This window comes from Quercus suber, unplaced genomic scaffold (assembly GCF_002906115.3).
Source record: "Quercus suber isolate HL8 unplaced genomic scaffold, Cork oak 2.0 scaffold_79, whole genome shotgun sequence".
NCBI classification, from domain to species: Eukaryota; Viridiplantae; Streptophyta; class Magnoliopsida; order Fagales; family Fagaceae; genus Quercus; species Quercus suber.
The window spans coordinates 844,464-916,552 of NW_027069544.1; the positions used below are offsets into that span (position 1 = coordinate 844,464).

A 72,089-nucleotide genomic window follows, 5' to 3' on the forward strand; every position below is an offset into this window, starting at 1 on the left:
GCGCCGGTGCGATCTCGATGGTGCTTCAGGCAGCGCAATCTCGGCGCGATCTCAGGCGGTGCAATCTTGGTGTGTGGGTGTGGATCAGGCGCGATCTTGGGTTATGTTTCTCTAGGTAGCTTGATATGGATCGGAGCTCATGGTGGTGTGTGATCTCGCCGGTGCAAGGTGTGATCTCGCCGGTGCAAGGTGCGACGCTAGAGCTCATGATGGTGTGCGATCGGAGCTCATGTTTCTCTCTCTCTTCTATTTTCCTAGGGCAAAATTGATTTGAAGGTAAAATACAAACGGAAATGAATTTCTGGGGTCAGAAGGCTTTTTTTACGGTCAACGGAAATGATTTTCCGTTTGACCCAATTTTTTGGAACACCCAAACACTCTCATTTTTCGGAAAACGTTTTCCTGATTTCCTTTACCACCAAAACAAACGCAGCCTTAAAGAATGGTCATTCCAATGTAATAACTAATCCATGTAATAAATATGCAACCAAATGATCGAATTGTTATTACACTTGAATAACTATTCCATTACAAGAGCTATTACAGCATACCAAACGTACCCTAAATGTTGTTAAGGATTTCTTTCTGATAATGAATTTAGGGACAATAAGGAAAGCACAAAATTTTGCTACAAAATTGGTTGTAACTTAAGGTTAAAAACTCACTTAATAAAATAAATATTACAACATATTTTGAAAATTTAACTGTTGAGTTACATGTTCTTTACACTCTTAATACACACCTTAAATTTTGTGTCAATCAGATATTATTTACTATATAATCTATAAAAGCATATTTTATACATAATTTTAAATTACACAAACTTGTAATTTAAAAAATTTATTGATGACATAGTTATTACTCTTTAATTTTCTTGAAATTTTGCAAACATGAAATATATAAGAAAAAAATGTAATCCAATGGTGGATTTATCAAAATTCACATCCAGTAAAAAGATATTAAGTAAGTTTGTAACTTAAGACTACAACTAATTTTGTAGCTAAACTTTGTCCATAAGGGAAAGCGGATTAATTTTTTTTTTTAAGGAAGAATTTTATTTTAATTTAAGATGCTATTACTTTCATTCTCTCCAAAAAAAAAATTTCGATTACTTTCTCAAAAAAAAAAAAAGAAGATGCTATTATTATTTGTTATAAAAAAAAATGCTATTATTATTCAGCAATATTACTTTTAATTTAATTATTAATTTATTAAGTTTACTACTCCATTAAAGTTGGGAAAATGTTTGTCTTGCTCTAACTTATGATGTAGCGAATGAAAATATTATTTATATATAGTTTTAGTCATATAATTTTTTTAATGAGTTATATAACTTATTTAATAATATACATTGATCTTATATGCATAGTTATTAAACCCATACTAGACCAGCCAGTTAGACTAGAAACATGATGACCTGGCATCTAAACTGATTCAAGTGTTTAAATGGGCCATTTATCAACAAACTTGGTCAAACTCAGACAATTTTATAAGTTTGTGGCTACATGTGTAACCCAAATGAGTTTTTTTTTTTTTTTTTTTTTTTATTATTATTATTTTTTTTTTATCAACAGGCTTATTTTGTGAAATTTGTAAAATTGTATCTATAGAGTCAATCTTTATTGTTTAATGTGTTATAACATGTTAAAATTTGTAGTACTTTTTTTTGGTTAAACCCAATTTCCAAACTTATTGACCTGGGAATGTCTCTCTCTTTTATCAATTCAAAATTTGCCAATTTTATTTTATTTCCTTATAACATGTGGAGGATGCAAGATTCAAACTTAAATTCTTTCTAGGGAGATGGGGCCTTGCAGAATTAAGTTAACTCAAATAAACCTTTCATAAACAGAATATTTACTCAGAGTTTAACAATATATATATATATATATACATTCAGAAACCCAGGGCATGCATTGCATGCGTGCATTAAGATTCAAGACTTCAGAACCATAACTTGAATATAACAACATTAAGCTAACAATTGATTTGAGTCTCTGCAAATAACAGTACCAAATTTCATATAGAATTGTCCATTCCAAACATCAAAACGAGTTCCTATCCTATCAAAAAAAAAAAGAAAAAAGTTTCTTGAAAACTTGCTTCGGATATAAAACNTCACCCACTGAATATATTATAATATGCCTACATGTGCTTGTGTGTGTGTGTGTGTGTGTGTGTGTGTGTGTGTGTGTGTGTGTGTGGGGGGGGGGGGGGGGGGGGGGGGGTTGCAACAAATGTTGGTTACCAAACAATTATGACTGAAGAATATATAAGGGTAATAACAGATAACTCAATAATAAAATAAATTAAAGATCACAGATGCCTTTTTGAAAAATATGCAATTCAATGGCTAATATGCAAGATCATGAAGGGCAATGATGCCTTCATAGCAGTTCCAACTGTCAAGAATGTCCACGACAACAAATTTGACTTTAATGTTAATATCAAGCCTAGATATATCTAGATTTAATCAGAAGCCAAGTCTCCTTATAATTGCCTTGCCACCGATGAGCCCTATTAAGGAAATCAATCTAGTGTCAAGGATGATCTCATCTGATGGCCAGGCTAATGTATTATGAGCTGACCCTTCCTCTTACAGTGAAAAGAAGAGCATATAGGCATCTTCTAAATCATATTCTCAGTTGCTTTTCCAGAAAGCCTTGCTTAGCAAGCATACTGTGTGAACAATATCAACTATACTATCCTAATTAAGGTTTGAAAACTTTTTCTGGACTGGGCGGTCAGACTGATTGAACTGCTGACCAGCCACTATTTGTCAAGAATAGGATTGACCATGTCCAGTCGCTGCCCCACATAAAAACTTCTTGTCCGTCTGGTTCATTTTGGCTTAGTTTTGTAAAAAAAGAATAATAAATAGAGTTGGCAGGTATTCAACTTAAGAAATGGGAGTAGTAGCATTGAAAATCTTTGCCACCAGGCTATCAAGGTGTTTGCTCAAATTTTGTACTAAAAAAATGCGTTTTTCATACAAAAACCTCAAAACTGCATTCCAACAACCCCAAAACTCCTTAATTTTATTAAGTTAGTAACACCTCCACTAGCCAAAGATTCCTCCACTGTTGACTCTGTCTTCAATTACATGTACACAGAATTCATATTCATTTACTAATTAATGTTTAACTTTTTAATATATTAATAATGTCAATGCTCAAGAACAGTCAACCAATATCAGATATTATTTACTATATAATCTATAAAAGCATATTTTATACATAATTTTAAATTACACAAACTTGTAATTTAAAAAATTTATTGATGACATAGTTATTACTCTTTAATTTTCTTGAAATTTTGCAAACATGAAATATATAAGAAAAAAATGTAATCCAATGGTGGATTTATCAAAATTCACATCCAGTAAAAAGATATTAAGTAAGTTTGTAACTTAAGACTACAACTAATTTTGTAGCTAAACTTTGTCCATAAGGGAAAGCGGATTAATTTTTTTTTTTAAGGAAGAATTTTATTTTAATTTAAGATGCTATTACTTTCATTCTCTCCAAAAAAAAAATTTCGATTACTTTCTCAAAAAAAAAAAAAGAAGATGCTATTATTATTTGTTATAAAAAAAAATGCTATTATTATTCAGCAATATTACTTTTAATTTAATTATTAATTTATTAAGTTTACTACTCCATTAAAGTTGGGAAAATGTTTGTCTTGCTCTAACTTATGATGTAGCGAATGAAAATATTATTTATATATAGTTTTAGTCATATAATTTTTTTAATGAGTTATATAACTTATTTAATAATATACATTGATCTTATATGCATAGTTATTAAACCCATACTAGACCAGCCAGTTAGACTAGAAACATGATGACCTGGCATCTAAACTGATTCAAGTGTTTAAATGGGCCATTTATCAACAAACTTGGTCAAACTCAGACAATTTTATAAGTTTGTGGCTACATGTGTAACCCAAATGAGTTTTTTTTTTTTTTTTTTTTTTTATTATTATTATTTTTTTTTTATCAACAGGCTTATTTTGTGAAATTTGTAAAATTGTATCTATAGAGTCAATCTTTATTGTTTAATGTGTTATAACATGTTAAAATTTGTAGTACTTTTTTTTGGTTAAACCCAATTTCCAAACTTATTGACCTGGGAATGTCTCTCTCTTTTATCAATTCAAAATTTGCCAATTTTATTTTATTTCCTTATAACATGTGGAGGATGCAAGATTCAAACTTAAATTCTTTCTAGGGAGATGGGGCCTTGCAGAATTAAGTTAACTCAAATAAACCTTTCATAAACAGAATATTTACTCAGAGTTTAACAATATATATATATATATATACATTCAGAAACCCAGGGCATGCATTGCATGCGTGCATTAAGATTCAAGACTTCAGAACCATAACTTGAATATAACAACATTAAGCTAACAATTGATTTGAGTCTCTGCAAATAACAGTACCAAATTTCATATAGAATTGTCCATTCCAAACATCAAAACGAGTTCCTATCCTATCAAAAAAAAAAAGAAAAAAGTTTCTTGAAAACTTGCTTCGGATATAAAAACCAACACTTTTGATGTTATTTGACGCTTGTGATGTCCTGATAGACTTGTATACACGAACAGCTAACCTGAAATATTGCATATAAACAACAATAAGCTAATTTTTTAGAAATCGGTGATGTATAATACTAAAATTTTCAATATACTTTCAATTTGTAGCACTTATTTTTGAAAATGTAAGCATTAAATAAATTCATTTCATTCCAATAACAAAAAGATGACATAATCTTACTATAGAAGGAAATATACATATACAACACTAGTCTTTGCGCACGCACAGCATAAGTACTCAAAGGCTTTTCTATTTTCCTATAATAATTTTAAGAAAAGGCTTTTCTATATATTTTTTTTATAGGACAAAACTTTTCACTAAAATTCTAGAGGAATTGACGAATGTTTAAAAAGTGAATAGAAAAATACCTTTTTCAAAGAAGAGATGGTGTATAATAAGATAAAATTAGAGAAAAACAATGGAGTAGTGGGAAGAACCTGGAAAATATGTTAGATAAATTTAGAGTTGCGGAATAAAATAAACATACCTCTAGCCATAGTTGTTTAGGTGTTTGGAGAAAAGAAGACTCGCTATATGATAATAGTATATATATAAATTGGTCTTCTAGTCTATGGCCTTTAACTCACATATCTTTTTGATGGAAACACGGGCTATATATATAGGCTAGACTAGGGATCCTTTTAGATGAAGATTTTCATAACTCTCCTTCCATCAAGGAGCTTAAAAATTGTAACTTCATGTTGTTTTATCAACCAAAGAGATTATAACAATTGAGAGTTAATAAAGGATGTTACACCTAACATGTAACTTTCACAAATAGGAAACTTAAGACATGAAATTAGAAACTTAAGAAATGAGTTTCATCCTCACTCAAACGTGGGCCACATAAAATTCTCTTTAAGGAGATATAATCCTACATTCTCCCACTTGGCCCACATGAAATTTAAATAACTCAATAAGTGATTATCACTATGATATGGCCATGATATTATCTATGACATTAGTTGTGAAATGCTCCCACTCAAATAAAAAATCCAATACATGAATCATGGCGATAATCCTCTCAATTATAATGAGTATTTCCTTCCATGTATTACAATGTAATGTAATCCTTAAATGAGTATTTTATGGGTCATTAATTCTTCATGAAGGACTACCTATTGGCCATTCGGGTCCTCCTCTAAGCATCCCCACGGATATATGGTCCTTTATTTATCCCCATGTATTAAATAAACTTTATATATATATATATATATATATATACTTTTTGTGCACAAAATATATATTGTCTTTTATTCTCTAAGAACAAGCAAATATGTGTCCCAAGTCCCAAATACAAAATAACTAAAGAGAAATTAAACATTAAATAAGCAATTAAGTCCCATATGTTCCACATGGTCTTTATATGGTTTGTTCAGCAAACCTTTAGTCATGGGATCGGCAATTAGTAGCTTAGTACTAATATGCTCGATGGACACATTTTGTTTCTTAACATTCTCTCTAACCTTGAGGTACTTTATTTTGATATGCTTATTTCGGCTTCCACTTTTATTATTCTTAAATAAGAAAACGTAGCTGAATTGTCACAAAAAATCTTTAGAGGTCTCAATATAAAATCGACAATCTTGGGACCTATGATAAAATTTCTTAACCATAATGTTTGTGTTGTAGCTTCATAGCATGCAACAAATTCCGCCTCCATGGTAGACGAAGCAACAAGTGTTTGCTTAGTACTTCTCCAAGATATAGCTCCTCTAGAAAGAAGGAAAATATATCCTAAAGTATAATTTCTTGTGTCTACACACCTGACAAAATCAGAATCTGAATAACCAATCACCTTCAATTGATCAGTATATCTGTAAGTCAACTTGTAATCCTTGGTACCTTGCAAGTAGCTTATAACCTTTTCGTAGCTTTCCAATGATCCAAACTAGGGTTACTTTGATATCGACCTACTAACCTCACTATAAACCCGATATCAGGCCTTGTGTAGACTTGTGCATACATCAAGCTACCTAACGCAAATGCATACGGTATGTTCTTCATTCAGTCTCACTCTAATTCATTTTGAGGACATTGATTCTTACTAAATTTTTCTTATTTCAAAATGGGTGCTACTGTAGGTGTACAATCTTTCGTTATGAATCTCTTCAATACTTTTTCAATGTAGGCCTTTTGAGATAGTCCTAACACTCTTTGTGATCTGTCTATATAAATCTCAATGCCAATGACATATGAGGCTTCACTTAAATCCTTCATCTCAAAGTTTTGGGAGAGAAATTGTTTTGTCTCATGTAGCAAGCCCAAATCACTACTTACAAGTAGAATGTCATCTGCATATAGGACTAGGAAAATGTATTTGCTCCCACTGATCTTAAGGTATATACATTAATCAATAATGTTCTCAACAAATTCATATGAAGTGATAACATTGTGAAACTTTATATATCATTGTTATGAGGTCTGCTTTAGTTCATACTCCATATATAGATTTTTTCAACTTGCAAACCAAATTATTGTCTTTATCATCATAAAAACCTTGAAGTTGAACCATGCATACCGCCTCCTCTAGATCCCCATTCAAGAATGTCGTTTCCACATCCATTTGATGTAACTCTAAATAAAAATGAGCTACTAAGGCCATGATTATTCTAAACAAATCCTTCTTAGAAACCGGAGAGAAGGTTTCATGGTAATCAATGCCTTCTTTTCTAGTGAAACCCTTGGCTACAAGTCTAGCCTTATATCATTCAATGTTACCAGAAGCATTTTTTTTGGTTTTATAAACTCATTTGCAGCCAATAGCTACTGCTTCCTTTGGCAACTCAATGAGATCCCAAACTTGATTTTTAGCCATAAACTCCATATCTTCCTTCATGGCATCATACCAAAGTGTGGAGTTACCATCACTCATGGCTTGAGAAAATGAAGTTGGTTCATTTTTAGGCCCGATGTCAAAATCAAACTCTTGGAGATATACAATATAATCATTAGAAATTGCTGGTTTCCTCATTCTTGAGGGTTTTCTTACACCTTCTGCTTCTCTTGTATTTTTAGAAATTTCAGTAGTTGGTTCAATATGAGCTTATTTTTTATGGATTGGTTGCTCCTCAAGAATATCATTTGAGGGCAGTTCAATAGAATCTTGTGCCTTCTCAAATTCTATCTTCTAGTAAAAGCACTCCCACTAAGCTCGAACTTTTCAAGAAATTAAGCATTTCTAGCCTCAACTATTCTTGGAGTGTAAGAAGGACAATAAAACCTAAATCCTTTGGAGTTTATTGCATAACCAATAAAATATCTACTGATTGTCCTTGGGTCTAGTTGCTTTTCTCTTTTCTATATACCTACCATAATACTCCCATCTTTATCTAATCTAATTATTTTAATTTTATTTTCTCTTTGTTTCTTTACTTCTGCCTTATAGGTTTTGAAAGCATCTAGTGCCTCAACCTTATCATATAGAAGATAAAGATACATATATCTTATATGGTCGTCAATGAATGATATAAAAAATCTATGACCATTTAGGCAAGGAGTCGCAAACAGTCCACATATATCAACGTGTATGATTTCAAGAATTTTAGAGCTCCTCCTGGCACCCTTAGTGGTCTTATTGGTCCGCTTACCCTTAATGCAGTCTACACAAGTACCAAAATCAGTAAAATTAAGAGTTTTTAGTACTCCATCTTTCACCAATCTTTTCTTTCTTTTTATGGAGATATATCACAATCTCCTATGCCATAGGATAGAGGAATTCTCATTAATCAAGCTTCGCTTTATACCAACATGAACATGCATATCTAAATAATTGTATTCAAAACTAGGGTTAATATCAATTTTAAATAAACTATCAACTAAGGTTCCACCACCAACATGAATTTTGTTTTTAAAATAACTTAAAATTGAGTTTTCAAATAAAAATCCATAACCAACAACTAGAAGTTTGAAAATGGAAATTAAGTTTATGGAAAATGAAGGTACAAAGAAAACATTATTTAAATCTAATACATATTTTTATTTTTAAAATTAGACGAAAAGTCCCAACTCTCTCAACTTTAACACATCCAGTTCCCTGAATAGATGCATTGTTCATTTCATTTCGCTTTCTTAGATTTAGAAAACCCTGTATGGAGTTGGTAATGTGAATTGTGGAACCAGGATCAACCTACCATGTATTATTTGGAGCTTCAACAAAAAAAGATTCATGACACACTAATGATATGAGATTACCTTTCTTTTCGAGCCATTTCTTGTATTTTAGGCAGTCTTTCTTCATATGAGCACTTTCAACTTTCTCATGTTTTAACTTCTCTTTCTCTTGAGCACGCATAGTCAAAAGTTCATTTACTATCCATTTATTTTTATGTGTGTTATAAGATATTTTGAAATGACCAAATTCAGAGGGGAGAAAATTCAGTATGAAATGGACAAGGAATGACTCAAAAATCTCAACTTCTAGGGACTTAAGTTGAGAAACCATCTCCCTCAATTCAATAATGTGCTCACGCACATTCTTAGAATAGTCAAAAGTTTTACTTGAAAACATTTTCATCAAGATGCTTGCGAAAAGCCTTATCAGATCTTATGAACTGTTCTTCAATGGCTTTCATAAAATCTTTAACCTTATTACATTCAGGGATAGAACCCCTAATGTTCTTATATATATTAGATTTTATGAACATTAAACTTAACCGATTAGATCGCTTTCACCATTCATAGTCAAGTTTATCATTTGGTGCACTTGATTCTGTGGGGACGGGTGGTTCATCTACATGGAGTGTTAAATCAAAATCCATGCATACTAATGAAAATATGATACTTTGTTTCTAGTCAATATAGTTGTCACCAATTAACATTACAAAATGTGAAGAATAAGCTATATAAGTAGTAGGAATTGCTACAATAACCAATAAAAAATAAACTTTAATGGTATGTGTGGGAAGGGTAAGATTCGAACACAGAATAATGTCTCGTGGGCCCAACCTGAAAAGATGAAAGGGCCTATTCTCTTATCAATTTTGACCCAATACATAGATGAGAGCCTGAGAGGTGAAGCTAAAGAAGTTGATCGCTTGAGAAGCCTAAAGAGCGAGTGTTCCTTGAAAGGCATTAAGTAAGCCACTTAGACCAAAAGACAAAATACCGAGAAAGGAGGTAGAGACGTGCAAGCAAAGAAGAAGGGAAGTATCCAGGTAAAGTACCCATCATCTTCGCATTCAATGCACTGCACCAACTCAAATGGCCACATTAATGGCAGAATTACCCCCTGAATAGTATCTTCACAGCTTGCAGTACATTCTACCACCTCCAGCGAAACCCTGATGGGACATGCATCCAAAGAAAGATCAGTGGTTGTATAAGTGAAGGGTTGGGATGAAATTTATATAACTATATAAAGAAACGGAAGTCCTCTAGAATGCAGACACACACAAAATTGAAAGAGAAATATACCTTGTGCATCTATGCTTTGTAATCGAGACTTGAAATTTTTATGAAATAGAGATCCATGGACTGACCTGAGGAAGAGATAACATTAAATCTTCTTCTTTCTTATAAATAACTTGTTGTTTTTCCATTAACTCAAAATTAAACTATTAAAGCATATAGAAGTTAACCTCAGAAACCCATTTTCTACAAATTGGTTGTATTGGACAATTTAATATTGACTCACTATCCATTTGAAGCTGGTAATTGATTTTGGTTCACGTACACTATGAAATATAAACCTTAATTCTAAATCAACCAATGTCAATTTAGTAGTAAATTCTAACCTTCCTATGGGTAGAGGTGCATCACATATGAATTGACTAAGGCTGTGTTTGGTTCCCATAAAATATTTTCCGGAAATGCTATTTTCAGGAAAGGAAAATATTTTTAAGTGTTTGGTTGCATTATGAAAATTGTTCTAGAAAATATTTTCATGTGTTTGGTAACATTCTGAAAATGTTATTTTCCACCACCACCACACAACAGAAAAACCACCAAAACACTACCACCCACACCTCCACAACAACAACAAAAATCAAAATCACACAGAAATAAAAAAAATCACACACAGAGAGAGATTGGTTCGTGGGTTTCCGACAAAGTCGAAGGCTCTGGGTCGCTGGTGAAGTCGAAGGCTCGTGAGTCGAAGATCAGTGGATTGAAGGTTCTGGGTTCGTGGGTCGAAGGTTCGTTGCGTGATCTGGGCTTTGGGTTCACCGGCGAAGTCGAAGATTGGTTCGTGGGTTCGTGGAGCGAAGGCTTTGGGTCGCTGGCGATGGGTTCTCTCTTCTTCCTCTCTCTCTCTCTCTCTCTCTCTCTCTCTGCACGTGAGCGTGATCTCACTCTCACTCACTCTCTCTCTGTTTTCCAGAAAATGATATTTGAAGGTAAAATAAAAACGGAAATGAATTTACACCCCAACACACGGTCAATTGAAAAGTATTTCTGGAAAATTTATTTTCCATGCGCAACTAAACACCCGCATTTACGGAAAAGCATTTCCAGAAGTGATTTGAAGCCAAAACAAACACAGCCTAAAATACTTTATTAATAAGACTAGTAAATATAAACAATAAGAATAAATTTTCCATACCTTTGTGTCTAGGAAAATTATATTCTTAATGCCTAATTCATCATCTTATTCCAATTAAATCATAAAAATAATAACCTACCTATGGGGCTAAGTTATTGTTTTTCATGAATTAATTACAATTTAGTTGTCTTTATTTTTAATGAAGTATTATAAAAATTAATTTGATATGATTATCATTATGACTTAAGATGCTATGGCTATTCCCAAGTCATTTTGATATTCACCCCTTCTAATGACATCATAAAGATAAACTAAACATCATATTGATTATGTCAATAAAAATAAACCATAAAATGATATTTAAAAACAAGATAAGTGTAAGAAATTGTAAATACACTAAAAATATCATAAATTTTAACTATGTAATGATCAAATTTTCATAAATAGTCACAAATTTTATAAAATCACTACACACTATATGTAAGTCAGACAAGATAAGATCTGCTACATAACAAAGAACCATAATAATTTATATGCAAAGTTATCATGACAGATGTCCACTTTCATGAGAAGCTTACATTTGAAAAACCAATCATGATCTCCACAGAAACACTCGACCAATGCCAAATGCAAAAGGAGTAATTTTTCGTAGATAGTCGCCTATATCCGAAAACTATCACATATTAAAGCCATTATTCCATGTCTCTTAAAACTGGGTTTGCTGACGTTGGTTAGAAGGCCAGATTTTATTGTCATAGTTAATTTAGCAGAAAGGTCCCAACACAAAAGAATATGCAATGCAAATACTTTATATTCTATAAATCCATATGTTCATTGGAAATTTAGCCAAATCATAGAAAAACCTATGAATGAAAAAACTACTAAATAACATAGCATGAAGGAGGTTTTGATACCAAATGTTAGATAAATTTAGAGTTGCGAAATAAAATAAACATACCTCTAGCCGTAATTGTTTAAGTGTTTGGAGAAAAGAAAACTCACTATATGATGATAATGTATATAAAAAGGGTCTTCTAGTCTATGACATTTACCTCACACATATCCTTTTGATGGAAACACTAGCTATATATATAGGCTAGACTAGGAACCCTTTTAGATGAAAATTTTCATAACTCTCCTTCCATCAAGGAGCTTAAAAATTGTAACTTCATGGTGTTTTGTTAACCAAAAAGGTTATACCAATTAAGAGTTACTAAAGGATGTTACACCTAACATGTAACTTTCACAAATAGGAAACTTAAGACATGAGTTTCATCTTCACTCAAATGTGGGCCACATAAAATTTTCTTGAAGGAGATATAGTACCCGTTTGGATTCAACTTACTTGGCGTTTACGTTTTGCGCTTACGTTTAATGCTGGGACCCACACGCACGCTGAAGCTGAGGAAACGCAAGGCTGAAACGCAAGTTTTCTCTCTACGCACCGTTTCATTTAAGTTCTCTACGCACCGTTTCATTCCAAGAGCTGAAACAATAATCTCATATTAAATGCACAAGCCTCTTGCGCGTACTGTTCATGGATTTGGAGTGTGTTGAGGAAAACAGTGCACTCAACTCTGATGAAAACCTTGAGTGTTCTGTTCATCGCACAAGAAGCTTGGAGAATTATCTGATCAAAATGGTGCGCAGCTCTTAACGGCTATTTCCATTATCTTCACCTTTCTGCTTTTTCTCTCAACTACTGTGGCAGAATGCCTTTAATTCCCTTCAATACTCTGTCCGAATCCTCTTCAATGTCTTGCACCTACCCACCAACCACAAAACTATCAAAACAGAGCACATCAGTTGATGAAAGTAAACCCATTACACGGAACTCTAAAAAAAGATCCCCTCTGTTCAACGAACACTCGAGCTCACCTTCTCTTCGCTTGGGACATCACTGCCATCACTGTGGGTCTCTGCATTCACGGGTAAGTTGTGTCTAACTTATCATGCTCTCTAATATGTGCTTTTCCATGAGGCTTCATCAATCTATGGTTTTTTGTGTTCAACATTTGTGTGCAAGTATTTTAATTCAACGTTTGTGTGTGGTTCTCTGTTCTGTTTTCCATGTAATCAATTCAGGGGCATAAAAGCAACAACTTCTTATTATATTACATCATTAACATATAAATCAATCACAATAACTCGGTAAAAAGTACTCCACTAATCACTTAATACATGTGCAATTTGTGATAGTATATATGTTCCTAGACTTTCCCTGATTGGTTAAGCCATGCCATCTTTGAGTATTTATTTATTTATTTATTTTCAAATCCAAGTTTTTCCTCAAAAATATAAAAAACCCCATGATCCAAAATCGAGCCACATTTTTTAAAGAGAAACAATGTGGACACAACTTTTGCCACAATCCTAATGAGGCTAATTGCAAGCAATAAATAAAAAGTTATAGAGAGTCACTCACAAACATAGTTTGTTATTTTAATTGTGATATTAGAAGATCTCATTTTTAAATGAAAAGTTAATAGATGCCCTTTAGAAGATTGATTTATGAAAGACTATATAAAATATATAAAATTATGTGGCTTCTTGACAGTTTTCTATACTTTTTATAAAAATGATATTAAAACATTCTTAAAATGGTTCATTACACTAATCCCTTTTTTCTTTCTAAAAAAAAAAAAAAAAAAAAAACTTATCCCTCTTTTAATACCAAGTAAAAAAGAAAAAAAGAAAAAAGAAAAAAGAAAAAGACCGTTCGGCAGCTCGGGCATATTAGACCCGACCCACTGGGCAAATACCTGGCAAGAAAACAAACAAAACCCTCCACCTTTCTTTCATGTAAGTAGGGTTTAAGTGCTCCATCCCAAACACGCAACACAAATACAAAAACCAGAGACCGCTTCTCTCTCTCTCTCACATTGTCTCCGCTTTCTCACTTCTCCGGCAAACTCCAAAACCCTCTTCAATGGCGATGTCCTCTCTAGCCGCGCAGTTACAAGTCATAAAATCGTTCGTACCAGGAGACTCTCAGCCTCTCAAGCGCCCTTTCACTCGCCCTTCCATTCTCTACGATCCCAAAGAAGCCGCCGACATCGATGTCGATGCCATTCTCTCCATTGCTCTCCAAGGTCCCCCCCCCTTCACTTTCCTCCAACAATTAGTTAGGTTTTTCGGTTATTATTTCAGTTAAAATAGATCCTCATAATTCAGTCTCGTTATTTTTTTCAGGTTTGGAGGTTTTGGTAGATACAAATGAGCGTTTCAGAAACTACAAGAACGATTTGTTTAGCCATAAAAGCAGAGAATTGGATAGAGACTTGTTAGGTATAGAGGAAAACAATCGAATTAACGCCTCAATCGGTTCGTACTTGCGGTTATTGTCTGGTTATTTTCAACTTCCTTCGGCCCTCAAGACGCTTGAGTACTTGATTCGCCGATACAAGTAAATATTCCGCTTCTTCGATCGTTGTTGCTTTATTATGATTCTAACTTTATTGCATATTTATTAATAATTTGGATGGAATTGCAGCGTTCATATATACAATTTTGAGGAATTGATTTTATGTACTTTGCCATACCATGACACACATGCGTTTGTTCGAATAGTACAGTTAATCGACATGAGGTTAGGAAGTTACTTTCAATTTGTTGTATGTGGTTTCGTAAATGGCGGTTTAGTTAAGCTAATGGAATCTGATTGTTTGCACCTTATTGTGATTTAGAAATAGTAAATGGAAGTTTCTTGATGGTGTGAAGACCACGGGTGCACCGCCACCTAGAAAGGTCATAGTGCAGCAATGTATTCGGGATAAGGGGGTTCTGGAAGCTATATGTGACTATGTGAGTATTTTCTTTGGATATGTATTTTTTTGAAGAAGAGCCCTTTGAACTCATCTACGAGCTAATCAGTTGCCCGAGTAAGCTAGGGGCATTCACCCCTGATGGGCTACTTTGGATGTAGTTGATTGTTTGATTACTTGTTTATTGTGTGGTTATATACTTGACTGTTCTACTGCAGGCAACTCCGTCAAAGAAGAATCAGCCTTCAAGGTTCGTTATCAGCTTTTGCACGGCAGTTGTTGTAGAGGCTTTGGGTTCCGTTACAACTGTTGAAGATGATGTTGTAAAGAGAATCCTTCCGTTTGTAGTTTCTGGACTTCAGCCTGGCACAAAAGGAGGGTCAGATCACAAGGTGGGATTTAAAGGCATACTGCCCTTAAATGGGAGTTGACACTTTTGACTTTTGTATCTGTTATCATTATGCATAATGTTTATCAGGCAATGAAGATAATTCTTTCTGAATGATGCCACTCAATTTATGAAACACATTTGTGATTACATCTGTTTCAGAACTGGATAAATGACAAACCAGCATGAAATCGAAGTCCTTATTGTGTTTTCTTTGATGTGATGGATTTGGAATTTCGTTGTTATATTGTATGCGTTTGTTGTTATTTTGTGAATATTTTTCAAAATTGTTTTTGGTTTGATCTGTATTTTGCAAATATATTTCTTTTCCTTAGTCAATTGTGAATTTCGGCTGCATATTGTCTAAGTCAGCATGGTTTGACTTTTGATTTTTGTTCTGTCTAGATCTGCTCCCTCAACTCTAGGGTTGTGGGTTAAACATGTGTTATTGCTATTAAATTTTTAATTGAAAGTTCTCTTTCATATGTAGGCGGGTGCTTTGATGATTGTTGGTTTACTTGCAAATAAAGTTGCATTGTCCCCTAAACTTGTGAAGAGTTTGATTCGGTCAATTTCTGAGCTCGCTCGAGAGGACGCAAAAGAATCAACTGATTTGCAATGGTTTCGGTTGTCACTTTTGGCTTTAATTAACCTTGTTCAGGTACCACTGTTTGTATAGTCAATTAGCATTCCAGTTGCATGAGCCTAGAAGCATCAGTCAATTTTCCTGTAGTTATGCTCTGTCCCTTTCTAATTAAGTTGCGATAATCTTCTCCTATTTTGTATAGTCATTTAACATTCCAGTTGCATAAAACTTAGAAGTATCAGTCAATTTCTTTGTACTTATGCTTTGTCCCTTTCTACCTAAGTTGTGATAATCTTCAAATGTTTCATAGGTTTTTTTCGCAATTCTGATATGTGTTTAGCAAAGTATACCACTTAAATTTTTTTTTTTATTACCCCTGTACCAAGTGATATGACTATTGAGTTCGGATCTTGTACCTCTTATCTAAAAAGTTAAAAATCCTATATGTTGGTCTTTACTTATTTAAGGGGAGTCTGTGCCCACATGTGTGGGAGAAGTATTTAGAGTAATTTTTGATGATTAAATTCATAATTTTCTAAAATCTTTATCTTTTGGGACAAGTGGTTGTTTATCAATGGTCCTAATGGGTTCTTTTTCAACATAGGAGCTGAATGTGCCTTTTATTGGAGACAACTGCCAATTTTGTTGTGTCCCTTTTAGAGTCTTTTTTTAGTATTACACAAAAGCTTTTTGAAGTAGTTGTATATTTGCTGAATATCAATTTTTTGTTCGTGGTTTTCCTCACTTTAGTTTGCATAAAATTTGTCAGATGCAAACTTTTGATATGTTTCCAAAGAAGGCTTTGGATATTTTGAAGGATATAAGGTATTCCTCACTACCATAAACATGCTTGAGCTTATTAAGTGCTTATATCTTTGTTGATTTTTCATTTGTGCTTTCTAAAATTCTTTCCTGCTCCAATTTATAGGGATTTGGCTGTGATTCTTTTGGGATTGTCAAAGGAGTTCAATATTGATAGATTCCTTCATATGCTTTTGGAAGCCCTGGTTGACTGCAGGTGGGAAATTGATTCTTTTTTTCCAATTGTCCTTATATTTGTCACTCTTTTTACTCAGTTTTTGAAAATGATGATTATATGTTTGCAGTTCTTCTGATGAATTGTGCCGTCTTGCTTTGGTATCAATAATAGAGACAGTTCCTGTAAAAGATTTAGTTTTCCATGTAGTCCGTAAGGTGCTATTGTCCTGCATGAAATTGTCACAAAAAATTGGCGATCCAGGATCATCTGAATCTGGTATGCTATTATCATACCACATTTTTTGGTGTTTTTCTTTTACAGCACTGGTGTATATTGTAAAGACTCGATTATTTGATTGACTTTTCATCTTCTCTCATAATTTTTTCTATATTATTTAATGTTTGTTTGGTGATTACTTCCTCAGATATGTCACTTTGTTTTTGTTTAAAAAAAGAAAGTGATTTTAGAGCTACTTCACTGAATATTTGTCATTTGCTACAAGTATCTTTAGTTAGTTGGCTCTTATTTCTCACCACGACTCTGAATTTTTAATTAGGAAGCTGGGCAAAGAGAATTTTGGTGGTTGTGAATAAGCATTATCCATCTGAACTACGTGCAGCAATTCACAAGTTCCTTGAGGTCCATTGACCACCTTCTCTCTTCTCAACACTCTCCCCCCCACCCCCCCCCCCCCCCCCCCCCCCCCTTTTTTCTGATTTTAGTTCCAGCTCTAATCTTTTGGCCATTTTCAATAGGATACTAAAGCGCAATCTAAGAAAGGGGAGTCAACATATGAGATATTGGGGAAGGTGTTGGATACAAATTTGGATATGTCACTGGGTATATCGGATTCAAAATTTTGGTTGGCATTGCATCATCCGAAGGTATTAGTTATTTGACATCCTTTTTTGGGGCTGGGTTTGCTAATGCTTTGCTTTATTTTTGTTTGACACTTTTATTTTGTCAACATATGGCATAGGCTGTGGTCCGATGTGCTACATTGTCCCGTTTAAACTCCTCTGGCATTCTGAAAGTTAAGGCTGTTGATTCTCAGGTAGTATCTAGTGCTATATGCATATATGCACACACAGAAATACATGTGTGTGAGCCTTTTGTTTAATTTACATTGTTATAGGGTTTTAAAATATCAAGAAAATGACGTGTTATGTATATATATATATATATATATATTAGACAACAAAATTCCTGATTCAAAATCTTTGTTTCTTAATCATAATTTTCTTCTATTCTCTTGTGACTCAATTATTTTCTAAAAAAGTTTATTACTTATAAAGAAAAATTAAATCTTCTCTTGTGGACTAGTCTTGTAACTATTGAAGATCTGGTTCTTATTCATACTTTTTTCCCCTTATTGTGTACTAGAGTCTTGTACCTATTGAAGATGCCATATTACGACAGCTTCAGGATGATGACCTAACTGTGGTTCGGGCAGCTCTATCTCTAGATGGATTGTCTGATATGATAAGTTCTTCCGATCTTCTAAAAGAATTGCAATATCTGCTTAAAAGATGCATTGGCATTCTAATGTCAAGTGAGTATGAAGATATAGTGAATGCTTTACCCTAAATATTTTTATTCTATATGCTTCACTATTTCTGCCATTGCACTAATATGCTTCCGTTATTATGTTAAAAATGAAAGTCACATGATGAATATGATGGTGTTTTGCACCGTAATTAGAATGCTTTGCCCCAAATCTTTTTATTCTATATGCTTCACTATTTCTGCCATTGCACTAATATGCTACTCTTACTATGTTAAAATGGAAGTCACATGATGCATATGATGATGTTTTGCTTCATAATTTTACATTTTGGTGCATCATAGTCAATTGACATCTTACATTTATCAAATATAGTTAGAAGGGGCACAGCTTATATCTGGGTGCTATGGTTCATGAAATTTCCATGATGGCCTATTGTTTTCTGGAATCACATCAGTTTAAATGGGTGGTTCTGACTCTTTTTTTTTTTTGGGATATTGCCCCCTTGTACCCAATGTTGTCTGTTGGTCAATATTTGAATTAAAAATGGCCTTATATTCTGCATTAGAAGGCTGTCTTAACATCAAGATTGTACCATTCAATAAATTTAGCTTTGAGTTTTAGGGAGCTGGTGAGTAGTTTCTTGTTTCACTTATGGTCTGTTTGGTTGGGTGGAAAAAGGGGAGGATGAAAACTGTGGAAGGAAAATGGGAGTTTTCCATTGTTTGGTTGGGTGGATGGAAAATGATGGGTGGGGATGTCTTCCACCCAGGCTCACCAAAACTTATACTCCCAAATTTGAAAGAAAATGGCAATGAAAATGTGAGATTCAAAAGGAATTATTACCCCTATTACCTCATTATTTCAAACTAAAATAAGGGCATACTAATAATATAATTTCTATCCTTTCACTTTTCCTTATCTCCTACCAAAAAAACATGGTGGAAAACAAAAATCTTTTCTAGCCAAGAGCCCTATAGCTCAATTGGTTAGCACCTCTTAGTTTTTCCAAATTGAGACATCTAAGATTCAAGTCCCCCCTCCGCTAACTATTGAATTATATAAAAAAAACTAAAATCTTTTTTATTCTCCCAACATTTTTGATCTTCTTACTTTCCATCTTTCCAACCAAATAGAGCCTAAGGGACTTTTTGTTGTTATGACAGTTGATGTTCCTTTAAAACTTTATTTATCTATTTTTCTCCCTGTTGGAAGAAGAAGGTTGATTCAGGAAGCATAGAAGAATCAAAGCGGTAAAGGAACTTGTAATGAGTGGTCTGCCTATAAGAAAGGCATAGGGAATCAACTTGTTTTATAGTTTTATTCTGCTTAGAAGGAAATTGCAGTGTAGCTTTTCTGGCCTAGAAATTAGCCCCTATTAGGACATGTTTGGGGACTTAATGAACCCATGCCTTTGCTTATTTTTTGTTCATATTATACATCAAATTATAGAGTTTGAGTCTGTGGTGTGCGTGCCATCAAGCAAAATGTCTGAGCAATTATGAAGTGAAGATATGCATAAATGCTATGCAGAGTAGGTCTGTTGAGCTATAGCTCAACTGACTTCCTCCTCCCATAATAATGGATTGGATGGTGAGGTTGTGGGCTCAAGACCTACTTGGTGCATGTGTAACTTACTAATACAAAGAAGAAAAAAAGAGGCAGAATGGGCTTATTAAATAATTGGCATTAGGAAATTATAAACTAGATGTCCAGTCAGAGAAGATTCTCATGGAAATTCTTGAAGTATTTATCAATCATAGATTTTATTGAATTCTCTATCTAAATAAGTAAAACACATTAGAAATATTCTAGCAGACTAGGGATTAAAAAAAAAATTGCTAAATTAAATTTCTTTCTTTGTCGTCTAGTCCGTTGTAAAACATGTCTCATTTGTTGTTCTGTTTCTGTTTGCAGGTTCATCAGATAAATATAGTCTAGCTACTGATGTAGCTATTTTATGCCTGGAGAATGCCAACTCAAAGTATTGTCATGATGATGATTATCTGAAGACATTTGCTGCCATGCTGTTTCCTTTACTCTTAATTCTACCAAAGGTTTTTTGTTCTTTATCTTTGACCTTATGTTTGATTTTCTAATATTTCCATTGTGGCATCAATCATGCATCTTATAATTTTTATTTTTATATTTTTATATTTTCATTTTGTTTGGTTGTTGATTCTTTTATTTTTTCTGTCTTACTATGTACAGACACAGAGGCTAAATTTGAAGGCTTTGCAGTTAGCCAAGGAAGTAAAGTGTCCGCTTTACCAGAATCTTGCTGTTGCCCCCAGTGCAGAAATGGTAAATTATTTTGACTTGTGAGATTCTGTTTAGCCCACTATATTGAGTTGGTCTATATTTTCACAAGAACTCCTGTGTGTAATGTTTGATAGATTATCTTGATCTTCTGATCATTCTTGGATTTCCATAGAAAAAGAAAATATTAATAACTTTCTCCGTGTGTGTATTGGCCATAGTCAAAGGGGGGGGGGGGGTTCCTGTATGTTGATGTGCCCCCTACAATATAAACTTAGGTTTGGAGTTTTCAATTCATGAGTGACTAGTAGCACTGCCAAATATCATGCTATGAACGATTTATATATTTCTGGAAAAGGACTACGAGATTGGTGGATGAGATCAAGGAGCAGCAATCTAGTAGGAAAATGTTCATTTAAAATCAATCTAAAGAAATAATAAAAGTTATGTGGAAATCCACTTAAGACATTGGCATTCAAATTGTTGGTGTGGATAAAAAATTGTCATTGCTTATATGCATTATGGCCAGCTACTTTGATTTGAGTGTGTGTTACCATGAACCTCAATGAGATGGCTGGCTCGACCCATACAACATGATTTTAGGGTCATGTCGGTGGATAGTTTTGCATTCAGTTGTTATTCTACTTTGTCTGATATTTTTATTTTATGGTCCATGTTTGTCAGATATGTTTTTATGTTGGTTTATTTATTTATCTCCTTATTTATTATTCTCTTGTGAATTATGATGTTGCATTTGAAATGCAGACATTGCAATCTGGAACCCTTTCTTCAGTTAATATGAAGACAGTTACTAGTTTGGCTGAGGCTTTTTTGATGTACCCTGAAGAACATATGGCTTGGCTTAACAAGATTAACGATGATTTTCAGTTGTTAAAGACACACTTACTCTTTATGCTGATGCAGTCATTTATTATGATGAAAAATGGTGTGTTCTCTTTTTTCACTTTAATCGAGAATTGATTTATCTATTTTTTTCTGTTTTAATGGTTGTGATCCTCTCTCTTTTTGAACTTTGTACACATGTTTAGCGCACACTGTATTTTAGAAGGTATTTTATTATTAATTTTTTCTTGAAAGCATGGTATGTTAAATATATATAGATTTTTGATAAGTAATGGTATATTAAATATTTTATACGCTTGCTTTCTCTATATGTCTCAATCTCCTTGCTCCTATAAATCCCCAAGTCTGTAATTTAGCTCTTCTCTTGAAAATTGTGTTAGAGCCAGTTAAATAGCAAAATCATTAACCATATTTATAAGTTTGTATTTGGGACATTCTTATTTTCTTTCCCTCTTGTGAAAAGTAATTTGGATCTAGCACAATTAATCGTGGTGGGATGTGGGGTTTCTTATGTGATTTAGATTAGTGATCCAAGTTTTTCTTTATAATATTAAACTTAATTTTGCTGTTTTTACTTTTGCAAGTGGTAAATTTATTAAAAAAAGTACATTGTGCTAGCCTATCGTGAAGAAATGGTATTTTATCTAAAGGTGGAAGAGTCACTCTGATTAATACTATGCTTTCTAGTTTACCTACTCATTTATGTCTATGTTTACAATTTCTGTTCATTGGATAATCTATAGGAAACACCACAAAGGGATATGTTGTAATATGTATTGGAATATGGCGTTAAAAAGGGACAATCTTTAATCAATGTTTGGTGGGGGAGTAGTTTTGGTGTTTTGGGGGTGAGCAGAGTCGTCTTTGGAGGTGTGATGTTGATTTGAGATGTGGAAGGACTGGGGTCTGTGGTGAGAGGGTCCAACACTTCGAGATTGCAGACGAGCCCAAGGTGGTTAAATTGGGAAGCATTCTTTGGACATTTGGAATGTTACTTTGCTTTGTTTGATGTGGCTATTGTGGAAAGAATGTTATAGTCGTACTTTGAGGATAGGGAGAGAGACCTCTGGATCAGCTGAAATCCTTGTTAATCCGCACTCTGTTTGAATAGTCTTGTGTGTGGGTTACTCATTTTAACTTTATTTTTGAGTTTCAAAATTCATTCTCTTTCTGTATTTGTTGTAATTTTTTAAGATTCTTTGTGCTCATTGCCGTGTACATGAAGTACCTTTTTTTTCCCTTTCAATATAACTTCATTACTTAAAAAAAGAGTGTAAGGGGAGTGTGAGTTGGTAGACTTTTTTTCACTTCATTGTAGGGTGGTGAGAAATTTATAGTTCTTAGCGCCAACTCTTTTTGGAGTATGTTGGGCGATGCATAGGACATTTGCAGAGGCAATTGCTTGTGGTAAAGGGTCTGTTTGGCTGTAATGTGAGCTATAAAATATGGGTGGCTGCTGCACAATGGATTGTGGCAATAACACAACTTTAGATATTGGTTTCTAGAGTCACTGTATACCTGTTGTCTGCCTGAGTTATTCTTCTACCTTCTACTAAAATTTATTAGAGTGGAGAGGAGATATAATTTGCTTGCAGGAGATTAAGATGGATCTGTTTCAACGGAGATGTTAAGGATTTTATTATGGGGCGGGAGGACACTTGGAAGGCAATTGAAGATTGAAAGTCCTTATGAAAGTAACTTTCTTTTGTTGCGTGAGCCTCTTGGCTCAGTGGAAAACTCTGGTTTCTACTCCCCTCTCAACTCACAAGGGGAATCTGGGGTTAAAAAAAAAAAAAAAAAAAAAAAAAAAGTATTCAGCAGCATTGGGGAATTTTCACAGTAGACAAACCTTATCAAATGGGGAATGTTTATAGTGAATATGTGGTGTGTGTGCAAACAATACTGCGAGCATGTACTTCAAATGCATTGCATGAAGCATAATGGGACCATGTTTTGAGTCATATTACTCTGGTGCCTACTAAATTGCATCCAACATGCCAAAAGATGCACAATAATGCCTTTTCTTGATTAAGACAATCTAAAAGATTATTCTACTGAGCTACTATTGTTGCTTTTTTTGTTGTACTTAACTGTTGCCTGTTTCCTTTTTGCTGGGTGTTGCATAGCATGGTATGTCAAGTTGTTGACCTCTTTTATTCACTTTTGTGAGACTCTGCTTTTATTATTACCTTGATCCTTGCCTCTTATACTTATACTGCTCTGATTCTTTGAATTATGATAGTAGGATACTAAGTTTTGTATTTTCTTGCATGTTAGAAAGAGGCCAGATTTCAATACTCTTTGAAGCTGTCTTTCCATTTCTGAAGAGAGAGTGGGAAGCATTTGAATCTGCGGGTGATGTTTCTGTGGAAGAGGTACAATTGTACAAAGGGAAATTAGCAGCAGATGGGCATTGTTTTCTCTGTTCATCTCGACAAAGCTGAGTTCTAATTATTTTTTCAATGTCTAATGTTTATCTTTGGTGTTTGATTGACAGTTCAAATCTGAAATTCAAAATTGGGATGGCAAAAGATTCTTAGAACAGCTGTCTGATACTAAACTTAAAGCATTAAATACAAATATCTTGATTTTCATATTTTGGAAGTTACTGGAGGCATTATCAGAAATACCTGGAGATGTTTTAGTGGTTAGTGAGTTTTTTGGGTCTATATATCATATCTTCTAAGACTGCTTTGGTGACTGGTCATTGACATTGTGGCATGACTTTTTAATGTGGTCTCAGCTGAATGTATAACTTTTCATTATTGCAGGATGATAATGACAAATTGGTTAGCATTCTTGAAGATTTGTTCATTTTCTTCTCTACCTCTCAGTATAAGCATGTTTTAAAGGAACACCTTCATTACCTTGTCAAAAGCTGCAAGGTTATTGCTCCTGCCTGTTTTCTTTCCAGATTTTTTATGGAAGAAGGTACTTACCTGGTTTTCCCCTTCACTACTTGCTTTCTTATTCTTTTATTTACCTAAAAAACATACTAGGTTGTTTTTGGTTTTTCTAGAAATGCTTACCTTGGCTTCCTTCTTTGCAACTGCCTTTTCATTCTTCAATCTACCTTGAAGAACAATAAAACTTTGTTGTACATGCTTAGATTCCAGGCGCAGATAGAAACACCCCTAGGGTGGCGCTTGGCCATGATTCACACTGCTAAGCATGACAATCATCATGTGCTGAATCAGCACATTAATTTTTGGGCAATGTCATGAAAGAATTATCTTAAATTTGTACAAAATAAAATTTTATTTCTGGACAATTTGTCAATTTGCATCAAATTCCATAATGATGGGGCATTTTTTTTCTGTATTGAGCGCCTTTGCAATGACTGGTAATGGGCTTAGGGAGAGACATGTTTGCCTCAAGTAAAGATCTTGCTGGTGGCTAGTTGGTCACATAATGTGTGTAGAGATAAAATTGAGGGTTGACTCTTTTTTGTGTTTTATTTAATATTTAAGAATTGAGAGTTATTTTTCATTGATGTGCAAGTGTTGTATCATAGAACAGCTGAATGATATGTGTCAATCTCTGAAAATGGGTGTGTTGCCCACCGATGCATTTTTCAGTGATTGTGTAACAGGTTTATTGGGTACTGTTTTTTAATCATTGTCTTTCAATCATCTGAATGATGAACATAAAATTTATTTTGTTTCCTTGAAAATTTCACTTTTTGAGGTATATTTTATATTTCAGAAACTTGTTAATAACAAAAAATTTATTATTATTATTATTATTATTCTATTTTATTGTTGTTCAGTATCAGTTTACATTCACATGATATGATGCTGTCTATTACTTCTTGTAGGTGGTCCCGTTGCTGTCAAACTTGAGAGTCTTCGCTGTTTTTCATTTCTTTGTTCTCATCTACAAGATAACTTGTCAATTCAATTTTTTCCTTCGGTTCTTGTTCCATTGGCTAGTGATAATCAGGTACCAATGCAAATTATTATTACTTTTTCTTACTGTAATGGCTTTTGTGGCCTCTTCGAAGTATTGGGTTTTATAAAAGGTGTTTCCTAAGGTTCTCTTATGAAGTGAGGTGGTGGTTTATTTTCCTCCTGCAGTTGTTGCATTGTAAGTATACAGATTTTTGATGTTTGTCTTTACTTTCAGGATATAAAGATTGCTGCGATGAACTGCATTGAAGGATTACAAGCACAGTGGGCTCGTGTTGACTTTTCTAGCAAGAAAAATGGTATTCCTGCTGTCATAATTACATGTGTTATATGTTCCCCTCCTTGGTTATATATATTTTTTGCACTTGTATGGCTATATTCATAATCTGTTAATCAACAGGGAGCAGTGCAATTTGGAGCCATTTTCTTGAGGAGCTTTTGGGCTTAATGGTTCAACAAAAAAGGCTTATATTATCAGACAAACAATTTCTCCCGTCATTGTTGGAATCTTTGATCAGCTCATCTTGCAGTAATCTTCTAGTGCCACAAAATATCCAGCAGAGGTATTTATAATAATGTTGTTTTTAATGCTTTGTATCACCATCTTTGTCATCTCAATTCATCCTTCTCATCACTTGGAAGATTTATGAAATGCTATAAGAATTGATCCTTCTTCTGCTTCCTTATGTTATATTACTTTTATTTCTTTGTTTTGCTGCTTTTTCACTTGGCTGTTGGAAGTTGGAACAGGTCTTTATATGGGGGTTTCTTTTCACTTTTCTCCAAGTGTACATTGTACATCTCTGACCATACTTCATGTACAGTATGGATATTTCTAAGCTGTCAATGATAAGTATTGTTTGTGCAAATTGGTCAATGGTAGGGATGGTTTTAGTGAGTACTATGGATACTTAACATCCAAATTTTAATGATTTAATAAATAATTACCTCATGGATTTATAAAAGTTTAGTAGAAATATATAATTGCCTCACGGATTTATAAAATTTTAGTAGAACCCTTTCCCTGAAGAATTTGCTCAATTTATTATAGATGATATTTGATTGAATCAGTACCTTGTCATGTTGGTAGCTTTGTTGATATAGTCTGTTTGTAGAGCCTGATTCCTGAACACTACTGTCAAATGTCAGTAAATAACAAAGAAAAAGACTTCAATTTTATGGTTTCTCATATCTAGGAAACCTTCAAGTTCCTCATGCAGTTTTTCTGTTTGATAAATTACCATCATCATCTTAGTAGGTCAATTGTGAAACTTGTTGAAGTGTTTGATGTTATGCTTACGTCTATTATTGAGTATTTGAATTTTTCTTAACCCTTTCAGGTTTGATCAATCTACAAAAGAAAAGATTCTCGCCTTTCTTTTGCGTTCTGCTCTAAGCATGTCTAATTATGGAAAGGTTTGCACTCTATCTATTTTCACATATTTGTTTGTCCACACACTAGAACTTTCCTATATAAGTTTGGCAGTTAAACAAGGTTAACTAGAGTTGATGTCTTTTGCAGCTAATGATTCTATCTTTACTCAAAGGAATCGGCAGTACCATTATGGTTTATAAGGATGTTTATTCAGTTTTAAGTTTACTTTTGGAAAGACGCAGTCGATGTTACTTTGACTTGGATAAGTCGTGCCAGAAATTGTCAAAATCTGAAATTGAAATGCTATGCCTTCTGCTGGAGGTAAGTCAATGGATGTTTTTGAATGGTTGCGTTTCGTTTGTCTGGTAATTGTGTTTAATTTCACTTCATAATGTGCTGTAATAGATCTGTGCTGTGCCCTCTCTATCTGGTGGATATGCTCTCGAAGATCATTTATTTCAGGCTTTGCGAGTAAGATGTCACTTGCAACTCGTACAGATATTATTCTAATTTTCTGGACTTTGATGTTACCTTGCTTGTATTGACATCTTATTTTGGTCTCTTCAGTTGGACAGTATGGGCTCAGAAGACCCTGCTATTATACAGCCCTGTATCACTGTTTTAAAGAAGCTCAATGGTGATCTATACACTGAGTTGAAGAAAGATATGCAGGTGAGCTTTTTTAATTAACCAGGACTTCGTACAGCATATTGCTCGGAAATCATGATTCTTGAATGTATGTTTTGGCATGCCACTACCAGCTACTTATTATTAGGATGATTGTTCTGTCCTTCTGGAGTCTGGATATGTATAGATACATATGAAATTCTGGGAAAAAGGAGAGAAAATTGTTATAATAAAAACTTTCAGGGTGCCATTATTTAATAAAAGAAAATAATATTACTTTAGGCCAACAGTTAACGATATGGTTCATGTACCCATGATAGGCTGTAAAATAATGCATGCCACTTACATCTATAATTAGAGTAACATAAAATTGTCACTATGCAATATACAAGCGATTGTAATGATCGAAAAAGACATTTTTGATTTGTAAATGCCTGAGGTAAGTGATTGTTGTCTTTTCTGATACCATCTTTTATAATTTTTCTTTTTTGTTATGACATATATATATATATATATATATTTATATCAGATAGATGTTTGGTAATGTTAAAAGGGAAATATGTACCCTGCTTGCATTGTTCTATTTTTGTATCAAGTTTGCATGTAATTGTTGAATACTTGTACATTAATCATTAAAAAAAAAGGTTAAAAAGTGGTTTCTTTTTTTAAATTAAAAAGACTGAGTTCGTAGACTTTTTGTTTAAAATGCATTAACTGCATAACTTTTTTCCCTGCCCTTTTTACCCCCAATCTGTATTTTAAGTTTGTTCATTAAAATATTTGGAATCTGCCAGAATCTTTTTTATTTTTTTTTTATTTTTTTTTTTAGCATTATTTTTTAAGATATAATTTGCAATTTCTGGACAAAAAAAAAAAATATGTCAAGAATGACCTGTAGGCGTGAGTTTTTAATTACATGGGAGTAATCATTTCTTTGAAACACTGAATATTTCTAATTACTCCTGTTAAGGGCTAAAAATTTCTCTCTCCTTTTTTGGTCTGAGCAGGATCTTCTGTTTTATCGGCTTGTATTTTTATTTCGGAATGCTAATGGTGATGTACAAAATGCAACCAGAGAGGCCCTGCTGCGCCTAAATGTTTGTCTCTTACTCTTTAATTTTTTTCAGTGTCTTTTCTTTGTTGTAGTACTTTCAGCATATTTTGTTATGCTATAGTTTTTTGAGCATATGAATTCTGTTGGTTGAATGTTTTTTATTTATTTCATGCCACGTATTTACTTCAATTTTGGAGACTGCTAGTTGCCTGTGAGCTGCTCAGTTGCCCTTTATTTGGGAGGAGGGTGAGGGCGTGGGTTTAGGACCCACTGGGTGTGTTTGATAAATTGGAGACTGTTATTTGATAATCTGAGGGAGAAGAGGAATTACATTGTGATGGTCACAAACACTAATTGTTTATTGTGAGGTTGGTTTGTGCATGAAGGAGCTGTATTCTTGAGCTTTTAAAAATTAAAATGCAAATGGAAGCCTTCACATGGGGAATTATGCAGATAAAAGATTCTCAGTTGGTTATCTACTTCCTTTATAAGCTGCATATGGTTTTTCCTTCTAAGAATAAAATATAGCTGATAAAAAAAAAAAAAGTCCTACTGAGCATCCCTCTTTTTTCTATGTTCATCGTGCGTACCTACATACAAGTTGTTATTCATGATTAAAAAACAAAACATTATAGTATGAAGCTTGATAGTTGTCACTTTACTGAGAGATTTGAAGGATATTTATATTTAAAATTTTAAGATGGTGACTATTTAATTCACGGTTTTTTGAGCTTGAGGGATCAGATATATACAAACAAAAGCATATCCTAATCAAAATTGTTGTTTCTATGTCTACTTTTTTCGAGTGGCCTGCCAATCTAGACTTTTGTTTTGTATCCATAATTGCAATTTAATCTTCTTGAAAGCTTTTTACAATGTGAATCACGCTAGATGTTTCTTTGTTTCTAGAGTGACAGACTTTTCCACCAAAAACATCACACCATGCCTTTTTTATGTGTTGGGTGGGGCCCAAGTAGGGTGTGTGTGTGAGGGTGATTTTGTTGGGTAAAAAAATTGGTGGCTCTAGCAAAACTCTCTCAACTTTTTGTCTTGTATCATCTAGTTAATAGGATGGAAAAACTTCAAATATATTTTCTGTGGGGCTGAATGGGCAGTGCCTTTAAATTCATCTAGTTAATTGGAATACTTCTTGTGCTCTAATTAGCCAAATGGTGTTGGGTATCAAGAAACTCTCGGGCTTAAAGCCTTGTTGGGAAAATTGCTGTGGTGATATATGCACAAAGTACTGGCATTGTGGAGAAAGTATATTCTAGGCAGTTGGGACAACCTCCTGTAGTTCATCAGATATGATATTGGCGGTGGCTCTAAAGTTTGGTTTTGGCATGATTAGTGGCAGGGGAATGCTCTGCTTAAGGAGAGTTATCCCAACTTATATCATATTGCAAGAAATAGTGAGTCTACAGTTGCCACTTGGGCATGAGGATAAACTGCTTAGCCTGTCAAGGGTGAAAATCTCCTGGATTACTTGTTAACTAGTTCTAGAGGGTGGGGTCAATTTTTTTAATTAATGAATTATTTACTCACCAAAAAAAGAAAAATTCCCTCAGAGTCGTTGATTTTTTGTTTGTTTGAGTAATGTAAACATAACTGATGCTTTAGATTTTGCAGATTTCTTGTTCTACTGTTGGGAAGATGCTTGATTTTGTATTCAAGCAGGAAAGTCTTGCAATTAGTTCAGTGAATGGCAAGAAAAAGAAATCAAATGTGCATAATTGGTCCAATCTGTCTCCGGATGTGATATGTAAAGGAGAAGATGCACTCTCTTTTCTTAGCTCTCTTCTTGATTTTTTGCTACTTAAGAAAGACATAGCAGATAGGTATATGCTTTTATGAATGTGTCTAATTCTGGATTTTTTAAGTCATGGTGTTGGGGTTGGCATATTACTTGCCACTTCTAATGCCATGACCTTGTACATTCTCATAATAACTGGTTTCACATTATTCGTTTCAGGGATTCTCTTATAGGACCCTTATTCAAGCTTCTTGGAAAAGTTTTTTCAGATGAGTGGATAGGTGGTACTCTTACTCAGGATGATAAGTTGGTCCAAGTATCGTCCAGCATTTCTCAGTCTATGTCTAGCACAATATGCTACATTCAACAGACACTGTTAATAATCTTGGAAGATATTTGTGCTTCACTCATCAATGCTGTTCCAATTAAGGTATGCCACCCATATTTCTGGATTTGGAAATTTAGGATGATTACAGCTTCTGTTGGTCTGCCATTTCAGTATTAATTCCTGTTTATTCTAATTACATGTGATACATTTTCATGGCAGGATGACATCTTAAATGAAATCGACATTAAATTGTTGGTTGAGTGTGCCCATTCTGCGAAGGATGGAGTCACCCTCAACCTTGTATTTTCATTAATTTCCTCTGTTGCAAAGGTTGTCCCTGAAAAAGTTTTGGAGCATATACTGGATATTCTTACTGTCATTGGAGAATCTGCTGTCTCACAGGTTTGTTGATATATTTTCTTTCCTTGAATAGGTTTAATGTCTCATATTTTTGTGTGTACATAACAGTGGTGTTTCCTGTTTGATCAATGTGCTGGTGTTCAACTAGAGGTGAAAACAATTTAAAATTTATCCTAGAGACTATGAGCAGCTTAGTAGATATTTTACACAAGTATCCCTCTTCGGGATAAGATTCCCTCCCATTGAACCCTCCCATTTTTATATGTAAGACATTTGGCATTTAAAAATCCAATAAATGTCCCATCCATTTGGCTGAAAGGGAGTAATTGGAGGGGATCCTTTCCCTTGTACTTCAATTATGGGTTAAGACTTAAGAGTGATGCAGGGCAGTCTAGGTTTCACCACCTAGAGCAGCCTGAAAACCTTAGGCCTCACCACTGATGGTTTGCTTGGAATCATATTTAAAAAGCACCACCTGGAGCCTTTTGTAGAGTTTCCAGGAATAAAGGATCATGTCCCATTAAGCTCTCAACTAAAGATAATCTAAAAACTTATTCCTATCTTGAAAGATATGAAACCTAATACCTATTTGAATTCAAAATAAAATGAAGTATAAAATAATCCAATCACATAAGATGAATTAATCCCTACCTAAATATATATCTATATATATATAAGATGAATTAATCCCATAAAACGTGGTGTCTTGGGTAAATTGGTACACAAAACTTATGCACCTGTATGGGGTTGACCCATGACCTCAACCTTTACCCCTTATTTATGGGGGTAGGAGATTCTGTTTAGTCCAATGACTATTGTCTAAAATTCAATTCCATTCTTGGGATGACAATTCTTTGCCTTAGATTTGTACTAATCCCTTCAATCTTTCTATAGATTGACAGTCATTCGCGGCGTGTATTTGAGGATCTTATATCTGCTGTTGTTCCATTTTGGCTATCTAAGACGCACAACGTGGAAAAATTACTTGAGGTAAACTTTTCACCTTGGTGTTTAGCATTAGCATCTGTTCTACACCATTGGTCGTAATTGTATGTAAGCTAGTTTTCTAATTTGGTTGAGTTTGTCTTTTAGGTTTTTATGAATGTGTTGCCTGAAGTTGCCGAGCACCGGAGGCTGTCAATTCTTGTCTACTTATTAAGGTGCTGTCAAGTTGTTATTTATTTATTTTTTTTTTAACTGTACTTCTCTTGTTGGTTCTTCATCTCTTGCTCACATTAATGTTCTTATCCTCAGGACTCTGGGAGAATGTAGTAGCCTGCCTTCGTTGCTTGTCCTTCTATTCCGTTCATTGGTTTCAAGGAAAGGATTACCTTGTGTTAAAACTTTGCAAAATCCAGATAGTTTCACGTCATTGATGCATAGAGAGTGGGAGTACGTCTTTGCAGTGCAAATTTGTGAGCAATATTCATGCCAGATATGGCTCCCTGCTCTTGTTATGCTGCTTCAACAAATAGGGAAAGGTAATCTGTGCCAAGAACTGTTTATGGAATTGCTGTTTGCCATGCAGTTCACTTTGCACAAAATGCAAGATCCAGAATTTGCATTCAAGCTTGAATCAGGGGAATGTTCTGATGACATTCAGGTATGTGTCTTTTACTCTCTTTCCTCTAGCTTTGTTAATTATTAAAATTTTTCATTTTTGAAGGCCTTGGGTTGTTTTCCAAGAACTTGTTGGCTAGATTATGTCCTGTTATCTGCATCCTTACATTGTTGTACCCTGCTATCCTGTTAAATGATAAAACTGCAGGATTCCTCTCAAATTGTCATAACAGATGTTGTACTGCCATTCTGATAGAAATGTAGTGCAAAGGGAATCAGCCAGTGGATTATAATGTTATACGTACTTTAAAATAAGTCTATGAATAAATAAAATTCTTGGAGAAGGGATTGGAAATGGCTGGGTTTTTTTGCAATTATATTCTTGATTGGTTGATCCATATTTATATGCATGTCACTAGATTTGAGTTTTAGTTTTAGTTTTTTAGTTTTTCTTTTTTTTTTCTTTTTTAAATTTTTTTTTAAAATTTTAATTTTTTAAGACGTGAGATATAATTCATCTCTCAAATTTTTTTTTTTTTTTTTTTTTTCTGAATTTAATGAAATCGTCCACTTTTGATCTGACCGATGACACTAATATAGGCTCATAATGCGTGCCTTACTATGCTGCTTTCTCTTTGTTTATTTGGAGGGTGATGAATGCTAGAACTTTTGATGGTCTAGAGTTATCAATATTTAGATTGATCTCTGATTTGTTTTCTCGAGATCTCTATAGATGGAATGAAGTCACTTGGGGGATTCCATTCTTTCTCTTTGTTGGATTTTTTAGATAATTGTAATTGTATGGATTAATTTTGTGAATCTTCTCTATACTTCCCACATACGACAACTATATCTAATTATTATTATTTTTTATTTCTTTTTGTTGCTCTGTTGGGGAGAGGAAGGAGTGGGTCAAATCTGCCACAGTGACTGGGAACTTTGTTTTTTTTGGGGGGGGGGGGTGGTGTTGGTAGGTGCAATCAGACTTCAAGTCTGTTGGTGTCTTTTTAATAATAAATTGCAATTAATTATGCCAAGAGCGTTATAGCTGTTGTTGTCAACGGAGGTATCCAGGGTTCAAATCTTCCATTCTTTGTTGTAATTATTGAATTATCCAAAAAAAAAAAATTGCGATTAATTATTAAAGAATGTTATCTTCACCCTTCAGTTTCCCATATTCTTTGTGTTTATATTTGAGCTAACATGTGAGTGACCGTATCTTTAATTTTTTGTAGTCTACATAAATTTAATTCTTTTTTACAATCGACATGTTTAGTGACCACTCTTTTATACATAAATTTTTTGTGGTCATCATTTTACATGTTTAGTGATCAAAGCAATCGATATTTTTTTTATCCTTTGTGTTCATCATCGTGTACATAATTTTTTTCTTTCTTTATCAATAAAATTGCATTACTTACCTTTAAAAAAAAACATCTTTTATATGTGTCAGAGTATGCTTGAATGAGTAGGGGAAGATTATTTATTTATTTGTAAGTATGATCAGGGGAGGATACTGTGACATTGAAGTCCGTTATATCTGTTGCTATCTTTAATGCACCCCTTTTTTTGTGGGTATGTATGATAGTGAGCACTTATAATTTCAATGATGGTGATTGGTGCTTTAATTTCAGAGGAAACTTGAAGATCTCATGGAACAGGTTGCTCCTCTCTTGCAACTTGTGGATGAAAGTAGGAAGCAAATAAGTATTCCTGTTGCTATCAGGAAAGAATTAAAGGAGTGTATGCGCGTTGTCTTGAGGACTATTACCATGTGTATGATCCCTTCAGCATACTTCAAAGGCATCATCAAATTGCTTGGCCATGCAGATGGAAATGTTAAAAAGAAGGTATTTCCCATGATGCCTTTTGTATATAAGATAATTGAGAAAGATGTAAATTTGGAACTGTGACTGGAGTGCATCTTTTCTTGTCTCTAGTGGACCAGAGATTGTTGACATATAGGATTCTTATAGAATACTTTGCTTCACTGTAAATCAGTTGTATGCCTATATATATATATATATATTTTTTTTTTTTACTTTTGTTGCAATTTTGGAAATATTTGAGTGCTATAGATTATCGTGGACTGGAATTCAAAATCAAGTGCATCTTTCTTTATTAATATGTGTTACTGATCCCTCTTCTGATATCTGGTAAAATTGGAATACCAATGTGAAAACAATTTGAGTTGTTTGTAAATTGTACTAGTCTTTGTGAAAATGAAATGGAAAAAGGAAAGATCGTAAGAGGACCCAGAAGTGACAGAAGTAAAATATGTTAACTGGGCACCATATATCACACCTATACTGCTATTTTATTTGGATAATTTCGGTCTAAAAGTGGTTCTGCTCTACCTTATATTTGTCACCATTGAGTGATATCTCAACTGGCACTTTCTCATCACATAATAATTGGATGGAAGGTGAGGTCATGGGTTTAAGACCACTGGGTACATGTATAACTTATCATTTAAGAAAAAAAAGACTTATATTTTTCTATTATGGCATATGCACAATAATAGTAAAATCTCTTTACATAATAAATAATACTTTCATGCAGGTTCTTGGACTTCTATGTGAAACAGTTAGGGACCATGACACAGTTAAATTAAAGCATAAGGGCAGAAGACGTCTCAACCCAAATTCAAGTAGTACTTGGCTTCATATGGATGAGAGTTCAGTTGAAACATTTGAGAAGATGTCTTCAGAAATTATTCTGATAGTTGATGAGTCTACTGACGATTCAAATGCTTCCTTGAAACTGGCAGCAGTTTCTGCACTAGAAGTTTTGGCCAACAGGTTTCCTTCTAATTATTCCATCTATAGCATGTCCCTTGCTTCTGTCACAAAAGGTATTACTACGCACAACTTGGCCGTATCTTCTAGCTGCCTTCGCACAGCTGGTGCTTTGATCAATGTGCTTGGGACAAGGTCACTAGCCGAGCTTCCTCGGATAATGGAGAATTTGATAAAGATTTCTGGCAAAGTGTCTTCATGCTCAGATCTGAAAACAAAATGTGATGATGACAACACCCCTGTTGCAGTATCAACTTCCAAAGATTCTCTTATTTTGTCTATTCTTATCACATTGGAGGCAGTTGTAGACAAGCTTGGTAGTTTTTTGAACCCATATCTTGGAGATATCATGAAAATTTTAGTGCTTCATCCTGAATATTTATCAGAGGCAGACCTAAAGTTGAAACTGAAAGCTGATGCAGTCCGAAAACTGCTCACTGAGAAAATCCCAGTAAGCCTTTTATCATAGTCTGATATTTGACCATGTTCTGAAAACCCATTATGTTCAGATGGCTTTTGTTTATTTTTCTGTATCAAACCTCGTTTTTCTTGTCCAGGTACGGCTTGCACTTCCGCCTTTGCTAAAAATATACTCCAGTGCTGTTCAATCTGGAGATTCAAGTTTGGCAATTGCTTTTGAAATGCTTGCTAACTTTATTGGTTCAATGGATAAATCATCTGTTAGTGGTTACCATGCAAATATTTTTGACCTTTGCTTGCTCGCTCTTGATCTACGCCGTCAACACCCACCTTCAGTTCAAAATATTGATATTGTTGAAAACAATGTCATCAATGCAATTATTGTTCTGACAATGCGACTTACTGAGACCATGTTCAAGCCTCTTTTTGTTAGGAGTATTGAATGGGCAGACTCAGATGTGGATGAAACTGAAAGTATGGGAAGTTCAAGTATTGATAGGGCTATAAGTTTTTATAGCCTGATGAACAAACTTGCAGAGAGCCATCGGTGAGTAAACATCTTGTATATGCTCTTGGTGTTGCTCTATTTATGGTTTCCAGTGTTTTGTTTTTTAATGATCTAATTTTTCTTTTTTTTCATGTTTTGCTTTCTTGCTGGTTACCTGGCCTTTTAACACCCAATCTATGTGTTGTTGGTTGAAACTTTTTGCCCTAGATTTGAATTCAGTGGGATCAAAATTAGGATGCCTTTCCAAGCACCGGATTTAATAATTTTTCCCTTACTGTGTATGTAATTGCACATATAGTTAGGTGAAATATAAAATTAGTTAGAGATGAATAGTTACTTACTTTAGCTAGTAGTTTTCACTATGCATCTTTTCTTTTCTATTTTATCCTTTTATCTCTCTTGAATTCTAGTAGTTTTAAGTTGATCTTTCATCTGTCAATTGTATGATCAAACATCTATTGAGTTTCATTGCAAACATTCTCCATGTTGGTTTTTTTTTTTCCCTTCTTCTTCTTCCCTTTCTAGGCTCTGAAAGGATTAGATTGTGTGTGTGTATCTAAATGGGGTTTTTTTTTTTTTTTTTGATTAGTAACAATGCTTCATTGATGAGTGTGTATGTAAATGGTACAAGTTTTGTACTACCCTTGGTTTTATCTTCAAAACATAAGATAGCTGCATGTATGGGCTTGTCAAAAATCATAATCTATTCTGAGTTACCGCTCCCTCCTCTCCCAACCTCTCTCCCTCTTTTTCCTTTTTTTTTCCCCTGCAAGGCTGCAATTATCATTAACATCTCTTGTACCATGGTTACTCTGTAAGTAAATTTGTGGTTGTTAATAAGTCTAAGGGCTAGCACAATGGTTAGGGACCAGGCCTCATAAATTGGAGGTTATTGGTTTAACTCTCCCCCCTCTTTGACCTCTTGGGGCCACTCATCAAATAAAATATCTGTAGTTGTTTGTAAGTAACTTTTTTTATGTCAGAGTTGTTTTTGATTTTCAATTTCTGAGAGCTGCGATGGGGAATCGGTGGACCACCTTCTTCTTCATTGTAAGTTCTCTCATGCCTCAAGGTGTGAAGTTTTTGCAGTGCTTGGGATCTAGTGGGTAATGCCAAGGTCATTCAGCTCTTTTTTCTTTATTTGGAGAAACTGGTTTGGAAAACATCTTTCAACCATTTGGAATATGGTCCTGGCATGTTTAATGTGGTTAGTCTGGCAGGAGTGTAATGCCCGCATTTTTGAAGACAAGGCGAGAACATTAGAACATCTAAAATGTCTCCTTTTTCGTACTCTGTTTCTTTGGGCTCGTGTTTGGGGGTGTACAAACTGTATTACTGTATCTGATTTTTTAGTTTCTATTTCCTTTAGCTCTTGATCTTTTTGTATTTGTTTTCTTGTTCAAAGTGTTCACCATTGTGAACATGATGTTCAATTTTTTCTCAATAAAAGTTTTATTACCTATCAAAAAGAAAAAGATTTTCAATTTCTGAGAGTATGAGGGACAGAGACTTGTAATTTTGATTTAATTAACTTGTATCTATCTATCAATTCTTACATTATAACCAGTCATCTCAATTTTACTTCTCTATGATGCAGGTCTTTATTTGTTCCTTACTTTAAATATTTGCTGGATGGTTGCATACGGCATCTTACTAATGCTGGAGATGCAAAAACTTCTGGTTTGACGCGTAAGAAAAAGAAGGCCAAGATTATGGAAGCAGGCAATATGAACGAGGAAAACAGTGTGTTATCACTAAGAAATTGGCATCTTAGGGCATTGGTCTTGTCATCGTTACATAAGTGCTTTCTCTATGATACTGGGAGCAAGAAGTTTCTTGACTCTTCAAATTTTCAGGCTAGTCAATTTCTACTTTATTCTCTGACAATTTTCAAGACTGTGGAATACATTTTTAACAAACAAAAAGCAGCTGCTTCCAGTACTTTCCAAATTTAGATATTTGTTTGGGAATTTTTGAGTTGCATATTGTGGACACTAACAGCAGTTGTCGCAGCATTGCTTTTAATTGCCTATATGTTGGGATTTTTACTCTATTGACACTGAAGCCACTGTAGTTCATGATTGAGTTTCTGGAATGTCTTATCACTTGAGTTCTTCTCTTGTTTATTGGTCACAAATAATAAAATTTTCAATTTCACAAGTTTAAGAAATCGAAAGAAAAAAGTGCACGCGCACATGTTGGGTAGTGATAGTTCCTCATGTTTCCAAGTAATTGTTGCAACCTTTGTGGTATTTGTACTAGTGGGTCCTGGATAAATCATCTGTTGGTCTATTCATCAAATACACAAATGCTTTTACTGCCTGGATAAATTAATTTCCATGCATTTTAACCTTGAATGAGTGTTGTATGTTTTGCATTATAATGGTTGTTATACTGGGCTGATTAAAGCTTTATTCCTATTTTTTCATAGATCATTGTACATTAAAGCATAGTAGTTAGTTTGAGATATGAATTACCTGATTCCGATCCAATCCTCTGAAATTTTGGACCAAAAATGGAAGCAATAAAAAATTATTGGAGTTTTTATTTTTAACATGTCCTAATTCTATTGACATCTCATTTCTTGGTTGTCTTTATACTGATTTATTCTTTAAATGCCTTTTCACAGGTTCTATTGAAGCCCATTGTTTCACAGCTTGCCATAGAACCACCCTCTTCTCTTGAAGAGAATCGAAATGTACCATCCACAAAGGAAGTTGATGACTTATTGGTTGTTTGCATAGGTCAGATGGCTGTGACTGCAGGAACTGACCTTTTGTGGAAACCCTTGAACCATGAGGTGAGTTTACAAGCTATTACACTTGTCTGCTGCAATCTCTCATTGGCTTTCATAAGAAAGCTCAGCGTCTTGAGTCTAGCTTCTTGGGCTTTAAATAATTGAGTTTAAACGCTAAAAATTAAATGCAAGACATCTTATGTATTAATTGCACAATTGGAGAAAGATGTGCTCAAATGTGCTCGTCATCTTATATTTTCAATTACCGGTAATATATAATTGTTATGTCTTTTAACTAGTTAGGAATGTTCTTGCATAATGGAATAAAATTTGGAACAATAGTTTGCAAACTCTAATATCTTTTTGCCTTTCAAAAAATGTTTTGCAGGTTTTGTTGCAAACTCGTTCTGACATGGTGCGGACTCGAATTTTGGGCCTGAGAATTGTTAAATATCTTCTGGAGAATCTGAAAGAAGAATATCTAGTGTTATTGGCTGAAACCATCCCCTTCCTTGGCGAATTACTTGAGGATGTAGAGCTATCTGTTAAATCTCTAGCCCAGGAGATTCTCAAGGACATGGAGTTCTTGAGTGGTGAAAGCCTCCAGGAATATCTTTGATGTTGTACACTAGCTGAGAATGATTCTCTTTTTTCCCAAGGGTTGACATATTTGGTATAGCAGATATGGGCTTGGGGCTTCAATTTTGGTAGGGTTTTGTAGGAAAGCTGTAAATTGTAGAATTTTGAATTATAGAAGGCTGCTTACAACCAACAAGCTCAAGATAATTAAGTGTAAGGCGAGGGTTTGCTGAGAAATCATGGCTATAAGCCCTTGTAATGAAATTAGTGTGTAAGGAATTGTCACATTTTTGTTCTTACTACCATATCTATATTAATATACGCAGTTTTAATTTTAAGGAATCCCTCTCCCGTTGTTACAGTAGTAGCAATACAGCTTATATTAATCAATATTCTATTAAAACTGATTTTGATCTCGGTGTCTCTGATTTTGGTGCTATCCCTATCAAATTCAGTTTTGCCAAAGCTGAGGGTCATGTAGCTTACAAAACCTAATGGTACATTAACGAATTCCAATTGTCAGTTCAATGCGAGAAGCACACTATTTGAAGTTCTTGAATCAAATTACCAATGATAAAAAAGGACAATTGAGTCCATCTAAAATTTTATAGAATTTGTAAATTGCGAGTGGTGGAAAATTATTTTTATATGGATTTATCACTTTTTGTTAACCACTCACAATCTATCCATTTTTAAAATTGTGATGTAAAAGTTGTGTTTTTAAATTATTTTCTTTGCAAATTGTAGTCATTTGGAGCAATGATACAATTTGTTGCATATGTTTTCCCAATAATTTTTCAAGCTTGAAGATTATTGTCTACTCTTACATATATGTATTAATGTATATGTAAAATTTGAGTTTTGAACTTAAATAATTCTAGGATGTCGTTATACATATGCCATGTAGACTTTATAAATAGTAGAATGAAATGAGAGTGGATTAATACTTCTAAGTTAATTAAAATATAATTTAAAAAAATGTTTATTTCTTTTGATCCCCCCTCTTTTCTTTAGGCTAACTCCCTTTTTTACCCATAAACTAAATCTATTTGCAACACGTCATATGCAAGAGTTCTCTGACCCAGGGTAAGGTGCGCCGAACCTTATCAGTCAGGTGATTAGCTAGTACCTACTTTGAGGTGAGGCAGTCACAGTAAGATAATTTTGTTAGTAGTGGAGTGTGTTTCTTTTCTTGGGTGCTTGTCATGGAGAAGCTGATGGGTTCATGGGAAAAACTCTCTTTCAGCGTCAGAAGGGAGCAAGTTTGTAATTAGGGATGACCCAGGGGTGGAGGAACATGTTTTGGCAGCGAAATTTCTCTCCAGAAGAGCCCTTAATATGGAGGCGATTGCCAAGACATTCACCTTATTGTGAAAGACCAGAAAAGGGTTTGAAATAAGAGACATGGGTGACCATTAAGTTTTGTTCGTATTCCCAGATGCTTAGGATGTTGATAGGGTATTGATGGGGGAGCCTTGGACTTTTGATAGGCATTTGGTGGTACTAGAAAAAATGAAAAGCAGTGATGCCTTTGAAGAGCTGAGCTTTAATCAGACAAGTTTTTGGGAAGTCCATGATTTACCGGTTCGGCGTTCATCACTAGAGGTTGCAATGGAGATTGTTTCGGTGATGGGGAAAGTTGATGTGAGAATGTCTAAGGAAGGGGGCAGCAGCAATTTTAACTTCTTTAGAACCAGAGTTAACATGGATATAACAAAACCTTTATGTCGAGGTCATCGGATTACTATGGCCAGTGGGAAGGAGGGATGGGTGAGTTTTAAGTACGAGAGACTACCTAATCTTTGTTACTGGTGTGGTAGATTAACGCATAGTGATAGAGAATGTCCAATGTGGGTAAAGAGCAAAGGGACTTTGAAGGTGAAAGATTAGCAATTTGGGGCAAGGTTGCGTGCTACTACACCAAGTATGTCTTGGAGAACGGTGATCTGAGTGGCGGGAATAGATGAAGAGGATATTGGGGTTAAAGAAGACCAACAGGTGTAACTGTTACGGAAAGCCCATTGAATCCGGATTCCATTAATGATGATTACCCAATCATGGACGTTACTATCAACAACTTGGCTCATTTAAATCCAGGTATAAACAGTCAAAGGGCAGATTTTTCAGAGAAATTAGAGGATATTGATAAGGAGCTTTTGAAATTTGATAACGTACATGTCAGTGAGGAAATATTGGCTGATAATGTTTCCAAAGAGGATTCGGGCTTACAAAGGGTGTTTAGTGTTGTTAGGCCTGAAGTAGTGGGCCTTCACTTCAACTATGATGGTGCAAAAGAGAAAGGTATGACACCAAAAAGGGGCTGGGTCCGTAGGGAGCAGAACAAAGGTCCAGTGGTCAAACCTCTTCATTATTAAAGTAAAAAACATCCATGGAGGATGATGTAGAAGCTGGGACTACAGAAGGGTGTAGGAAAAAGTTGACAAAGGAGAACATATCATCAATGGTGGAGGCTGGGTCCCAACCCCGCTGGGACCAATGAATCTCATAGCTTGGAACTGTCGAGGGTTTGGAAACTGCTGTGTAGTTCAAGAGCTTGTAGATATAGTACAAGCACAAGGTCCTATGATCGTGTTTTTGTTGGAAACATAGTCAGATAGAGATAGAATGGAATGGATTCGATGTAAGTTAAAATTTGATGGATGCTTCACTATTCCTAGTACAAGTTGGAAGGTGGTTTGGCCCTTTTATGGAAGGAAGAGGATATGGTGTGGGTGGATAGTTTCTCAAACTATCATATAGATGCTATTGTGCATGGAGGTTCGGAGAGAGCATGGCAGTTAACTGGATTTTATGGTGAACTGGAGACAAGTCAACGTAACGAAGGATGGAACATGCTAAGGATGCTGAGCACAAAGCTGAAGCTACCATGGTGTTGCTTCGGTGGCTTTAACGAGTTGTTGGAGGTGGTGGATAAAAAGGGAGGTGCACCATGGTCTCATAATTTAATGCAGTCATTTGGGGATGCATTGGATGACTATGGTTTTATCAATTTAGGCTTCTTAGGACTGGAATTTACTTGGCATGGGAAGAGAAGAGGTGAGTTGGTTTGGGAGAGGTTGGATAGAGGAGTTGCCAACTATGAGTGGCTGAAGAGGTTCCTTATGGGGAGAGTTTAACATCTTCATTGCTTTATTTCAGATCATAGACCCTTGCTACTTGCTCTTGATCCGAATGGAGAGAGTCATAAATGGAAGTGGAGACCGTTTAGGCTCGAAGCAGTGTGGTTGATGGATCTAGGTTGTAGTGACATGGTGGCTAGAGCATGGGCATATCAGATTGAAGGTACTCCTATGTTTCAAGCAACAGAAAAGTCAAGGAAATGCAAGAAAATGTTAAAGAAGTGGAGTAGGGCCCATTTTGGTAATGTAAAACAGTAAATAAAGAAGACCAAGGAAAAGCTATGGTAAGCAGTGGTGACTTCGGCTAGGGAAGGGAATGATGAAGAAGTAGTGAGGTTGAAGGCTGAATTAAATAGGTTGTGTGAGAAAGAAGAGTAAATGTGGCATCAAAGATCAAGATTGCAATGGATCAAAAGTGGAGATAGAAACACTCAGTTCTTTCATGGGACAACAACTCAAAGGAAGCGAAAAAATTTCATTAAAGGGCTTAGAGATAGTGAAGGGAGGTGGCAGTCAGAGGAGGGCATTTACACGAAAATTCTTGTGGACTTTTATGCTGATTTGTTCACAGCATCTAATCCTCAAAACCTTGATAGCATTGTGGATGGAGTCCAGAAAGTAGTTACGGAGGAGATGAACTCAAAACTTACAGCCATGTATACAATGGAGGAGGTGAGTTGGCAATTAAGGAGGTGGCACCATTAAAAGCACTTGGGCTGGATGACATGCCACCACTCTTTTATCAGACTTATTGGATTGATGTGGGTATGGATATTTCTCACACTGTTATTTCTTGTCTTAATTTTGGTTCTCTTTTGAAGTCCATAAATCATACTGATGATGCCGAAAAAACCACCAGTGAGCCACACGGTCCTCGCACACTCGAAACAGCACCTGCACAACACAAAAGCTGAAGGCCTTAAGAGGAGTACCGGTATGGTACAGGCCAAATACCCTCCGAAGGTCAAGTTAGAACTTCTCACAACTCTAAAGTGCTAGAGCGAGGTCAATTATGCGTGGTGATCAAGTCAAGAATACATTGGAGCCGTCAGCTTTAGAGCCGTCAGCTTTGCCTACTCCCTCATTAGGGTCGTCAGCTTCGCCTACTGCCTCGTCAGGGTCGTCAGCTTTGCCTACGACCTAGTTAAGGTCGTCAGCTTTAGGGTCGTCAGCTTTGCCTACGACCTCGTTAGGGTCGTCAGCTTTAGGGTCATCAGCTTTGCCTACGACCTCGTTAGGGTCGTCAGCTTTAAGGTCGTCAGCTTTAAGGTCGTCAGCTTTGCCTACGACCTCGTTAGGGTCGTCAGCTTTAAGGTCGTCAGCTTTGCCTACGACCTCGTTAGGGTCGTCAGCTTTAGGGTCGTCAGCTTTATTATCTTCAGCTTACTGCCTTCAGCTTGCCCTTCAGCTTACTACCTTCAGCTTACTATCTTCAGCTTACTACCTTCAACCCTTCAGCTTACTACCTTCAGCTTACTACCTTCAGCTTGCATAATAGAGCTGACGGGTCTTTGGAGATCAACTTTTATTTTTTCAATTAAAAATTCCCCTTATCACATACTTTTATTACTTGAATTCCAAAGTAAAACACCCAGAAAAAGTCTTTGAGTTTAGACCAATAAGCCTATGCAATGTAATATATAAAATTGTCAGTAAGGTTATTACAAATAAGCTTAAACCTTTTCTCAATGATATTATCTCTGAAACACAAAGTGCCTTCATTGCTGGTAGATTGATCACTGATAACATTCTAATTGCATTTGAATCCTTGCATCACATGAAGACTAGTTGTATAGGAAAATCGGGTTACATGGCGTTAAAATTAGATATGAGCAAAGCACATGATAGGGTGGAGTGGATTTTTTTGGAGAAAATTCTCTTGGAATTGGGATTCCAAAATTCATGGGTGTCTTTGATCATGGATTGCATCACTACAGTGACTTATTCTATTATGGTTAATGGAGAGCCACAGGGTATGATTACTCCAACTAGGTGAATTAGACAAGGGGATCTATTGTCTCCTTATCTTTTTCTCTTTTGTGCGGAGGGTCTTGATGCTATCCTTCGAAAAGCTGCTAATGATGGAGACATCAATGGGTTCTCACTTTGTAGATGAGGGCTGAAGCTAACTCATCTCTTTTTTGCAGATGATTTTCTATTATTTTGCAGGGCCACCTTGGCAGAATGTGAACAAATAAAAAATATATTGAACATTTATGAAGCTGCCTTCGGTCAAATGGTGAAAAAGGATAAGACTACTCTATTCTTTAGTAGAAATACAGATGATGCTACGCAAGAAGCAATCAAAGTCTCCCTTGGTCTCTCGGTGATCCAATACTATGAGAAGTACTTGGGGTTACCTTCCTTTGTTGGTAGGAATAAGAAGGCTTGCTTTACTCACATCAAGGAAAGAATTTGGTAAAAAATGCAAGGATGGAAAGAGAAGTTGCTCTTTGAAGCGGGAAAAGAAGTTATGATAAAAGTAGTAATCCAATCAATCCCAGCCTACTCTATGAATGTGTTCAAATTACCGATTAGCCTTTGTAAGGACATTGAGGCTATGATTCAGAATTTTTGGTGGGGAGATGGTGATGCAAAGAAGATTCATTGGGTAAAATGGAGCACACTATACTTTTCAAAATCTATTGGAGGTATGGGGTTTCGTGATATAAAAAATTTCAATGATGCCATGCCTGCGAAGCAGATTTGGAGGCTCCTCCATAAAAAAAACACACTATTGTACAAGGTATTTAGTGCTAAATATTTTCCAGGAGGTAACATCTTGGATGCACCAATCAATCAATCAATATATATATAAAAGCAGAGACCTCATGTAAGAGTGCATGAGATCTTGCCACGTGGCATTCTAATGTTGCATTTAGACTTTTTTTACCTCTTTTTATTTAGTTTTTTATTTTTTTTTATTTTTACTGTTACTCAATAGATTATAGTAACTTATTTTTACTATTGTTTAAATTTAACATTTTTTACCTCTTCTTATTAAGTATTTTTTACCGTTATCCTATAGATCATAGTAACTTCTTTTTACTATTATATCAAATATAAGTTATTCTAAAAAAATTAGACCAATTAAACCAAAAGTTATTCACTACAAAATAAACTACCTTTTAAAAGTAGACCAAACTTTATGAAAAACTGAAACCCAATTATTACCTTACATAATATGACCAAAGTTTGACCTTTCTCACGTGTAAGTCAAAGCAAAAACTCTTACCCTCTTACAAACTGTCTTCTTCCTCCCCCACGTATAGATGATACTTCTAGAAAATCTCATTCTCATGAAATCATGTCTCCATTTTTCCCCAATTTCAATTCAGTATGTTTTTGTCAATTAATAATGTTCTATGAAATTTATGCAAACAAATTCTCTGTCATCAACCAGTACAAAAAAAAAAAAAAAAAATAGAGATCCTTGAGGTTGTTGAAATAATTGACAAGTGCACATTTCTAAAATTTATAATAACAAAAAGTCTAATAAATAGCATATACTATTTCACAAAATAGCATTAACTTAATATTTTCTTTAAATAAATTCAATGATAGGAATGGTAAAAAACATGATCCTATACAAGAAATATAAAAAATACATGCAAAAAAGTTTTCATAGGAGGATTTATCTTTAAATAATATAAATACAATAGCAAAGATAAAATGCATTCAATGAGATCCTACAAAACAGGTTTGTTAGTCATTTCAAATTATACTCATCATTTACGTAAAAAAAATAATAATACATCATATTATTTATATCAAAAAATAATACATATTAATTTCAAAGTTCATTGCAAGGTGTGAACTGTTAGGGTATTGCAACAATAAGTAACATTGGTACAACAATGGGTTGATATTACATTTTGTGCGTACTTTGTGAAAGGAATGTCAAACCACAAGCAGGATCATTTTGGTGTGCAAAATGTGAAACAAAAACAAATATTTCCATCCCAAAGTTAGAGGCACTCACATTAACTACATACTCTCCAAATATTTATAATATATTTATTTAACTATAACTACTACTACTACTACTACTACACACACACACACACACACACAAAATTGCAAACTACTTTAGATACATGATTCAAATTGAAGTTTTTGATGCAATTGACATAACAAATTTTGTGATATTTAATCGAGATGCCGAGAAAATCCTAAATAAATCTACAAGAGATTTTGCTGAAAAATAAACTAAAGTACAACTTATTTAAATTATTTTAAAACTATTGATATTGGAGAAGAAATCCCACGTGATTTGAAAAAAAAAAATTAGGAAAAAAAATCGATTTTCCTACTTCATTTGAATGAATTCAATCTAAATAATGGTTTTGAAAATTATATAATTGCTAAGATTTTTTATGCACCTTCAAATGACAAAAAGATATGGAAGAAAAAAAAATACACAATCCAATATGCTATATTAATTCTTTTTGCTCCACTATTCCAAAATTAACAAAAATAAAAAATAAAAGCATTTACAAAAAAAAACTGTCACATCATTGAAATTTAATATAAATGCAAATACTTATGAAAAATCTTAGCGACAAAGTCAAAACTTTGTAAGATCCAATCAAGAATCTCCCGGTACCAATTCATTAGTGATTAACACAAATGATGCAACAAAAGGAAAAATGATGAAAGCTCAAAAATTGAACAAATATGGATGGACTAAACTTCAAACGTTGAAGATGGAGAAACTGATGATGATAACAAGCGTTACCATACCGCAATAACAAAGCATTGAAGAAACCAAAAAAAAAAAAAAAAATTGTAATGAAGCTTTTTATTACATCACATAATAAAAATCAATAATATAGAATGAATTAATATGCTTTTATCAACTTTTTTTACATAATATTACCCCAAAATTGTTTCAATTATTTCTCATTACTTAAACAAAATAATTATAATAGATAGGGTAAAATATTATTTTGGTCCCTAAAGTTTACCAAAAGTTTGTTTTTCACCCCTAAACTTTAAGAAGTTTATTTTTCGTTCCTAAACTATTGAAAAGTTCATATTTCGTCCATAACTATGGAAAACATTTTATTTATGTCATTAAACTTTACTAAAAGTTTGTTTTTCATCTCTAAACTATTTAAAAAGTTCATTTTTCATCCTTATTTTTGTTTCTATACTATTAAAAAAACTCTTTATAAAGTTTAGGGATAAAAAACAAACTTTTAGTAAAGTTTAAGGACCAAAATAATATTTTACCCTAATAGATATATGTGTGCAATTTATAATTATTACTTTTTATGATAAACTCATTACAAACAAAGTTTTATAATAAATATGCTATAATATATGTATAATATTTTCCAAAATCAAATTTACATAAAACATTATAACATTATCTGTGTATCGCACGGACAACTTACTAGTTCTTACTAAATACTCTTATGCTTGGAAGAGCATCTTACAGTATAGGAAGGTAATACAGAAAGGAGTTGTTTGGAGAGTAGGGGATGGGCGAAGCATAAGCATTTGGGATCATAGTTGGCTGCTTGAACCTGGTATGAGCAGAGTGGTGTCGTCAAAAATTGATGTGGGGCTGAACTGGGTGTGTGATCTTTTTTATCCTGATACAAAAATCTGGAATATGGAGGTGCTGCAGAATTCTTTTTACCCGTGGGAAGCTGAAGTGATAAGGAAAATTTATGTTAGTGAAGCTTGTAACATGGATTGCCTTGTCTAGCCCAAGTCTTCGGATGGTTGTTATATGGTCAAGTCTGCCTATCAGATGCTTACAAAATAGGTGATTAATGGAGCTCCATCATCGTCTAATGGGGAAGTTTCGAAGGTATGGAAGAGTATTTGGAAGATCAGAGCACCCCCAAAAATCAAGCATTTTATGTGGAGAGTTGCGACCATCAAAACAAAATATAGCGCACCGAAAAATCCCCATAGATGAGACTTGTTCTTTATGTGAAGAATAGCAAGAATCGGTCATGCATGCATTATGGCTGTGCAACCAAGCAAAGGCTGTATGGAAATCTGTCCCAAGCTTCTCATGTTTGTACCAGATAGGATATCAGTCTTTTCTTGATCTTATAGAGGTTGTACTCGACCAGGAGTCAGACTTCATAGTTGCGCTATTCTCAACCATTGCTTGGAGCATTTGGTAGCGGTGAAACAAAATCTGGGTGCAACAACCTTCATGCCCCCTTCATGAGATTAACAGGAGGGAAAAGGATTTGGTGGTGGAATTTTTTGACATCCACAAACAGCCCCCTAGATCAGCGATTCAAGGCCCTCGGGTATGGTGGACAAAGCTTCTAGAGGATTTTTATAAGGCCAACTTTGACGCAGCTCTCTTTGACAACAGCAACATAGCAGGTATAGGAGTGGTGATTAAAGATTGCAATGGGAATATTATTGGTGCTCTGAGTTAGAAAATAGCTTTGCCTTAATCAATAGAACATGCTGAAGTGCTAGCGGCATCTCGGGCTATGGCATTTGCAAGGAAGCTCAGTTTATTTAAAGTAATTTTTGAAGAAGATTGCCTACGGATCATAAAAGCTATTAACGCGAAGGAGCTGTGCCATACTCTCTTTGGCCACATTATTGAAGAAATATGGAGCCTTACTTCTTCTTTAATGACTTGTAACTTCCAACACGTGAGAAGGGAGGGAAACAACTTGGCACACACCTTAGCAAGAAGAGAGTTGTATCTGCAAACATTGATGTATAGGTAGAAAAACTACATGTGGATTTGGATGATGTATTCAATCTTGGTTTAGCTTAATAAAATTCACTTGTTCCTCAAAAAAAAAAAAAAAAAAAATCCCTTTTTTAGGCTTACTTTGATAATTGATTCAATTTTGGGTAACATCAATAATGTTAATGTAACCATTTCCCAAAAAAAAAAAAAAAAAAAAAGAAAGCAATGTGGTTTTAATTTGATGGCGCCACGGTAGCGACTTCCTTGCTGCACTGCAGTTGACTAGGAGCCCAACGTGACAGCAGAAGAGAAGTCAAGTGGGACTGTGCCCAGGGGTATTCTGGTCTTTTAACCTAAACTGAGTGATCAAATTAAAGCATATGGTGGAGGACCATCGGACATGGCTGATATTGTCCGCACCGAATAATTTTTTCTCCTGTGTAAGAAGAAATAGTAAAACGAAAGCAAAAAAAAAAAAAAAAAAAAAAAGAGGAACAGAAGTGGCTGAGAATTCGATTACGTGGATCCCGATCCGTTATTTCACTTTTCCGTTAGAATCATTAACTCCTTCACTCTCAGCCTAGTAGTAGAAGAAGTAGTAGGGTTTAACCGTTTAAGATTATTATAACCAAATCATTCTATTTCGCAAACACTTCCGAAAATCATTTTCAACCACAATCCACACTAGGTAAATCGTCTTATACTTATTTATTTATTTATTTTTTCAAATTTTGATTCAGAAGTGAAAATATCTGCTTCCAAAAAACACTTTTTTTCTGTTCAGAAATGAGATTCTTCACGTTTGTTGTTGATGTGTTGGATGTGTTTGAAGAAATGTCTGTTCGAATCTTTGTTGTAGGGAATTCATGATGTTGCCAAGGTGGAGCCGAGCCATTGCTAATCTTTCGAGAGCTGGGTTGCAAAACAACTTGAAGTACGGGAATGACTGCTCCAGTGTTGTTTTGCACCGAAGCTATGCCAAGGTTGCTGCGGCGCCAACTGCTGTTGATTCGGTTCAAAAAGGTTTCCCGAATCAACCTTCGGTATGGTTTGAGAACCTAATTTTTTTTTTTTTTTGTCAATAATATATATCTGCCATTTATTGGAATTTAAGTAATTGTTGTTGTCATTTGCATTCTTTTTTTCTTTTTAATTTTTCTGTGTTTGAAAGATTAGCTCTTATGATCATGGTTATGTTGTGAGTGTAGAATGCCATGTATCTATAGCGTACTACTTTTTGAAGCTGTGAATTTTTTCTGTTTCGGGTTTAAGTTCTATCAATGTGTAGCTTATCTCATTAGACTCATTGGTTAGCTAGTTCGTATGGACTAGGTCTCTGGCTAAATCTATCTTGTGCCTGTGTGTGTCTCATTTATGCTGGTGGCTACCGTACTGTATTGTGCTGAACATTCACAATAGCCTCTTTGCATGTGATTAATTTTTGTAGCCACTAGTTTGTTCTTTCAAGATCTTATCAAAAAAAATTTGTTGTTTCATTAGGTTTACAATGTTCTTAAAGTCTGTTGTGCTCAGGCTCTTTGAGATTCAGTTATTAAATGCACCTTAAGCCTTTCATACCACTGGAATTGCTGTAATCCCAATGATAGATTATATTATTATATGCTTTTCAGCAAGTTACTGTTGTTGCCATTTGTTTTCCATATCTCATATATCTTTTCCTTTTTCCCTCTTTCCTTTTGGATTTATTATCTATGAGAATCTGGAAAATCGTAATATCTGATGTGTCTATGCAGACAACTTGAAGTTTCTTCCCTAAAAATGTCATTTTATTTCAAATATCATATGCTGACATGTATTGCTACTACGCGTATCAATTCATGCTTTTAATGTCATTCTTCTTGCTTAGCTTGTTACTGAAGGTTAGAGTAACTATATCCAACAGATTAGTTTAAATAAAATGTTTTGGTCTAAGCCCTGTTCATTGGCTTTGGCCGCGGACTCCCCTCTGAGAGTTGAAGAACCAAAGTATGAGGGCATTAAGCATACTATCTTCAAGCTGTTGCTGTTTTATAGTAAACAAAGCCAGTCTATTCGAGGGGCAAATGTGGTATACAAGAGAATCATTTCACAAGTTGAGAAACCTCTCATTTATGAAGGTGAATCCTCCCTTATGTTATTGCTTATGATAAGAATATCATTAGATTTTTTCTTTTATTTTTTATTTTCCCTTTCCTATTCTTTCTCTTTGTTTTTTTTTTGGTTGCTCCCTGCCCTGTTCAAGGCACTTTGAAGAGTGGACTAGTATCTTGTAATTGGCTGCATTTGCCATAATAAATAAACTCCTTTTGCTAAACAAATCAATGTCATTGGTTTATAAGGAAATGAAAACAAATTATGTTGTTGCACAGAATAGTTTCGTGGTTGAATTTTGTATCTTCTACTGTACATTTTGGGCAAATGGTAGGCAAATGTTGGTTTACCAGACCTGCCAATACTATTCTACGAAAAGGTTCCCTCTGGTCCTGTTGCTAGAGTTCCAGTCTGTTTTCTTCCTTCCACAGCATCCCATGTTAAATTAAGTCATGGATTTTTACAGTCTTAAGTCATCATAGATTCACAGCTCCAGACAACAGCAATATGTCTACTTGGCAATGGCCCAATCAATATTTTCAGTCTTTGTTTCTTCTTTTTTCTTTTTGGGGGTTGTCGTCTGCTTATATAGCACATGCCTACGCCCTGACTCTCAAAAGCACGTTTGTACATACATACATACATAGCAAACACACACATACGCCCCTACACATTTGTGAACAGCCAATCTATTTTGTAAACTCGGTTTATGGTTATAGACTTTGTCATTCTCTGTGAGTAAAAGAGGGATTTAGGAAATTGTACTGCAAGTCACTTTCGCATATAGCCCTGCATAGGAAAGAAAGGGATTAGAACTGTGACAATAAGATCTTTGCTCATAAAGGACTTGATTCTTCTTAACTATGAATTTGCTATTATATACTAACGAGATATTTTGATATATGCATGCTCTGCCGTGCAAATCTGAAGAAAAAAAAAATATATATATTATATATATATATAACAATAACAAAGCCTTAGTCCCACATTTTTGGAGTTGGCTATGGTGAATTCATTCATAATAGAGTCCTTACGCTGGCCCTCAACCTACCACAACCTCCCTCCTTTTTTGGGCTTCGGACCAGCTGTGAACAACATAGGCAGAGTTGAAAAAAAGAACTAGAACAAAAATGCAAAGTCCTTGTTATGCTAATTTGAATTTATGGAGAATATTGTTATCATATTTCATCCAGAATCCACATTTAATTCCTGATAACTATGTTACAATTTTGTAGTGTCTAATTTAAACTCTTCTCTTTCTCATGCAGTATTTAACTTGGAGAAAACATTCAAAACAACATTCTCTTTGCTTGTACTTCATATGTGGCTTTGCTTACGCCGCTTGAAACAAGAGGGAAAGGAAGGTGTTGAACTTGGGCAGTACTTGTATGAGATTTACAATCACGATGTGGAGATGAGAGTTTCAAAGGCTGGGGTATGTTATAAAAGTTTCATCTTTAATATTCTTTGGAATTTAATATTGTTCGCACTTTATTGCTTTTGTTGATTATATTTTTATTGTAATTGAATTATTCTTCATGTAAAGTAGATCTTTTCAAAATTGAAAATAAAGACAATGATCAGATTGTCATAACTATTCTTCTCTANAGTCTTTGGCCTTGATTCCAGTCTTGTCTCACATGCCAGCAAGTAAAATCATTTGTAGTGTCCGAAGTCCTTCTTGATTGATGGTCCCTAGTAGCTATCAAAAAATGACTTTCTTTGAAGGACTAGGATGGTCCCCTTGATACAATTACCTTAGACAAATTATTCTTCATGTAAAGTAGATCTTTTCAAAATTGAAAATAAAGACAATGATCAGATTGTCATAACTATTCTTCTCTAAAAAAAGAAAAGGAAAAAAGATTGTCATTACTATCCACGTTTAACATTTTTATGCTTTCAAAAACCATAAGGAGTTGTTTAGAAAGAATCTCGTTAGCTCTTGGCATCTAAGATTTGACAGATCAAAACATGGCATGATATTAACATCTATTTTCCTTTGTGAGAGTGCTGTTGCAGTTCGGTTGTTAGACTTGGGGCTAATAGTTTTTATGCTTGCATTGGTAGAAAGCTCTGGAGGCAGAATATTTATGGGGATCATAACTGAGCCTTTATTATGTCTTGTACATAACAATATAAATGCACTTAATTGTTGAAAAGGCATTGCATTTGTGATACGTGCATATTGATATATATGTTTTAAACTGCAGGTTAACTTACTGTTGCATAGATGGATGAAGGATCTGGAGAAAATATTCTATGGAAACATTGTTGCCTATGATTCTGCAATTCTTCCAGAGGCTAAACAGAATGAGCTATCAAATGTGATATGGAGGTTAGACACATTAGCACCTGGTTCTGCCATTGCTTATTTATCTATTTATTATAACAGTGTTGAATCTGTTGATTGTAAATTAATACTATTGCTTAACTGTGCAGTAGCTATTGAAAGCCAATGGGCTGCTGAAGAGACACCATTTCTGATGTTAGATGCTAAATTTGCTCTTCTTAACACTTGCCACTTGTGTTGATTGTGTGCAGGAATATCTTTTCTGATGATGGTTCATCGCCACCAAATGATGCTGCATCACAGACAGTCCAGGCATGTTCTCTTTTACTTTTATTACTGTGAATCTGTGATAGTGACCAGGAAAATTGGAATATATATATATATATATATTCCTTCCTGGTTGTTGTGTAGGGACTGTCTCCCACATATCTGAAATTAAATTTTGTTTTTTTTTTTTTTCTTCTCGAAATGCTACATAAATATATGCAGGCATGTCCCCGGTATATTGCTGTCCTAAACGGACATGGCAAGGAATTTTTCATTTCTATGCTTCTTTACATATGCAAGATGTGAAATCTTGGTTTATTGTATTTATTGAGAGATGCACCAAATGAAATTTGTTATTCTTGAAGTTTAAGATGGTTAGAAGTGTCCTTTTTGATTTTTTGGGAACATGAACAGTAACGAAATCAGTATTTCCGTGCCACATTGGAAAACTGTAGCAGTCACTGATTACAAAGAAAAAAACATGGAGAGAAGTTGGTAGGCGGAGCTGTTATGCCTTTCATGTTGGTTGTGTATTTTGTCTTGCATTGTATACATGTTTCTCAATGTAAAGAGGTGTTTGAGAAAATTGTAAAATCCTCCAGCCTTTTTCTCTCCTATATTGATTGCTTGACACCACTAAATATTTTAATATATCTGCAGGCAATGGCAAGGTATGCTCGCCGGGAAGTTAGCTGCCTGTCCTTAACCGGTAGTGTACCCTTTTTTCAATCTTCTTAATGTGTACCGTTTTAAGCTCTTGGGGATAAATATTTGTTGGTATATCAAATCAAAAGTACAGGAATATATGCAAATTCTTGAGTTGGCTCAAGTAGTAGATGCATTGCACTTGCAATGCAAACAAGGAAGAATCCCGTTCTTATAAGAGTAGTTGGGGGACAGTTTGGATACCAGAAGAATACAGCTTGCTGAATTGTTCTCTAGATAGGATGGCTTAACTTGTTGAGCAACCAACTTGACCTGGTTCCAGGTTTTAAAAATGTCCTGTTTGGAGCAATTTTGGTGACAAAGAATACACAAGTGCAAGCACTCACTAACACACCACGCCAGGTTTTAAGAATGTCCTATTTGGAGCAATTTTGGTGACAAAGCATACTCAAGTGCAAGCACTCACTAACACAACACAAACACACACAAACTTTGTCATGTCTATGTTAATATATGTAAATCTGTTGCGTATTAGGCACTTGAAATGTTTGATACTTGACTCTATTTGTATTGCACAAACGTGTTAGATGTTTTCACCACAGTACAATTTAGGTATAATACATTAGGTTCTTCACCATTATGCTTCCTAGTATTTCAGCTTTGACAAAGTTGTAGAATTTGGATTTGCAGACAAAGAAGCTATATTTTCCGGGAACTTCACATTTACCTCGTTAGAGACTGAGAAGAATTCAAAGGGGCGTTAAGTGAGAATACATTGAATGATTGGATTAAAAAAAAGAAATCTACAGAAGATCCTATACATTTATATTAAATAACAGTTGTAAAGCCCTAGCTTAAAGGTATTGTTTTTCTTTATTATTTCATGTAATCTTCTCACCTAGTGATTGAGCATGTAGGGGGCCATCGATTCAAATTGTTGGTGACTTTTTCTTTTTGGATGAACAATTGTTGGTGACTTTTAACTCTGTAATGATGGCTTTATTTACGCTGATGCAGCGTTTCAAAGTAATTGTTTAAAGTTCCTGATGAAGAAAATGTCTGCTTCTCTCTCTCTCCAAAAAAAAAAAAAAAAAAGCTTTTTCCTCGTGAGTGACGCCCAACTTCTCGAGGCTTTCCCTCAACAACATTAATCTAACATCTTTAATTGATAGACTTGTAGAAGAGGAACTAATAAAAGGCTGAAAATTGAAGTCAGTTTTCTATCTTTGGCCACTAATTTGTTAGTACTAAATGGGAGGTAGTAGAGAAATTTCGGGTGCTTTTGTTTCAATAGAAAATATTTTTCAGAATTTTTTTGAAAGTGTTTGGTTGCGATCCTAAAAATATTTTGGAAAATATTTAATTTTGTTTCATTCTTTGAAAATATATTTTCTATTATTTTCTCATGTTTTTTCATCCCCAAACACATAATAAAAAAGTGAAGTTTAGATTAAAAAAAAAAAAAATTGTGACAGGCAACGGCAGTAATTAGTGGCTTGTAGCACAGACAAAAAATCAGAGACTAGCGACTTCAGCAAAGGGTGGTGCTTAGGCTGCTAACAATTAGGGGTGGTGGGTGCAGCTTGGGATAATGAGTTTTGAGTGAGGCGTAAAATGTCACAGTCGCAAATAAAAGCGTTATATATTTTATGCCCAAGGTTCCTCTATTTTAGAGTTAACCAAAAATTGTATATTAAAAATAAAAAAGGTTAACTGGAAACTATTTTCAAGTTGACTAGCAATTTCAGTCACCCAACACCTAAAAATGCAAAAATTATTTTTCAAAAATTAATTTTTGTCTAAACAAACGTAATTAATATTAAATGTGAGATAGAGTAGAGACGTAATAATTAGAACTCAAGATTGCTTGCTCTTCAAGGCCCTAGTGGTACAAATGATATTACCCTCGAAACAAATCACTTGCTCTTATTCAACAATAAACCATCACTTATCCTTAAAACTGTTTGAAAATTTTGAATTTTAACTGTTTTACTACTATTCTAACAACATCCTTAGTTTCCAAGAGCCTTGTAGTGGTGATTTAATTGTTTAACATTTCTTGATATTTCTAAATAAGTCATCTAGGGCTTTAAATCCCCCAACTATTGAATTTATTAAAAAAAAAAAAAAAATCCTCATTTGCCATAACATACAGGCACCTCTTGATATTTCCAAATAAGACAACTATGTTAAATGCCCCCAACTATCAAATTTATATAATAATAAAAAAAAAAAATCATTATTTGACATAATATACACCTACTATTGAATTTATGCAATATTCTTGGTATAATTGACCCATCAGTTTTAGTAGCTGTTATATTTCTAATAAAGGGAGAACGAGTTCACACATGCCAATAAACATATTCTCTCTAAAAAAGATTATAGATACCAAAAAGGAACAGAAGAACAAGTAGAGGGTTTGTTGAGAAAATGGTGTTCAACAGTTCCATTTCCCACATTAAAGACACCCATGTCATGTCCATGTCCGTATTGAAAGTCATCTGTGAAGTATATGCAGTTGGCTTGGCAGCTTCCCCTACAGTCTGATGCATTTAAAGACACAGATGAAGTACCTACAAACAGTGCCTTGCTGCCCAAGTTGTTCAATTCAATCCAATTGTATTTGTATTCACTTCCCACCTGAGTACATTCTTCCAGCTTAAAAATTTTGAACCTATACGTCCAATAGGGAGGCTCCTCAATTCTAACATCATATTTAGTCCTACGAACACATTTTGTGCGAGCCCTTGAAACAAGCAAAAGATCACCCGAAGATTCAACAAGATACTTTCTGAAAGAATCAATCATTCCTTGAGGACCTGGTGCAATAACAGTACCTCTTGGACTCTGGTCACAAACAAATTCAAAAACAACCAATGCACCTTTGCAATCAACGGCATAAAATTTGTCTTTATGGTATATGGTGTCATAATAATAATGAGAGGGTACTTGCACTTTGGTCCAAACCCTGTCTCCTGGTCTTGCAATTGCCAATATACAAGCTTCTGAGAAGATTGCCATTATTACAAAGTCACTTACTTCATAGTCGTTGCAAGTTGAGTTCTTCCAGGGATTTGATGATAGAACAGCTTTCCGTATGAAGGTGTCACTGAAATCTTCAGGATTGCGAGTCATGTTAGGATCAAAGAGCTCGCTAAATGCAGGGTGATGAGGATCAACCAGATCATCAAAGTTAGGATTAGGAGGAAGCTGAAGTTGATGTCTTGAGAAGGGATGCACGAGGCTAATTTGTGAATCCACACTTAAAGTTAGTAACCATCCAAATTTTGATCCTAAGCATCTTTTGTAAGCAGCTTTTATGAAATTAAGCCTGCAAACATGGGACTCAAAACGCAGCGTGCAACTCTCACTTGTGCTTGTTCTCTTTTCCTTCTCTAGGGAAACAAAAAGTCCTCGTGAAATAAGTGTGAAGGATTTCTGGATTTGCATATTCTCCTTGTCTTCATTGCCTCCACCTTGTTTATCTTTTATTTGTATAAGCATCAGTACTGGAAACTTGGGAGGCAAAGAGGGCTTCTCTAAAGCAACAGCCAATTGCCATGACTTACAGACAACACTAAAGCTAATGACATCTTCCAAGAAAGTCAAATGTTTAGCTATGGTGGTCAAAAGTTCCTTTGGAAGATTAGCCCAATCAACCTTGCCAACTGTGTACTTAAATCGCATGCTGAAAATAAAAAAGGCAAGAAGAGAGGAAAACTAATTTAAAAAAAAAAAAAAGTGTAAGAACACGAATGAGGATTGGCTTTCAACAACATATTAAAGATTACCTTGCCACTAACTCAAAAGTCCCAACTGTTTTTAAGATCAATTTTCTGCCGTACCAATACTTTCTTTAGTTTTCTTGAAAAGCTAGATTACTTCTTCAATCATGACTAATATTAAAATTATACCTGTTGGATCAGAAATGATTTCATCATTTCTTTTTTTATATGCATAATTTCATTCTAAACTCTGCTACAAATAATTCATCTAACATTGAGTTTAACACAATCTTATGATGAAGGTTGCTATGTGGTAACAGCTAAAATAATCTTTTTCTTTCTTCCTCAAGGAATGCAATTACATAACCTCTTTTATGAGTACAAAAAACATAATAATTCTAAAGTTAGCACAGACTAGTGAAAGAAGTTTTGCACTCAAGATCCTATGAACCAAAACCTAAATGAAGGATCAGTTATAATCTCATTCAAAATTTATAGAAATGCATCTAAAAATCATCTCAAACTGAGCAAATTGAGGTACCTTAAACTGAACTTAAAATGCAGGAGAATAAAATATCACTAACAATTCATATGCCTTAGCCAAAAAAGAAAAAAATAATCTTTTTCTTTCTTCCTCAAGGAATGCAATTACATAACCTCTTTTATGAGTACAAAAAACATAATAATTCTAAAGTTAGCACAGACTAGTGAAAGAAGTTTTGCACTCAAGATCCTATGAACCAAAACCTAAATGAAGGATCAGTTATAATCTCATTCAAAATTTATAGAAATGCATCTAAAAATCATCTCAAACTGAGCAAATTGAGGTACCTTAAACTGAACTTAAAATGCAGGAGAATAAAATATCACTAACAATTCATATGCCTTAGCCAAAAAAGAAAAAAAGAAAAAAGAAAAAAAAATAAAGGACAAATGCCAAACTATTTACAACATTTTTACGAACTGTTGCTGCGGCCAATTATTCTGGTTTTCATTTGGGCCTACTATTGACATCACTTTTTTATATACCAATAATCACTCACCACGTAACCGTTTGTAAAAATTTTGTAGCTCTAGCATTTTCCTTTTATATAATCATCAGTTGATTCAAGGTTTCAGTCAAACAATACAAAAAAGCTCAGGAAATTTCAATGTAATAAAGACCATTTCAGCATATCTGCGGGGAAATCGAACTTAAAATCATGAGAAATATTGTCAAAATTTTGAATTAAATCAATTTCTGGTGTTTATGAATTTGAACAAAGACACAGATACCCAATTCAGGAATTTCATGGTACCTTTTGTTAATGAAGATAATAATTCAAAAGAACGAAAGCAAAAAAGGAAAACCAATATCGAATTTCATATATCATCGATGAGAAAAACCAACTATCTAAAACCCATAAATAGACAACCCCATAAAATCAAATTCAATCAAGAATCAAAACCACACACCGGATATCAGATTGAACCCCAAAAGGGTCAGCTCATTTCTTTAAAAAAAAAAAAAGACAGCTCCAATTTTAAGAAGTTTGATGAACCAAACAAGGACAAAATAAATCACTGGAATTCATTTTCAAAAAAGAAAGAAAGAAAGAAAGAAAGAAAAATGACTGAAATTAAAAGGCAATTAATCAAGAAAAGCAAATGAAATTTTACATAAGAGAGAATCATGAAGTTGTGCACAAACAGATAGCTACATATTTTAGAGCTGAAAAAAGTACCTGATGACTGACTGACTGACTGAGAGAACGACCGACCGACCGACCGACTATGTTGCGTTTGTGGTAGAGACAAAGAAACTATACAGTACTAGACTGCCTTCAGTGACTTCAAAAGACAACCAACAACTCGTTAATATTATATGTACAGATATTTATTAGTCGTTCAGCTTTTTCTTAACACTGATGGTGGTCCAACTTCCAAACTCAGTTAGGAATAATTTGTTCCCTCTCTTATCAAATAATAATTAAAAAAAAAAAAATCTGTTATATTATATCATTGCCCCTGTATCGGTGGGTTTTTATTTTATTTTATTTTTTTTAATTTATTATTTTTTTTTCATTTTAAATTAGAATTATTTTAAAAACTTCTTTTGCAAGGGGGAAATAAAATGAAATGAAATAAATAATTTTAGAATATTTTTTCATTCTCTTATTTGAGAGTTTTAATAGAATGAATTTAATGGGTAGGAGGAAACACCCATTTTTTTCTATTCCCTTAAAATTTCAAATTTTTATTTTCCTGAAATTGAGAGGAACTGGAGGGAATAAAATTAGACTTAATTTTTTTTCTTTAACAAAAACTTCCAAAATATCCTTATATATTCAACTATTTATTTTAAAATAAGGGTTTAATAGTAATATCGTCATAAAATAATTTCATTTCATTCTTTTTATGTTACTTCCAAACAAAGGCAATAACATTCTATTCATTTTCATTCCCTTCAATTCCTTTATTTTAAAACATCTAAATAAAGTTACTTAATTCCATTCTATTCTCTTATAAACTCCTAAATGAAACTTGTAGTTAGGGATAGGGGTGTATATGGGTCGGGTTGAGGGGATTTTTTGACCCCACCCACCATGATGGGTTAAAAAAAATTTAACCCAACTCAACCCAACCCAACCTATCACATAAGTCCAACCCAACCCAACTCAACCGACATGAGTCGGGTTGGGTTGGGTTGAACCCATGGGTTTGATAAATTTTTATTATTATTATTATTAAATTGAGTAGAAAAAAATATAAATATAAATATATTAAAAAAAACCCAAAGATTAGTATTAATGTAACTTCTTAAAAGCAAACAACATTAATGACTAAACAATAATAGTAATTTACTAGGGTTTGTGTGAACTAATTGGCTTTTAATGGGATAGGAAGAGCTGGTTATTTTAAAAAATTTATTAATTATATAATATTATATATGTATATATATATATATTAAATTAGTTTAGTAAGAGGAACCGAAGAAGTGCTGCTCTATAGCTGGAATAAATATATATATATATATATATATATATATATATATATATATATATATATATATATATATATATATATATAAGTGCCCTACAGCTAGTTAAAATTTTTTTATTAAATATATAATATATTTTAAATATATATTATATATGGGTGGGTCGGGTCGGGTTTGGCGAGTTTGTAATTTTATGACCCAAACCCAACCGACCCGTTATAATTTTTTTTTTTTTTTTTTGTAACCCAACCCAACCCACAAGCCCTAAAAACCGACCCAACCCGGCGGGTCGGGTTAAGTTGGGTGGTTTGACAGGTCGGTGGGTTTTCTGCACATCCTTAGTTAGGGAGATGATTTGAACATGGATTGTCTTGGTTGGAAACAAGAACGTGATACGTTGAACTACAAAACTTTTTGGATACTTGTTTCACAATATTATATCACTATCTCCCAAAAAGTATTTAGTAGTTATGGGTAATTTTTTTTTAATAATATATAACTTTGGGTTTTATTGGAAATACCTAACGTGGAATGTGATAGTTGGATTTTTTACTATTATTTTTAGTATAAAATAGCTATAATATATATATATATATAATATATATTCATATTTATATGTGAATTTTGATTAAACTATCGTTGGATTACATTTTTTTCTTGTATTCTTCATGTTTGCAAAATTTTCAAAAGATCTAAGATCAATAACTATGTTATTAATCAAATATTTAAATTTCAAATTATTGTAATCTAAAATTTTGTATAAAAATAAGTTTATGGATTGATTAGTACGGAATTTGATATGTATATTAAGAACATAAAGAATATATAACTTAATGGTTAAAATTTCAAAATATATAGTTATATTAGTTTCTCTAATGGGAGTAATAGTTTTAAACTTAACTAAATTTGTATCAAAATTTTGTCTTATATATTATAAAAAAATAATGGGGAGGAAAAGGTTTCAAACAACGGCACTATATATCATACTATATAATATAGCTACAACATTTTACCATAAAAAATTGAGAAATTATATGTAACCAAAGACTAGTCCCTTTCAAAAGAAAGACTAGTCAAGTGGTTTTTCAAAAAAAAAAAAAAAAGAATAGTCAAGTCTTCTCAAAAAAGAAAAAAGAAAAAAAAGACTAGTCAAGCATTCCGATTTGAGAAGAACGCTAAAAGTGAAAAAGACAGAAATATTAAATAAATAAAAGAAAAAAATATAGAATTTATTTTTAATTTTATTTTTTATATACTCACACCTTTGGAGTAGGAGATAACATAAATAAAATAAAAGAAGAAATACAGAAGTATTAAATAAGAAATGCAAAGTGGTAGTACACGGGTCCATGGTGGATTGGTGATGTTGGGTTTTTAAACTTCCATAAAAATTCACAATGAAAAAAAAAAAAAAAACTGATATCATAGGAACAGTTTATACTTTATTGTAACCCTCATTCAGAAAATCACCACTATTACCTATGAAATAGGTCATGTTTTTTTCCACCCTAATCCCTGTCTTATACTAGTAGTATTTTCATGCAAGATTATATAATTCAACTTTTTAAGTAAAAGAAAGAAAATAATTTACTAATTTTAACAAAATTATCTTAATAATTAGTAAATCTTTTGAACTTTTAGTAGAGTATTACCTATAATCAATTAACTATCTTAATAATTAATAAGTTACACGACAAAAACAAATTAATTTTACAATGTGCTTAAGTTTATTGTATTAAAAATAGAAAATTAAGATAAATGATTAAAATTAATATTTTTATTTTGTGGTAATAGAATTTTATTTGAAATAGAATTTTAAAATTTCTTTGAATTAGTTAATAGATTTTTATCTAAACTAAATTTTGTAATAATTAATAAGTCACTTGATAATTTCATAATAGGGTTTCATTTGAATTAAACTTTAAAATACTTAATGATAACGTAGCCACTCTCTTAAAGAGAAAATAGTTACTTGATATAATTACGACTTCTAGGACCTAACTTCTATATAACTTCTATTATGTAGTATTTTTTTTTTAATTATATAAGGTATGTTTGGATAAGCTGTTTCAAAATGTGCATTTTAAAAGCTAGGTTTTTAAAATGTGCATTTTGAAAACTCCATTTTAAAAACTACAGATAAACGTTTGGTAAAAATGTGAAAATATGCATTTTTTATTTTTAAAGTCAAATTAAGCGTTTGGATAAGCTATTTTAAAAATAGCTATTTTGAGTGTAAATTCCAAAAAAGGACTTAATTATATTGTTAAGGNGACCCATGGGAAGGGTCATTCCCCCTTCAATGAAGGCGATCATAGGAATTATGACCTCTCCTTCTTGTCGGGCTAACAGTAGTCCCTCCGGGGGGCAATACCTCAGATTTACCCCCTGTGGGATATGGTGGGTTCTCTTGAACTCCTTAATCAACGCCGGACTATCGACGAGATATTGGAATTTACCCATTTCTAAAAGACTGAACGAAACAGTGAGGAAGATGGTGTTGACGAAAGGAAATGGTAGCCGAGAAGGAAAGAAAGGTTCAGGAGGCACCGAGACTTACACTAGCACGAATAAAGCGAATTCCTTAACTCGAAATGTACTTTGGGGTGGGATCCTGAAGGTAGAAAGCGCAGAAATCCGAGTGGGCGTGAAGTGCTTTTGAAGAAGGGAACTCTCCGGAGGCTCTGAGAATGCTCTGAGTATTATGAAAGTGTGTAAAGTAAGAAAAGTAACTGCCTACAGAGGTTTATATACGGGACAAATGGAGCGGTATCATTCATCTCGCTCGAATTACGAGGGCAAACCCTACCCATTTGATCAATAATCCACCGTTGGATGCAAGGGACACAGCCGCCTGAAGTAGTTGATGCGCTACTTTGGGAAGGAGAGATTTACAGCGGTAATAATGAGGCGCGCGTCTCCACAATCTCACGCGTGTAAACAGGGGCATTTATGACTTTTTACTTCTGTTAGTTTCTTTTGTTTTAGTTTATTTTCATTTTTATCCACTCATTCCCGCGTACCAAATCAAAATCTTATTCTTTCTTCCCGTTTGCGTGGGAAAAAATAAAATTTTGAGGGGCTATTGTGGGGGATAAGGGGGTCAGGCCCAAGTTAATGAGCCGAATACCCAGGAGAGGACTGTTTTACATCCGAAGAGAAAGATGCGGAGAATGCAGGGCCCAGAGTGAATTGGGATCCTCCTGGTAGAGAATCATCGCTGTCCGAGGAGGATATCTCCAGTCCGAGGAGGACATCACCTGTCCGAGGAAGATGTTTTACTTTGATATGATATCGGAGACTAACTGAGTAGGGAAAAAGCCTGATTGATTGTCCGAGGACTCCACCTGATCAAGATAAGCTCAAAGCATATTCAGGAACGATAAGGATGAGGAAATATCTGAGGGAAAGGCTGCTGCCACCGTATTCAATGCATTGCAACAGCTTTTCTGGCCGCATTTATGTGGAGAAGACCTCTGAACAGTGCCTCCTAACCTACCGCCACTCACACAGAGATGAAAAGAAGCTGCCTGACGTGACAGGTACTTGAGCAAGTTCATGGATGGGGACCACGTGGACGGTGGAAATGAGGGTGAGAGTGGCTATATAATAGAGGGAGAGGGTTTGAAACAAACCATGGAATGATGGAAACTGATCAATGAATAGTTGAAAGAGTGATAATCCTTTGTTATTAATCCCTTGCCAACTCTAGTTCTTTGACCCATACTCTACAAATTAATTGTCTTTGGGTTTACGTAAAGAATCTGAACCCTACAACACCAATTACCCCTAATATATGACCAACAAAAGCCTATGCAATAACACACAAGGGTTACGTAGTTCAGCCTAACGGCCTACATCCACAGAGGAAACCCTAAAGGGCTACATCAATAATATATTAGAATGTAGTACAAATCCTATGTTGCAATAAATCATAACATATAGACTAATAGACTTCTAGTACAAGTAGGAGACTTGGCTTGCACACAAAGTAGAATTAGGCTTGAGCCTATGTCAATGGGCTAATATATCTCTAACACCCCCTCTCAAACTCAAGATGGAAGCTTGATGAAATCTTGAGATTTAATAAGGTTAAGAAGATCTCTTTAATGAAGTTTGGCTCTGTTACGGTAGTTTGAGAAAGGCAATGGTCTTGCAGTGTTGATGCAACTTCTAACGGTAGCATGACTATACCAGAGAGTTTTGACGGTAGCAGTTGGAAGCCAAAGAAAATGAACGTAACGACAAAACATCAAGGAAGACAAAGATTGCTTTTAAATATACCGTAAGGACAGAAAACCATGGCCACAAGAAAGTGGCTCTGATACCATGTTAAATATTAGCATTGATACACCATGTTGAATATGCTAGTATGAATGCGGAAGTAAAAGCATAAAGTATAGAATACAATAATACACGAGGATTACGTGGTTCAGCCTAACGGCCTACATTCACAGAGAAAACCCTAAAGGACTACATCAATAATATATTAGAGTATAGTATAAATCTTGTGTTACAATGAACCATAACATGTGTATATATAGCAGACTAAACCCTAGACTAATAGACTTCTGGTACAAGTAGGAGACTTGGCTTGCTCACAGAGTAGAATTAAGCTTAGGCCTATGCTAATGGGCTAATATATTTCATTGACTATGATTTGATATATTTCATTGTTGGCTGATAATGAGACATTGCAATTAAGCTACCTCATGTTATCAACAAAGGGCTAAGGAAAGTAGACTTTCTATGCTACCAATTACCAAGACACAGAAATACACCAATAACCGCTAATATATTACCAACAAAAGCCTATGCAATAAAGCAAAATATATGTATAACCAAGTGTTGATGAGGATGAGGATGAGATTTTGCAAATTTACAACTTCAGAAGTATGACTTGCATGTGAAATAGCTCATGAAGTGAGTTTCTGTAACCTCTTGAATAATTCCTACGAATCAAAACCAACGAGATCAATCAATAAATGGTATATAATTAGATCCTCCTAATAACCTTTTTCCATATATATCATATGTACCATACCAGTTTGGTTTGCATTTGGTCACATCAAGACATGGTTTATGTTGCTACGTACATGCCTCCAAATTTGCTTGACGGTGATTTTCTTCAGTCTGGGCCGTTGCTATCGATACGGTCGATCATGTTCACGTGGACAAACAGAGAAAGGTAGAGACTACGATTGATGATAGGTCTATATTTGTATGGTTTTGGCTCTGCTAAAACTTTTCTTGATAGGAAGGTACAAGAAGACTCCAAAAGGACAATTGACAGGTTCATGCATTCCACACCTTCCAATTTTGTAACAAGGATTAAGGACTTCGAAAATATAATATAATAATATGGGTAATTTTTAGTTTTCTAGCTCTTCTGTCTTGATTTCAAAAGGTTGTTTTCTCCCTCACAGAGAGTGATAAAATATTTTTAAATTTTTTTTTTTTAAATTTTACAAAATAAAAAATAACTTGAAAACTGAACTTAGAGTAGTGGGTTTGTAAAGAATTAAGCTGAAATAATCCAATTTCTTGGGAGCAATTTGATGCCTATCTTATTATTTTTAGTTTAATATTTCATAGGATGCCTATCCTTAACCATTTGTTATGTAGAGTGTAGAAAATACGATTAGATATGGGTGCTGAAGTGGGTTGATTGTAGGGATATAGTGGCTTTTGTCAAACAACTATTCTCTTTTTCATCAAAGGCTGTGTTTGTTTCGTGTAAAACGTTTTCCGGAAAATACATATTTTCCGGAAATGTTATTTTCCGGAAAAGGAAAATATTTTTAAGTGTTTGGGTGTATTATGAAAATTGTTGTGGAAAATATTTTTATGTGTTTGGTTCTATTAGGAAAATAGTTCAACAACAAATTCCGGCAGCAAATTCCGGCGACAACAACAACAACTCCGGCAACAACAACAACAACAAACAACAACAACAACAACAACAACAATCAAACTTAAAAAAAAAAAAAAAAAAAAAAAAATTGACCAGGAAGAGAGAGCGATGGTTCGAAGGCGATGGTTCGAAGGCAATGGTTCGAAGGCAATGGTTCGAAGGTTTGGGTCTGGGTCGTCGAAGGCAATGGTTCGAAGGTCGAAGGTCGAAGCCTCGTGGGTTCGTCGGTGGGGTGCGATCTTCGGTGGGTCGGTCTTCGGTGGTGATCTGGGCTCTGGGTTCGCCGGCGAAGTCGAAGATCAGTTCGTGGCGCGAAGGCGAAGTCGAAGATCGTGGGTTCTGGGTTCGTCCGTTCGTGGCGCCGGCAAAGTCGAAGATCGTGGACGCCGGCGATAGGCTGTGGTGGTGGATCAGAGCTTGGGTTGGTTCGTTCTCTCTCTCTCTATTCGTTCTCTCTCTCGCTCTCTCTCTCTCTCTCTCTCTCTCTTCGTGCTCTGGTGGTTCGTTTTCCGGAAAATGCCATTTGAAGTGAAAATAGAAGGTGAAAATCATTTCACCCTTGGGAGCTCTAATTTTCGGTCAAAGGGGAAATGATTTTCAGTTGACTGAATTTTCCATTTCAGCCAAACACTCAAGTTTTACGGAAATGATTTTTCGGAAGTATTTTGAAGTTAAAACAAACACAGCCAAAATTAAACAAATTTTCAGTCGTCTAGTAATATAATAATACATCAAACAAGAACCCTACGAACCACATCCTTAAAACTTTGTGCATATGAGTAAGTACTCTAGTAGGCCCTCAATATTGAAGAGAAATAGACCTTTTGAGAGCCAAATCTCTGGATCTTCTAAGATTTGATTTGTCATTTTAGCAAAAATATAAATATATAACATAGGTGCATTGCCAGTATATCTTTTTCGTTTCACTTTTTTTGTTTTACCAATGTGAATTAAAATTTACACAGTTGGCTTATTATTATTATTTTTTTTTAGAAATAATTAAAATATGCTATTAACCCCGCAGCTCAAACATTTTTCCTCCTAGACCCCCAAACACTTTGTGCATGAAAACTTTCAATTTTCCAACCCAACCCTTCATATATGTAGAAACCAACCCATGTGAATCTAATTAAATCGGTGGGTTGTGCTTACATGTCTTACAAAACATTAGACTTTCATCAGCTATTTAATTATTTTTTAATAAATTATTACAACATAATATGCCTAAATTATATAATGCAATTCCATATTTGTCAAAACCAATTTTTATAATACCAAAATAAATTAATCTAAAAAATTGTAATAAGAGTAATAAAATATAAACTAATATATTTGGTTAGTTGAGTTTGGATAGTATAAGTTGAAAAAAAAAAAACTTATCAAACCAACACAACCAGGACTCAAAATAAAATTTTTAACCCAACCCAACTAAACAACCCACAAAAACCAATCCGAGGCGACATAGAATTGAGTTAGATTGATGAGTTGAATGCACACCTCAAGTTGAGATTAGCAAAGGTGCTCTTTTTTGGCCCAATAGGGGTCTCATACGCAAATTTCGACCAGAGGTAAACCTGCACTGTTGCTTTGTTGGCTTCAAGTCCTCAACCTTGGTTTGGACCTTCTATCATCAAAAAGGACTTTAGAAGCCCATCAGAATGTTTCCTCAAGTTACCACATCGTTCTGTTGCTTTATTCAATTTATTTTCTCTCTTTTTGTGGGAATCTAAGAAAAAACTGTCCAAAGATGGGATACCTTTGCAGTTACTACTATATTTTTGCGAAGGAACTACTTTCATTAAAGCTGAAAGCACATTTTTCTGTAACTACTAACTAGTAACTAGAAAATACTAGCACGGTGTACTGCAAATACATCGACTATGATTTGATATATTTCATTGTTGGCTGATAATGAGACATTGCAATTAAGCTACCTCATGTTATCAACAAAGGGCTAAGGAAAGTAGATTTTCCATGCTATCAATTACCAAGGCACAGAAATACATCAATTACCCCTAATATATTACCAACAAAAGCCTATGCAATATTGCAAAATATATGTATAACCAAGAGTTGATGAGGATGAGATTCTGCAAATTTACAACTTCAGAAGTATGACTTGCATGTGAAATAGCTCATGAAGTAGGTTTGTGCAACCTCTTGAATAATTCCTACGAATCAAAACCAACGAGATCAATCAATAAATGGTATATAATTAGATCCTCCTACTAACCTTTTTCCATATATATCAGATGTACCATACCAGTTTGGTTGCACCAACTGCCAGACGCTGCCTTTCTTTCTTCTCACGTTGACACTCTCCACACCATTTAGAGAAATCTTTCTGGTATTTTTTCAGCTCTCTGAAGACCGAACTACAGTAAAGATTGTGCATACGAATTGACCAAATTAGTAAACAGCACTACATGATAAACTGCAATCATTGCATTAACTTATGACTGTTCTTGGAAAATCAGGCCAATGGAGCATATTAAAAACTCGACATAACATAGACATTCCCTGTAAGGATACATAGAAAAGCTTCACAAATCTAATTGTTATGGTACACTTAAATGATAGTATTTCATTGTCAAGGTTCTCTTACTTTTCCTTCTCAACGGACTATTGCAACTTGCATGTTAACACTAAACAATGACCAGCAAAGAAATGCATATTGAAAAAGTAGAAATCCATGCATCAAACAAGAAAGTTCTCATACTTTCCTTCTTGACAAACATATTATTCCAACTTGCAGTTACTACTACACAACGACCATCCAAGAAATGCACATTGCAAAAAATACAAACATGCATCATTATACAAATTGATGTTAATCTCCATTATTAAATAATAATTAAAAGAAGAATAAGAAGAAACAACAACCTTGCATTAGATAATGAGTGAGAACTTCATTTCATTTTGCTTCCACAAGAGTTAAAGCATGTATACACAAGATATCAAAACATTATAGTACTGCTAAATATGAAAAAATCAGAATCAGTACCCAGTTTAAAGAAGACAAAAACATTAGACAAAAAACATAAAAGTAAATCAAACAAGCACACATAAACCACTGACAAGCAAAAACTATGTTATTATAAGCAAAAAAGTTGTTTGGAGAAGAATTTGATTTCGCAAAGAACTGGCAGTGGTGTCATGAACCAATTATGTAAGGACATAAGGCTCCAAATAGCCAATAAAGTTTAGTAGACTCCAGGTTCATGGTGTGTTAGAATGCATTAAAAAAAAAAATTAGAGAGACGATTCATATCAGAATGCAGAGACAGTTTATTCAGAAAAGTAACTGAAAAGAAAGAAATCCAGTTGTTCAAGGATCTGCCTCCTCTCCTGGAATAACCGGCATTTTGAGGGCTTGAAGAAAACAGTTTCAGATTTCAAACTTTTCTTTTTCAAGAATCTTCTGGATTGGGTTGCAATGTTAGGATGTCATTCTTTCATTTCAGTCCATGAATTATTTTCTGTTCATGGGTTTTTGGATTTTTGTACTTTATGCTTTTGATTTGTACTTTGTCCCTGATGTATACTCCCTGTATACTCAGGTGACACTTTTTCTTCTTTTAATAATATATTTTTATTACTTATAAAAAATTAAAAAAAAAAAAAAAAAGGATCAGCCTCCTCTCACAAAACATAACTATACAAAGAAAGAGAAATCAGAGCAGCAGCAGAAAAATATGATACAGTAGTGTAGCAACACCCTCAATCTACAGTTCCAAATTTAACACACTGAGATTTCTGATATTTCTTTCTTACAAAATTTTTTAAATATAACTCTAATGCCAGTGTCCCCAAAGTATTAAGTTCAAAATCTTTTCATATTCCATTCCCCCAGCTAATGCTAATATTCAGACCATGAACAAATTGGAAAATAGTATTTGAAGTGGTACTCTTTTCACATGGGGGAGCAAAGTGATGCTGATTTCACACCTTGGACTAGGCTTCTTGCAAATTTTCAAGGGAGTAAACACAGAGGAAAAGGTACCTTCTACACCACAAAAGTAAGTTGACCCTCTGCCCAGATGTTGTGGCTCTAGCACCATGCCGATGGCGACCACGATGAAGAACAGCACGCCCAGGAACATGGGAGTAATCTATGATTTCCTACGAATTACCATTTAGGGGGAAAGCAACAAGTAAGACTTCGAAAAATAAGAAATGATACCTAAAATAACTAACAAAATATCCAGATTAAGAAATATTACAAAAGTTTCCACGTTGGGCATAATTAATAATGGAAAGAAGCCGCAAATTTCATTGTTCATCGATTATTAGTTTGTTTTCCTCTTCTTTAATCTCCTAATTTAGAATAGAATAAAGAGTAGCAAAGAACCAGCTAGTGAGTCACATTAATGCCTACCACAGTAAACTAGTAGCCCTGAAGTGCAGGTAAAAAATAAATAAATAAAAAAGGACTAGAAGCATCAATGACCTTTAATAGGTCTTTTCTGTTCTTTTTTGCAATTTAATGGGCCTGTTTTGAAACTCAGTAGACTTGAAAACTTTCTTATGAATTTTGTAATGATTAAATATGATTTTGGAAAGAATATGCAAGTTTTAAAGTTGAAGAATTAATTAAAATATGACCGGTTGGTTAGTGATTCAATGATAAGCACTGCTTCCAGACGTCGTTGGACTCAAAGAAATGATATTAAGGTTACTGTACCTCTGGTTGGGACTCTGAGTGTACATGTTCATCACATCTAACACCACGGAAGAACAAAGTTCCACCAGAAAATTGCTTACCCAAGCAAACATTCAATGTGACTTCCGAGTCATCCACATGGAAACCTACATAAAAATAAGCAGCCCAAATTTCATAAAATCTTATGAAGCTACTAACCAAATAACCAGAGTTTGAGAAAGTGAGGCACA

The 72,089-nt window shown here is 34.3% G+C and overlaps 4 protein-coding genes across 8 annotated transcripts; 2 read left to right on the forward strand and 2 right to left on the reverse strand.

Moving 5' to 3' along the window:
• Positions 1-13,878: 13,878 nt before the first annotated feature.
• LOC111989696 (uncharacterized protein At3g06530) lies at positions 13,879-39,777 on the forward strand. 2 transcript variants are annotated; one of them, XM_065773701.1, is made up of 39 exons: positions 13,879-14,176; positions 14,277-14,490; positions 14,578-14,673; positions 14,771-14,888; positions 15,067-15,240; positions 15,727-15,897; positions 16,592-16,647; positions 16,751-16,840; positions 16,929-17,077; positions 17,358-17,440; positions 17,557-17,685; positions 17,781-17,855; positions 18,185-18,353; positions 20,223-20,362; positions 20,517-20,609; positions 21,330-21,510; positions 23,706-23,803; positions 23,926-24,075; positions 24,200-24,359; positions 25,246-25,370; positions 25,554-25,635; positions 25,737-25,899; positions 26,677-26,752; positions 26,859-27,032; positions 27,117-27,182; positions 27,279-27,383; positions 28,346-28,435; positions 30,013-30,230; positions 30,365-30,575; positions 30,693-30,875; positions 31,728-31,823; positions 31,926-31,993; positions 32,088-32,436; positions 34,028-34,243; positions 34,956-35,642; positions 35,749-36,158; positions 37,717-37,975; positions 38,749-38,919; positions 39,245-39,777. In XM_065773701.1, the coding sequence occupies exons 1-39, from the start codon at positions 14,014-14,016 to the stop codon at positions 39,473-39,475; spliced, it is 6,489 nt and encodes a 2,162-aa protein (XP_065629773.1). In that variant the 5' UTR covers positions 13,879-14,013; the 3' UTR covers positions 39,476-39,777. The 2 variants fall into 2 exon arrangements, with proteins under 2 accessions (XP_065629773.1, XP_065629774.1); XM_065773702.1 differs by having other exon boundaries at positions 30,022-30,230.
• A 9,956-nt stretch (positions 39,778-49,733) lies between these two features.
• Positions 49,734-55,604, forward strand: LOC111989702 (uncharacterized). 2 transcript variants are annotated; one of them, XM_065773704.1, is made up of 8 exons: positions 49,734-49,945; positions 50,117-50,300; positions 51,191-51,374; positions 52,617-52,783; positions 53,562-53,686; positions 53,893-53,953; positions 54,569-54,617; positions 55,265-55,604. In XM_065773704.1, exons 2-8 carry the CDS (start codon positions 50,124-50,126, stop codon positions 55,336-55,338), a joined length of 837 nt encoding a protein of 278 aa, XP_065629776.1. In that variant the 5' UTR covers positions 49,734-49,945; positions 50,117-50,123; the 3' UTR covers positions 55,339-55,604. The 2 variants fall into 2 exon arrangements, with proteins under 2 accessions (XP_065629776.1, XP_065629775.1); XM_065773703.1 differs by having other exon boundaries at positions 49,735-49,945; positions 51,161-51,374.
• A 1,209-nt stretch (positions 55,605-56,813) lies between these two features.
• On the reverse strand, positions 56,814-60,203 carry LOC111989704 (F-box protein SKIP23). 3 transcript variants are annotated; one of them, XM_065773705.1, is made up of 3 exons: positions 60,027-60,202; positions 58,369-58,491; positions 56,814-58,265 (listed from the first exon to the last, which is right to left on the reverse strand). In XM_065773705.1, exon 3 carries the CDS (start codon positions 58,262-58,264, stop codon positions 56,957-56,959), a length of 1,308 nt encoding a protein of 435 aa, XP_065629777.1. In that variant the 5' UTR covers position 58,265; positions 58,369-58,491; positions 60,027-60,202; the 3' UTR covers positions 56,814-56,956. The 3 variants fall into 3 exon arrangements, with proteins under 3 accessions (XP_065629777.1, XP_065629778.1, XP_065629780.1); XM_065773706.1 differs by lacking the exon at positions 58,369-58,491 and having other exon boundaries at positions 60,027-60,203; XM_065773708.1 differs by lacking the exon at positions 58,369-58,491 and having other exon boundaries at positions 56,814-58,297; positions 60,027-60,203.
• Positions 60,204-69,057: 8,854 nt separating this feature from the next.
• Positions 69,058-72,005, reverse strand: LOC112004661 (2-oxoglutarate and iron-dependent oxygenase domain-containing protein CP2; the record flags this gene model as incomplete). Its single annotated transcript, XM_065773709.1, is given in 4 exon segments — positions 69,058-69,367; positions 69,460-69,571; positions 71,200-71,318; positions 71,881-72,005. Coding segments are annotated over 4 exon segments (392 nt in total), but the record flags the coding sequence as incomplete, so codon positions are not given.
• Between the last annotated feature and the right edge of the window lie 84 nt (positions 72,006-72,089).

Excerpts from the sequence above, each read along its gene's own strand:
- LOC111989696 (XM_065773701.1), top strand. The coding sequence starts at position 14,014 with ATGGCGATGTCCTCTCTAGCCGCGCAGTTACAAGTCATAAAATCGTTC. Across the intron at positions 15,241-15,726 it reads AAGGAGGGTCAGATCACAAG|GCGGGTGCTTTGATGATTGT; the intron begins GTGGGATTTAAA and ends TTTCATATGTAG. Across the intron at positions 31,824-31,925 it reads ACGTGGAAAAATTACTTGAG|GTTTTTATGAATGTGTTGCC; the intron begins GTAAACTTTTCA and ends TTTGTCTTTTAG.
- LOC111989702 (XM_065773703.1), top strand. The coding sequence starts at position 50,124 with ATGATGTTGCCAAGGTGGAGCCGAGCCATTGCTAATCTTTCGAGAGCT. Across the intron at positions 52,784-53,561 it reads TGAGAGTTTCAAAGGCTGGG|GTTAACTTACTGTTGCATAG; the intron begins GTATGTTATAAA and ends TTTAAACTGCAG. Across the intron at positions 53,687-53,892 it reads CTATCAAATGTGATATGGAG|GAATATCTTTTCTGATGATG; the intron begins GTTAGACACATT and ends GATTGTGTGCAG.
- LOC111989704 (XM_065773706.1), bottom strand. The coding sequence starts at position 58,264 with ATGCGATTTAAGTACACAGTTGGCAAGGTTGATTGGGCTAATCTTCCA.